General features: G+C 48.2%; 1 protein-coding gene across 2 annotated transcripts; it reads right to left on the bottom strand.

Moving 5' to 3' along the window:
* Window positions 1–5,004: 5,004 nt before the first annotated feature.
* Window positions 5,005–51,095, bottom strand: LOC119954521 (beta-1,4 N-acetylgalactosaminyltransferase 2-like). 2 transcript variants are annotated; one of them, XM_038779814.1, is made up of 12 exons: window positions 51,019–51,095; window positions 49,569–49,783; window positions 40,088–40,279; window positions 37,189–37,317; window positions 33,652–33,758; window positions 33,520–33,557; window positions 25,668–25,848; window positions 20,912–20,998; window positions 20,641–20,828; window positions 9,777–9,917; window positions 7,535–7,760; window positions 5,005–5,403 (listed from the first exon to the last, which is right to left on the bottom strand). In XM_038779814.1, the coding sequence occupies exons 2-12, from the start codon at window positions 49,589–49,591 to the stop codon at window positions 5,192–5,194; spliced, it is 1,524 nt and encodes a 507-aa protein (XP_038635742.1). In that variant the 5' UTR covers window positions 49,592–49,783; window positions 51,019–51,095; the 3' UTR covers window positions 5,005–5,191. The 2 variants fall into 2 exon arrangements, with proteins under 2 accessions (XP_038635742.1, XP_038635743.1); XM_038779815.1 differs by lacking the exons at window positions 49,569–49,783; window positions 51,019–51,095 and adding an exon at window positions 49,114–49,336.
* Between the last annotated feature and the right edge of the window lie 20,994 nt (window positions 51,096–72,089).

A 72,089-nucleotide genomic window follows, 5' to 3' on the forward strand; every position in this document is an offset into this window, starting at 1 on the left:
TGTGTGAGGTGCTTGGACGGTTTGGGTTCGGGGAGGGACTGGTTAATTGGGTCAGACTATTGTACCAGGCCCCAAAGGCTAGCGTTAGGACGAACAGGGTAATGTCAGATTATTTCAGACTACATCGCGGGACCAGACAAGATGCCCACTCTCCCCGTTGCTGTTCGCGCTGACCATTGAGCCGTTGGCGATTGCATTGAGAGCTGCGAAGGGGTGGAAGGGAATGACTAGGGGAGGGGGGGGGGGGGGGGGGGGGGGTGGAACATAGGGTCTCTCTCTCTATGCGGACGACCTGCTCCTGTACGTGTTGGACCCACTGGCCGGGATGGAAAATATACTGGAAACATTGAGGAAGTTCGGCCGGTTTTCAGGGTATAAATTAAATACAGCCAAGAGTGAGATGTTTGTGGTGCAGGCAAGGGGCCAGGAGAATAGACTGAAGGAGCTGCCATTTAGGCTGGTTGAGGAAAGTTTCCGGTACTTGGGGATACAGGTGGCACGAGACTGGGGCAGGTTGCACAAGTTAAATTTGACCAGGGTGGTGGAACAAATGAAGAGGGAGTTTCGGTGATGGGATGCACTCCCGCTGTCACTGGCGGGGAGGGTGCAGACTGTAAAGATGACAATCCTCTCTAGATTCCTGTTCATCTTCCAGTGCCTCCTGATCTTTATCCCATGGTCCTTCTTCAAAAGAACTGGCAAAATCATCATGAGCTTTGTCTGGGCGGGAAAATCCCCGCGGGTGAAGAAGGCTTGAAAGGAGCCACAGCGAGAGAGGGCTGGCATTGCCGAGTCTGATCAACTACTATTGGGCAGCTAACATAACCATGATAAGGAAGTCGATGGTGGGTACGGGTCTATCTGGGAGCGGGTGGAGGCGGCTTCGTGCAGGGGCACCAGTTTGGCAGCCCTGGTCACGGCTCACTTACCGCTGTCGCCGGCCAGGTACTCCACCGGCCCGGTAGTGGGGGTGGCCCTGCGGATATGGGGCCAGTGGAGGAGGCATGTAGGGGAGGTGGGTGCGTCTGTCTGGGCTCCAATATGTGATAACCATCGATTTGCCCCTGGGAACATGGATGGAGAGTTTCGAACATGGCGGTGGGCGGGGGTGAGGAGGGTGGGCGATATGTTCCTGGAGGGGAGCTTTGCGAGTTTGAGGGGCTTGGAGGAGAAATTTGGGCTGGTATGGGGAAATGACTTTAGGTACTTACAGATGTGGGACTCTGTACGCAGATAGGTCCCATCCTTCCCACGTCTCCCGCCAATAGGGATCCAAGACAGAATAGTCTCTAGAGGAGAAGGAGGAGAGGGCCGAGTCTCGGATATTTACAAGGTGCTCATGAAGGGGGAAGAGTCCCAGACGGAGGAACTGAAACTCAAATGGGAGGAGGAGTTTGACGGGGAGATGGAGGACGGGCTGTGGGCAGAAGCCCTGAGTAGGGTAAACTCAACCGCAACATGTGCCAGGCTCGGCCTGATTCAATTTAAGGTCGGTCACCGGGCCCACATGACGGTAGCTCGGATGAGCAAATTCTTTGGGGTAGAGGACAAGTGCGCTAGATGCGCGGGAGGACCAGCGAACCACGTTCACATGTTTTGGGCATGTCCTAAGCTTAGGGGGTACTGGGAGGGATTTGCGGGGATCATGTCCCGGGTGCTAAAAACAAGGGTGGTGATGAGTCCAGGGGTGGCAATGTTTGAGGCTTCGGAAGACCCGGGAGTCCAGGGGGAGAAAGAGGCCGATGTTCTGGCCTTTGCTTTCCTAATATCCCGGCGACGAATACGGCTGGCATGGAGGGACTCAAAACCCCCGAAGAACGAACTATGGCTTTCGGACATGTCAGGTTTTCTGGGTATGGAAAAAATTAGGTTCGCCTTGAGGGGATCTGTACTGGAGTTCGCCCGAAGGTGGCAACCATTCATCGACTTCTTTGCGGGAGAGTGAACGTCAGCGGGGGAGGGGGGGGGGGGGAGGAGGAGGAAGAGGGGGAGGGTGGAGATTAGAGTAGAGTAGGAGGGATAAATAGGTGGGTAGTGTCTATGGGAGAGGAGCGGACATGTGCGAACATATGGTTTGATTGAAGTATTGGTTTTACGTTGATGTTTGCACATTTTTGTTATCTGTAACTGTTTGCAATGCCAAAAAATACCTCAATAAAATTGTTTGTTAAAAAAAAAAGTGATGGATAATATTATTGCTCCTATTCCATTGAATTCCCATTGTGTAGCATTAAAACATATGCTATTTCACATAAAAAATAACCAATATAATTAGAGGTATATGAACATGTAGTAATAGTTCAAAACATGAAATAATACTCATTCAACCTCGATGAATTGCACTTGATTGTTTGTTAATACCAAGTTCTGTCAATGTAATGAGATGTTTTGGCTGTTTGTCGTGTTTGTAATGGTTATTTTGTTGTTTGTCGAACCTTGGCCTTCTGATTTGTTGTGTAATTTCTAATGTTGCAATGTTAGCCTCTTGGCCGGGTCGTCACTGGAAATGAGAATTGGTTCTCAATTGACTTACCTGGTTAAATAGATAAATATTTCTCACCCATTTAATAAAATCCATTGCTCTGGACTTTTCTGACTGAGGAAGTTAGTCAGATTAAAAATCAATATGAATATAGACATAACAAATAATTCTCTTGATTCAAATTACAACATGTATTTTGTATTGATCGTGAAAAGACTTTATTTCAAAGAATAGTTTTTAACATTTTAATTTTCTATTGTGCAAATTCAAATTTCACAACCACCACCTCCAAATAAAAATATGAGTAAATAAGAACAGCAGAATTCAATAATATTATAATAACCAAAACCCAAATAATTTGTAATACCAAAAATACCCCATGCTAAAATTATTATTTGACACATACGAAAAAATTGCACAATATTCATTATAACTGATTTCCAGGGAGGGTAAATAGAAAGCTTACGGATGTCCCCACTCACGAGGAACTAAGAATCTTTCTTGTTCTCGATATAGAATCTTATTGATGTACCCAATAGAAGAAACCTGCACAACAATCATTATGATATAGCCACCCATGGGGTGATCAACCAATTTCACACCCTATTATTTTTCTCTTTTTCCACTCAATGATTTCGTGTTTTGGAATTATTGATTTCACAATGTGTTGCGTGAGAAAAGAACGGGTTGATTTTTAGACAAAATTAGAGTACCCAGTTATTTTTTCCAATTAAGGGACAATTCAGCAGGGCCAATCCACCTACCCGGCTCATCTTTTTGTGTTGTGGAGGTGAGACCCACACAGACACGGGGGGATTGTGCAAACTACACATGGACAGTGAACCCAGGCCGGGATCAAACCCGGGTCCTTGGCGCCGTGAGGCAGCAGTGCTAAACACTGCGTCACCGTGCCGCTATTGAACTGACTGATTTAACACTCAGCAATACAAACCAGTAGGTCTGATGTTCTTAAGATCTTAATCTTGTGGGCAGCACGGTGGTGCAGTGGTTAGCACTGCTGCTGAAGTTTCAGGTTCCGGTTCTGGCTCACTGTCCATGTGGAGTTTGCACATTCTCCCCATGTTTGCGTGTGTTTCGCCCCACAACCCCAAGATGTGCAGGGTAGGTGGACTGGCCACACTAAATTGCCCTTTAATTGGAAAAAATGAATTGGATACTCTAAATTTATTTTTAAAAAATCTCAATCTTACTTTTATCAACTCTTTCAACCCGGGCAGCAGTCGGGTTTTTAACCACTGGGATATATTAGAACATAGAACTGTACAGCACAGTACAGGCCCTTCGGCCACGATATTATGCCAAACTAGTCTGAAACTAAGATCAAATCAACCTACTCCTAATAATTCTAGTGCACTCCATATGCCTTTCCAATAATCGCTTGAAAGTTCCTAACATGTCCGACTCCACTACCATAGCTGGGAGTGCGTTCCATGCCATCATATTACTCGGTGGCAAAGGGAAAATCAGCATAGGCTCCCCATACCAGCCAATTGCACTGACCCTTGGCTAGAAAGTGCTTCTCTCCAACCATTGAAAACATGGAATTATTGGAGAGATTTTCCTTGGTTTGTGGCAAAGTTCAGTGGATCATGAGGACACAGTGAATATTGGAAAAAAACTGGGGAATGTTCCTTCTGATCTCCAATCTTCACTGTATTTTATTAAAACATAAAGTTCATCAAGTGACATGAAGAGAAAAGACAGTTAAATATAACAGCACCTTGTGTCTTTAGCATAATGAGAATCCCAGTGAGCTTCAGCAGAAGTGCAATCAGATATCAACAACAATTTCCATTTATACAGTAGCCTACATAGTATAATGCCCCAAGGTACGTCACAGGAACTTTATCAAACAACAGGTGGCTCCAGTCCAAAGCAGGAGTCATTAGGGAGGGAACATGTAAGGAGCATGCCAGAGAAGAGAAATCTAGGGAGTGAATATCCGAGGTAATGGATAAGAAAGTTGGAGCACATCTGCTAGTTTGAGATGAACAAAGTGGGGGATGGACAAGGAGGGGGCAGAGCTGGAGAAACCTAGAATTCTTGGAGGATTTTTGAGCTGGAGGAACTTACAGGGAAAGGAAGGGGTGAGACTTGGAAGCTTTGGTGGATGTTTGTGGGCACAGAGGTGTGCCAGACGTTAGAATATGGGCAACAAATTTTCAGATGATATCAGGTTTAGGGAAGATGGGAAGTCAGTGAGGAGAGTATTCAAATCATTAAGTCTGGAGATAGCACAGGAGGATGAACGTTTCAGCAGTTGCTCAAGCAACAGAGGTTGGTGCAGGTGGTATTGGTGATGGACAGGATATGTAGTCAGAACTTCAGCACGTGGTCAAGTAGGACACAGAGTCTCCGAACAGTTTGGTTGAGACAGTAACTGGTATCCGGCGTGGTGGTGATGGGGTGGTGGGGGTGAGGGGAGAGTGGGGGGGGGGAGGGGGGGAGGTGCTATTACAGCTGGGCAACAAAGGCTGACCTTGCCAGTGAAACCCACCTTCCGTGAAAGAAATTGAAAAAAGTTGAATTGCAGGAAATTCCAGTTCATCCAGGAATGAATATCAAAGAAGCAGCATCATAATATAGAGGGGGTAAAGAAAGTAGAAAGGCTGACTGAGGTAGCGATGAAGTTGGCCTCGGTGTCGTCACTGTACATGGGTAACCTGAGGTGGCGTTGAACCATAGCCATTAAATCCTGGTGTAACATTTTAAGTGGTTTTTGAAATAATGTAGAGCAAGTTTGTAGTTTGTGTCATGTTTAGTGGGCCGTCTAAATTTTGCATATTTTTGTTCAACTGCTTTCACTGAAACATTTTCCGTATTTCTCTTCGCCTGATGGCTGATGGTGACATCATTGCACGATCCCACAAGTAGTCTGCCAAGGGCATCAATGAAAAATTCTAGGAATAATTCAAATTCAATTTTGTTGGTAAAATCATTGATATATAAAAATTAAATTTAGTCATAAAATAGCACAGAATGAAAAAGACCATTATCAATCTATCAAGCCCAGTTCTTTCACACACAAATCCATGCTGTTATGAAATGTTTTCCTTCTATTAAATGACCTCTGGGAAAATAGTGTTTAACAAACTCCATTCTTCAAAAATATACCAAGCTAACTTCATTAAGTTTTAATTTTGGCTGGCTGTGATCCACAAGATCTTCTTTATTCCAAAACGTTGTTTCTGATTTTAAAATGTGTAGAATGGTATCTCTGGGCGTGAGCCTCAAACATAGAATCATAGAAGTTACAGTGCAGAAGGAGGACATTTGGCCCATCGAGTCTGCACTGGCCTTTGGAAAGAGCACCCCATTTAAGCCCACACTTCCAACCTATCCCTGTAACCCCCACCTAACCTTTTTTTTGGACACTATGGGCAATTTAGCATGACCAATCCAACTAATCTTGGACTAACAAGATGTGCACATCTTTGGACTGTGGGAGGAAACCGGAGCACCCGGAGGAAACCCACGCAGACACCGGGAGAATGTGCAGACTCTGCACAGACAGTGGCCCAAGCCGGGAATCGAACCTGGGACCCTGGAGCTGTGAAGCAATTGTGCTAACCACTTTGCTACCGTGGTAGTTTGGTAGCTGGTAATTTGGGGACCTGACTGATCTCAACAGCACAAGTTAATTTGCTTAAAGGTTTCCAGAGCCCCTCCAGGCACCCGGTGAGGTCCACAGCTGGTCTGTGATTGGGAGCGGAACATTGTCAGTATGGCCCAAAGCAACAGTACCTGAATTCAGTGGCAAGAGGCGACTGGAGACAATCAGGAGGTGAGTCTGCATTGTGATCAAGGGTGAGGCATTGTGGGAATGAAGCAACACCAGACTGGTATGTCAATATTGCCAAACTATAACCCTTCCTATGCACCATTCTGTGTTGACTTGCATTTATTAGACTCAACTTTTCCAAATGTCAATTAATTTTGATTCAAATGTTATTGTGTTTATACGTTTCCCCACCAACTGATGTTTGACCGATCAGTCGCTATTTGCAGGGTTTGTCCATTTGCTAGCCAGCAGCGCCCACATCCTATGAACAAATAAAAAGAAAAAAATGATTTTTGTAGGATTGGTCAACTGACGGACAGAGGGTGTGCTTGCTGTTCAATAAATATAGCGGGTGTTGCGGAAGGGCCAATAGAAGAGAGAGTGTGTCTCAATATGGAGGTTCTCTCTCAGCACGTTAAAAATATATGGAAGTAGGGCAGCATGGTGGCACAGTGGTTAATATTGCTGCCTCACGGCGCCGAGGTCCCAGGTTCGATCCCAGCTCTGGGTCACTGCCCGTGTGGAGATTGCACATTCTCCCATGTTTGCGAGGGTTTCGCCCCCACAACCCAAGATGTGCAGGGTAGGTGGATTGGCCATGCTAAATTTCCCCTTAACTGGAAAAAATGATTGGGAACTCTAAATTTATTTTAAAAATATATGGAAGTAAAAATGGCGACAGATGGCAGATCACCATTGTGGAGGAGTAGCCCCTCTAAAGAGTGGGTTGAGGCTGCAGCTTTGATCATTTTGGCAGCAGTGTAGGGGTGATGGTGGAGGTGGGAGCATAGTGGTTTCTAAGTAATCAGAGGGGCCGATCCTGGTCTTCCACTGGGAAGCCACTTACTTCCTCTGGCTGCGTTTTGGCTATTTAGACATCATTTACCGTATGGAACAAGAAAAAGGCCTGACTGTGGTTCCTAATTAGCTCAATTGGCTACCTGCTGCTTGTGGGCAGGTTACTGTCTGAACACAACCTGGCCTTCTGGGAAATGTTCAAGATTCTGGACCATGCCGCGAACAAGCAAGAAAGCCATCAGCAGCGGGAAATGCCAGGCCTGCCCTTTCCTGTTCCCAGCCGCACCTTGCCTCGAAAATCCTGCCACCAGTTCATGGTACATTTTGTACCATGTCGAGGGTAACAAGATTGTTATCTAGACATCAGGACAAGCAAATTTGAATAAAACCTGACTATCACCATCTAGTTGCATCATTAACATTGGGGCAGCACAAGCAAATGGTTCATTTACCTGAGTGAGCTACTCTTGCCAATCGAGGATCAAATCCAACACTCAGTATCTTCGCTGTCCTGGCCAGAAAGAAGTTTACAACACCGCTGGTTACCACACAGTGTGGAAACCCATCCAGTGCATGGAAGCCACCAGGCTTGGAAAACAAACATTCTCCATCATCCTCGTTTCCTTTTTCATACCACAGCTTAAATTGGAATTTATTGCCATTCACTGAGGCACCAACCTACGGAAAATTATATTTCTTGTCATTCGAGAAGTTGTACATTGTTTCTTTAATGCATTATCTATTTTTCTTATGAACCTGGGGCCGCCGATGTTATTGTCTTTCGGGCAAGTTTGAAGAAGTGGATGTTTGTACATATGTCCTATAACTGCATCCCCTATTTTTCAAACAGTTCTCCCTAGTCCAGGACTCACCCACGAGTGGAAATAGTGGCTGGAATTCTCCGGCCGCTGCCATTCTCTGTTTGTGCTGACAGCGCGCTCCAGCCCATGGTGGGGGTGGGGTGGCTTCAAGGGAAAACCCATTGACAAACGGCGGCAATAGAGAATCCCGAGAAACACGCGGCTGGGCTGGGGAACCGTAGAATCCCGCCCATCCTTTTCACATTCACCACCTCAAAAGCGTTTCAGGATCTCATTTACCAAGTAGCGAGTAAACTTTTGGAAAGTTAATTTTACATGATTTCAGCTAATTGTCTTTCAGGCCTTTGCTGATGGAAGCTAGACATTTACCCCATTACTGTCAGTGATCCTGTTAGCTTCCTGCTACATTTCCTACATTACAATTGTGACTACACTGAGCTAGGAGCTTGGATGCATGGGTTTCTGGAATCTCCTGCATTTTCTAACTGCAGGATGTCTTTTTATTTTGATCCCTGATTGATAAGGGACTCCGTTTCATAACCAACCCTGTTGGTTACGAAAGCCTGCAGCACAAGAATATAGCCAAACTGAGGTTGATAGGTCTAGTGGTGATGAGCTGGGGAGCTGGGAGAGATGTTTGGGATATTTGACTGTGGGTTGGAGACGAACACGGAGGGAGTGCATAGTTAAGGGACGGAATTCCCCGTTGCCCAACGGCGATATTGTAATTGCTGATCGGGCAGAGAATCAACTCCATTGGCTAAATTGCGGCCGCTGCCGGTTTGACTCTGGTCAGCCACGCTCCGCTCCCTCGGAAATGGCGTCATCGTGCCGCGCTCTGCATGCCATTACAAAGGTGTTGGTGCGTCATCGGCTGGCCCTCCTGCGATGCTCCGTCCCGATGGGCTGAGTTCCTGACGGTGTAGGACACATGTGCTCTCAGCCGTGCGGGAACCCGGCGTGGCGGCTGCGGACTGTGTCCAGCGCCGCCACACTCTGCCGGGATCCATGCCGCTGGTCGGAGAGGGCTTATGTGTGGGCTGGGGGGACTGGTGGGGATGACCATGGGGTGGCCAGGGGGTGTGCTGTGGGGTCACGGATGGTGGGTGAGGTCCGCACATGGCCGGTGCCATATTGTACAGCGTGACTGCTGCAGGTCGTAAGCCGTGCGCGTGCGCTTGGCTGGCCAGGGATCCGGATGCTTTCGGCATGGGAGCCGGCAGTTGCATCCACCGCTGGTGCTAGTCCCTCACTGGCCCCAGGATCGGTGAGGTTTTCACGCAGACAATTTGGTTGTAAAAGACCACACATGCTCCGTTGGCTTCAACACTTAGTTGCTGAAATGGAGAATCCAGCCCCCACTCTCTTGCACCTCTTGGCCCAAAGTCAGTTCAATAAAGACACTTTCCTTATATATTCAACCCTTCTTGTCTCCTTTTTACCACAAGGCCAGAGAAACAGGGAAACCTAAAATGAAGGCATTCAACATCGTAACAATGTTTAAATAACCAATCACTTCCTGAGGAGAATTGGTTACTTCCACCAAATCCCTTGTCCCACCTCTGCTGAAATATTAAGTTGGTGGATTTGAGATAAGCTGAGCCCCCATTTCAGATTTTCAGCTTTTTAGCCTTGTAGCTGAACCAAACTCATCAGCTTTTGGGAGGTAAATGTAACCTTTACAAAATTATTTTCACATCTCATTCTAGGAATGACTGAATGACAAGGTAATAGACGGAAATCACAAACAAAGGTTACATTTTGGAATGTACCAAACTGAAATGTTCGTCAGACTGGGATATTTGAACTACTTGCCTTCACCCCCCACCTCCGCCCCCCCCCCCCCCCCCCACGCCTGCGGTTCCATGCTTACCACATCCAAGCTTGTGCTTTCCAATACTTCCAACAGCTTTTCTAATTTTGTGTCTTCTGTGAACAAAAAATCCTCATCCACCCAAAGAAGGTATTTAGTTGTGACTTGAGACGCTGCCAAATTCCTCCCAGCAAACCATCCCTGAGAAGAAGAAAATGGCAAGAGGGTGTAGGTCAATTAAATGCGGATCATTTGGTTCTTCGGAATTGGTTTGATCTCACTCTTGCCGCAAGAATGATTTTGTGTAAGGTTAAGTGACAGCAATGGCAGGAAGTCTGTCTGTTCTCTGGTACTCCACCGCCCCCCCCCCCCCCTCCCCTGGTTCCCACCTGTTCCTCTAAATCAGCTGCAAAATCTCAGTCTTCAGTGATGAAGGGCACTGCCCAAAATGCGGAATGGCAGGGAAACCTGAAATGCCAGTTAACAGAGAACAGGAATTGTTGAAAGTCTGCAAATCACCTAAGGGATTGAACCCTTCGACCCTAATGAAGCAAACGGAAATAAAGTATAGAAAAAAGGTACGATTAGTCTTAATACCAGCAGATATAGTGACCTGCAATTTGGCTGACAGCCTTTTGGTAGCCGGGGTTGCAATTTGCAACGTGCCCTTGCTGCTTTCATGAGAGTGAACTTCATGTGCGTTTGGTGCCGCCACCTCATTACTATGATTTCAGTGTAGGGCCAAGAGTCTGCCCTGCTTCTGGCTGCCTCTGCACTGTGTAAGGGCTCTGCAACATTGTGTGAATAGTACATAGTGCAGTCAGCCTTCTGTTCTTAAAGGCAGTCTGTCATTCTTACAAAAGCTGCACTGAATAATATTGCTGCAAATTACAACGTGGAAAATGGAAGACCAAGGCAGAAAGGGGTTCCAGAATGATTGATTTGGCACTGGAGGCATTAGTGGTGGAGGTGGGCAGGAGGAGAAATGTCACGATGCCATGGGAAGAAGGAAGAGCTCAAAGAACATCCTCAGAATGGAGTGGGGGCATATAGTGACGGATGTCAATTCCTAACATCTATCTTCCAGGACCTAACAAACTCACTTGGGTCGTCAATGTCAGTGAATGAAATGAAAATGAAATGAAAATCGCTTATTGTCACGAGTAGGCTTCAATGAAGTTACTGTGAAAAGCCCCTAGTCGCCACATTCCGGCGCCTCTCCGGGGAGGCTGGTACGGGAATCGAACCGTGCTGCTGGCCTGCTTGGTCTGCTTTAAAAGACAGCGATTTAGCCAAGTGAGCTAAACCAGCCCCTTCACATGGCATCTCTTCCCACCCCACCACCAACCACTCATGCTGTTCAAAGTACATCACCTTCAACACTTATCCAGCAGCAGTTCCTGACACCCAGAATTCACCTACCAATGTTGCCAGCGTTCCACCCACCACTCAATGCCTCCACATAGCTCCAGCTATTCAGCTATGGTAGGCAGATCACCCAAACACAGTGGGCATGATTCTCCGCCCCCCATGCCGTGTGGGAGAATAGCGGGAGGGCCTCCCGACATTTTTCATGCCCTCCCGTTATTCTCCCCCCCCACGCCCGAACCACGCCACGAATCGCCGCTCGCCGTTTTTTACGGCGAACAGCGATTCTCCGAGGCCGATGGGCCGAGCGACCAGGCCGTCATGCCCGTTTCAACACGGCAGCAAACACACCTGCTCGCTGCCGTCATGAAACGGGCGCCATATTCCCGTTTGGGGCATCTAGAGGCCCGATTGGCACGGGAGCACCACGACTGTGCTCGGGAGGGGACAGGCCCGCGATCGGTGCCCACCGATTGTCGGGCCAGCGTCCAAAACAGACGCACTCTTTCCCCTCCGCCGCCCGGCAAGATCAAGCCGCCACGTCTTACCGGGCAGCTGAGGAGAAAGACGGCAACTGCGCATGCGCGGCTTACGTCATCGGCCGCGTCAGCCGCGCTCCTAGCCCCGCCCAGGGGGGGAAGAATCAGCCCCGGAAGTGGCCGTGAAGGCTGCCGTGGGAAACGGCATTTGCGGAGAATCGCGCCCAGTATGACACAATAACTGGCTTTCTGCCCTCTTTCTTGCAGGACAAGCTAGTACACGATAGAGTGTAGCAAAGCAGAATTGTTAAGAGTCACAGCCGTTGGCATCTTCTAAACCCTACAGAGGTTGTGGCCTCTCAGCATTACGAGACTGGCTGTTGCAGAGCCCATGGTGACAGGTATCGCTAAGAAAATCGAGGCTGATAGTGTGTTCCTGCCTTATGCCCCTTCTCAACTTTGAGTTGATGCTCATCCTGAGATCTGGCATGATGAGCAGGTTGCCGACGATGTAACCATGAACACCTTGTTTCACATTCCACCATCTTTCTGCCAACCCTCTCCTTACGTTTTTTGGGCACCCAAAAAAATGTTGGTTACCCGGTCGCAGCAGGACCAGGATGAAGAGAGAGAGCAACAGGAGAGCTTTAATGAAGAGGCCTAACCACTGGATCGGACATTCACTGCATCAGCACAGATAGCGGCACTTGCATGTACTGGGAGGCTGTTATGGAGTTGTGATCGATACATGATGAGCCAGCTGTCATGAGATTTTAAAAATTTATTAACGGGATGTGGGTGTTTTGTTATGCTCTTGACGTAGCATAAGCTGCTTCCTTGGTGTGCACTCTGACAAAGGAAGGTTCAGACTTGGAGATAGCTTTAACACATTTATTAAACTGTTAACAATTCTCCTACTTGGATTCGACTCTCCTGTTAATCCTGCTATAGCTACTCAGACTGATGAACCAGTCTGCTACAATCCAGGTGGTGGGTGTGATGTGTTTCAAATCAACCCTGTGTACTCACCGAGAGTCTCCACTGGAAAGAGGAAGCTCGTGTCTGCTGTGTCCTTTTATATGGGTTGGTGTAATGCCCTCCTGTGGTGGTGTCACCTCTGTGTGTGTCGTGAATGCCTATCGGTCGTGTCCTATCTTACTGGCCTATTGGTTGAATGTCTGTGTGTCATGTCTCTGGTGCTCCCTCTAGTGTCTATCTAGGTGTAGTGTGTTCACATTAACCCCTTGTGTATTTACAGTGATGCTACTCCATGGGACGGAAGTGAAGCTGGAGTGAGCTGCGTAGGTGCCACCATCAGCTGGCGTTGCAGCCTTGGAGGCCCGTCCTCATCTTTGCCATGGTCTTGATGCCCTCAGCCATGGAGCATTGAGACTGGGATCTATCCCATGAACCATATCCCTCACTGCCTGTGATGTGTCCCTGAGTGACTGGTTAAGGTTAGTTAGTACCTGGCCAATGCTTTTTCTGCCCTCAGCCATGACTCTTTGTGAATGGGCGAAGCTCTGGAGCACCGCAGCAATGTGCTCCTGCATCCGGGACATGTCCACCTGTGATTGGGTTCTCCTGTCCTGTACCTCAGCCATGGATAGCACAGTATGCCCCAAGACTTGGATACCCTGACACATTGCTCTGATGTCTTGCCCCTGGCCTCCCACCGTGGATGCAACCCTTTCTGTGTTAGCCTGGGTGCCATGCATTGTCGGCATCATATCCTGCTCCTGAACTGGACACCCCCTCCGAGCAAATCCTGGTTCTGCTTCTGCATCTGCACCAGTGATGGGATCATATTTTCCAGAAGCACGACATGTATCTGGACGACAGCTGTTCCCTGGGATCGGGAATACCGCGTGTACCGCTCACCAGAGGGTGATCCAGGAGCCTGATCAGTAACATTACCCACTGAGATAATGTTCTCTGCGACGGAGGATGGTACTGGTGAAAGCAGTGTCGAAACATCAGTGGTGCTCGAGGGCGAGCTGGGGATTTGCCTGGGGGACAGTGACCCTGAGGGACGAGAGGATAAGGGTCCGACAGTGGATGGCCCAGCCTTGCCTGATGGTGATCCTGCAAGACAAAAGACATGGGGTGAGATCATGGGAAGGACTGGTCTGTGGGAGAGGGGTGACCCACTTGGTATAGGGACATCTGTGTTGCACTGGGCTTTCACCTTCTTACCGCATGCCGACCACCGTCACAGCCACTGCCCTCTCCTCGATCTCCCATGGGAGTTGCAGAGCCCTCTCTCCAGAGGGGTTGTGGATCCGAATATCTGGGACTCCCCTACCCATCTCCTGGCGCTCGCGGCGGTTATGGGCTGCCTTATCCTTGGCGACACAAAAAGGACATAGTGAGACGCTGGGGGTGGGGGAGGGGGCACGCTCTCAGACTCTCTCCCTTGGACAATCCTGCTCAACCCGTGTCCTTGAAGCTTTATTTTGTGCAGAAGGTGCCCAGGTCCACCCTGAACCCTACAAACTGGAGACTGTCTCCAAAAAACCCCGTGTCCCTCCCCCCCCCCCCCCCCACCACCCTTCGATCGCCCATCGGCCTGACTGGTTGCAATGGCTTCCTACGTCAGAGCCTCTACCCACCACAGATTTGGAAAGGAATGGGTTCACGGTTCATCCCCAAACACCCACTGTGAGGGATGGGGTTTGGGGGGAGGGGTGCAGTTGGTGGGGAGGGAGGGAGGTATCAGCCCGTCTGGAGTGCTGCTCTGTTGGGGATTGTTCAAATTGACCTCCGTGCCCAGTGGCAGTGGAGGAGGGTGGGCAGTCCACTTGTCCAATCGCAGGGTGCCCCCTCCCACTGCCGAAGAGCTGACCGAGACAGACTGCCCGGGTGGGGCGAGATATCGTAAAGGGAGTTGTGTTAGATTTGAAGGGGTTGGGGCGATGGGGGATTTTGGCGGGGGGGGGGGGGGGGGGGGGGAAGTCTATGATCCTGGGGATTGGACAGCTCGAGGAGTCACTGGAATCAATGGCCTCCCGTTTTTCTTGTGAGGAGGGAATTAAGTTCTCTTATTTATTGCCCGTGTGGGTGTGATCCACCGTCCAGGGAACCATCCAGCCAGACAGTCACCCCCAGCCTGTGACCGGCAGCTCTTGGAAAGAGCCGTCCAATTAGACCCCTTCTGACCCCCCCACAATCCCCTCACAGCTGTGTAAGGACCCTCGGTGGGGGGGAGTGGGGGTGGGGTGAGGGTTGTTGTTCCCGGGATGCTGAAGTGGTGGGAAGGAGGGAGGAGGCAGGGGAGAGAAGTGGAGTGGAGGTGGTGGGGGGGGGGGGAAAGAAAGAGTCACGGGGGGTGGGGGGGGGGGCTCCCCATTGTGGCCATTTTGCGACAAGCTGATTTATCTGCCTGTGTCTGTGTGTGCAACACACTGTGTGTGTGTGTGTCGGTGAGAGAGTGTGATTGTGTGTGACAGAGTGTGAGGTGCCGATAGGTAATTTGGACATTCTGAATTCTCCCTCAGTGTACCCGAACAGGCACCGGAATGTGGCAACTAGGGGCTTTTCACAGTAACTTCATTGCAGCGTTAATGTAAGCCTACTTGTGACAATAAAGATTATTAAAGGGCAGGAGTGATGCCACGGAGGCGATGACTCATCAAGCTGCCCAAGGAGATTGTTCAGCTTCTTACGACATTGCGTGCCAGCACTGGCACCTCATCCCAGGCTCTGTTGAGAAGGATGGGCTGGAGTCTCTGCCCACCTTGGGGGAAAGGGTGACCCTCCTCTCCACAGTGGCATCCAGCATTCTATCCATCTCCAACTCCCAGAATCTGGAGCCTGTTCTTTTAGCTGCCATCTTCTTGGCTGGAATCATAGTCTGTGGTGAGTAGAACGCTTAAACGCTGCTCCAGCTTGTGAAGCTCGATGTCACCATCAATTCACACGAGAAGGAGAGTTGAAGTGAACAGTGGTTTTAATCAGCTAGAACTGTGCCTGCCTGCGACTGCTCTGCACTGAGAGCCACCTGCAGGGCAGCAGCTCTATATACCTCCCCTCAAGGGGGCGGGGCCAGGGGCGGAGCCCACAAAGGCACCAACATGAGACAATGCGGTGTAATATAACACAATGGTCCATAGGTGGAGCCCACAACACAGTACAATGTAATGTAATGTAATGCAGTGGTGAATGGTTGGCGTAATACATTCACCACATTCATCCCCTGTTAAAAAAATTGAAGTCCAGCGGGGGTGAAGTGGTTCGCAGGTTGATTCTTCCGGCGCCTTGATCGTGCGCTGCGATCGCCTCTGGTTTCGCTGCGGGCACGGGTGTTGACTCCAGGAGCATGTCTTCTGGAGCTTCATTCCTGTAGATAGGCGATGGGGAAAGGGAGTGTAGGGGGGGGTGTAGGCCATGCATGGGCGGGGGCGCTGTTCGATGTAGTGTGGAGGGGGGGGGGGGGTAGGTGATGGTCGTAGGGGAACCTGCGGGTGCCAGGTCTCGGAGGGAATCTGTATCTTGTCAGCCGTCGCGGTGTGCCACGTAGGCATACTGGGGGTTGGCGTGAAGGAGCTGGACCCTCTCGGCCAGGCGGTTCGACTTATGGCTCCTCACGTGTTTTCGGAGGAGCACAGACCCCGGTGTCATCAGGCAGAACGGACACGAGATCCCTCCCTCAAGAGCTGCTGGACCTAGGACTTAAAAGTAGTAAATCCTGTCCTGGATACTGTACCACCTGCTCCTGGTGGCGACGGGTTTACAGTCAGCTGTGAGGTTCGCAAAGAGCGGGGGAGGGTCGACCTGAAAGTCCAGTCCCAACAGGAGATGAGCGCGGAGATCAGGGAGGACATATAGTTTAAAATTGGCGTACTCGGCACCCTGAATCGCGAGGTTCGCGACACAGTACCCCCGGATCTGCACTGAATGCGATCCGGAAGAGAGGGAGATTGTTTGGAAGATGAGGGAAATTTGGAGAGAACAGCGTCTTACTGTGTCTGGATGTACGAAGCTCTCCGTGCTCCCGGAGTCAAACAGGCAGGGCGTTTCATGTCCATTGACCCGGATGGTCATCGTCGAGTTCCTGAGGTGCTTGGGCATGACTAGTCAAGGGTGACGGCGCCGAGTTTCAGGTAGCCGGCGTTTTCGGAGGTGGTGGGGTTGTCCCAAAGTGGCTGCCCCCGTCAGTCGCAAGTGTCAGGCGGCAATGAAGATAGCGGCCCCCATGAGTCGCACATGGCTGCCATGTGGGAGATGGTGGCCCAAGATGGCGGCCCCCGTAAGTCGCACGTGTTGGGTAGAGTCAAAGATGGCTGCCCCCATGGGCAGCACGAGGCAGATGCCCGTCTGGAAGGGGCGGTGCCAGCAGGCGCGCAGCCACGCTGCGGGCCCGTGAGTCTGAAAATTGGTCTGTGATTTAGAGGTTTTGGATCTGGACAGGCAAACTTTGGCAAAGTGTCCTTTCTTGCGGCAGTCGCTACAGGTCATGTTCCGAGCCGGACAACGCTGCCTGGGGTGCTGGTGCTGGCCACAGAAATAGCAGGGCAGCTCCCCCGGGTTGGGTGGGCAGCCGCGTGGCACAGGCTGGGCCACCCTCTGGTCGGGTGTCCACGAGGGGGGGGGGGGGGTCGTGTGGTCGGAGGGGAAAGCGGTGAGGCTCTGAAAAGCTACTTCCAAAGGAGGTGGATAGTTTTACCATCTCTTCTAGGTCGAGGGCGCCCTTCTCGAGCAGACGCTGTCTGACGTAGTTGGACCAGACTCCAGCCACATAGGTGTCCCAGATGGCGAGTTCCATGTGTTGTGAGGCCGTGACGGCCTTGTAGTTGCAGCTTCGTGCGAGTACTTTCAGGTCGCATAGGTACTCCTCCAGTGATTCCCCGGGGCGTTGCCGGCGAGTGGTGAGGAGATGCCACATGGGCACTTTGTTCACCGGCCTCACGTACTGCCGCTTCAGGATTGCGACCGCATCTGCGTGTGTGGTCGCTTCCTCGATCTACACGGAGATTCTGTGGCTCACATGGGCGTGGAGGAGGCTCAGTTTCTGTTAGTCGGTGACAGAGGGCAAGGAGGAGGTGGTGACGTAGGCCTCAAAACAGCTGAGCCAGTGTGAAAAAAATCCCGTTGGCTTCAGCGGCCTGTGGGTCGAGTTCCAGTCGATCAGGTTTGAGGGCTGCTTCCATCGCGATAATGTAGCAGATTAAATTGATGCGACCATCAATTCACACAAGACGGAGAGTTGAAGTGAACAGTGGTTTTAATCAGCTAGAACTGTGCCTGCCTGCGACTGCTCTGCACTGAGAGGCACCTGCAGGGCAGCAGCTCTATATACCTCCCCTCAAGAAGGCAGAGCCCACAACAGCACCAACATGATACAATGTAATGTAATACAATGGTCCATAGGTGGAGCCCACAAAGGCATCAACATAGTACAATGTAATGTACTGTAATACATTCACCACAAAGCTTTTTAATGCAAATCACGGTCCCAGCGAATCAGATGCCAGCGGGGCCTAGAATTTCTCGGGCTTCACGTGGGCCGTGTGCTGGCCCATTTGCATCACCTGAATATTAATTGCCCCGACACTCCTAGCCCAATACCTCTCAGATGGATCTGTTTGATTCATCGTGGATAAAAGTAGCCTCCAAAATGTTTCAATTAAGAAGGAAAACAGATGAATCTTCTGTATTTTGAAGTTGTTACCATATGGTTTGAATTTTATGCTCCCCCCCACACCCAGTGGTTTCAGAGGGGTGGGGTAGGTAGTGGACAGAATCCCTTACGGGATCCCTAAGCTGGCACGATTTTACAGCAGGGCATATAGGGCCTTGGGCAGGAAGCCCGCCCATGCCCCAATTAAGGCCCTTAACTGGCCACTCAATGACCACTTCAGGGCCTTTTCCTACAAGCCTCAACGTTTCGGCTGGCTGGTGTCTGATGACTAAGAGTGGGAAACTGAAGTTCTCACCCTCAACTTGCACAGGAAGTGGGGTGCATCTCCATCGGACAGCCCCGGAAGACTAGCGGAGCCCTCCCCTTATGAACTTTAGGCTTCAGGCCCTCCATCCGTACAGCATCCCCCCCTCTAGCCTACCACCCGTCAGTGAAATTGCCCCCCTTGGGATCACCCCCCTCCCAGGGAAAACCACACTCTCTCCTCCCTAGGACCCCCGGTAATTAGCAGAACTAAGGTTCCCGGGACTTAATCTCAGGTACGCATTGCAGTACCTCTTCTGGCCACTGCAATGCTGCGCCTGGATGGGTTGGAGAGCCACGATTGGGTTTCCAGCCACGTGCAGCAGAAATTCGACCTGCTACCAATCAGTATTCATTTGAGTGTGAAATGGCAATAGGCCTATTAGAGTCCGCAGGGCTATGTTCCCCATCGACTCTGCTATGGGCGCTGAGAGCTTGGCATCCTGATAATTCAGGCCCATGTGCAGTTTTTGCTTATGGTTGCGGCACTGCCAGGGTGCCAGGATGGCATTGCCAAGGTGCTGGGGCTGTGCCAGGACTATACACCCCCCCCCTGGTCCTGGCATAATCCTCATAACTGTCTTTTATTTTTCATAGTCTGTTATGATTTCCACCGTCTAATGTGACAGCTAATGTTCCCTGAAGCAATGGCTGTAAGTCACTTAATGATATTAAAATACATTTAACTTCTGGCCGGAACCTGATTATGCCGCTCGGGGTGGGGGGGGGGGGGGGGAGCAGGGGGGCTGCATATCCTATTATGACCCTCTTGAGAGAGCTAGTCGCCATGACAAGATTTGCGTGCACGTTGAAAAGGCCCACAAAATCACACCCATAATACTTTTCATTTGATAATATCACTGTTGTATTACTCGTGTACTGGAAAACAGATTGGAGGGGGTGTGATTGTTGTTATTGGATGGAGGGGCAGAATGACAGCAAGAATCCAAAACAACTGTAAGAAGCGGTTTTAATATGTTAATAAACCATGAGGAACTTCAAGAATTTACACAAGGCAATAAAAGAACTAGTTTTGACGTGGGTTGTTTTTGATCAAAGGGGGGCATATACAAGTTGTAAAAGTTGGAAGTAAGTGAGGCAAAGAAGGGTAAGTTTACTTTTAAAATATGAGTTAAAGTAAAGAAAGGAGTTTGATCAGTTCTGGGAGATTGGATGAACACTAGAGGGTAGAGAGATCAAAGGGAAGGAACGGATTTAAGAAAACACTGAAGCTTGTGTGAGGGGGTTGCTGCTTAGATCTCCCAATTCGGAGAATCAGAACTTGACATTGCAATGATATCATAGAATCATCTAATCTACAGTGCAGAAGGATGCCGTTCGGCCCATCGAGTCCGCACCGGCTCCTGGAAATAGCACCCTACCCAAGGTCAACACCTCCACCCTATCCCCATAACCCAGTAACCCCATCACCCAGTAACCCCACCCAACACTAAGGGCAATTTATCATGGCCAATCCACCTAATCTGCACATTTTTGGACTGTGGGAGGAAAACGGAGCACCTGGAGGAAACCCATGCAGACACAGGGAGGATGTGCAGACTCCCCACAGACAGTGACCCAAGCCGGAATCGAACCTGGGACCCTGGAGCTGTGAAGCAATTGTGCTATCCACAATGCTACCGTGCTGCCCAATGGCTGGACTTTTTCACATTTGCTTAGCTGAATATCTCAAGAGGAGTAGGTGGCTTAGGTCAACTCAGGCTAATCCTGGCTCCTCAGGATTCACCCTGTTGGCAGGCTCAGTAGGTGAATTGACCAATTGCTTATCCTTCCAGAGCAGGTGAACTGTGATGATGCACTTGCTTGGTATTTACAGTTCACTGGAATCATACTGGAGCCTGGGGTCAAACATGACTCAGAACAAATGAAACTCCATCTTGACTGAATTTTCACTTCCTTTGGGTGGTTTAAAAATAATCTCTAATAAACTTGATTTGTACAATGGAACAATGGACAATGCATGGGCAATGTTGGTACTAGGAATGTTGAGGTTGTAGGAAATAGGTCACAAAAACTGGAAATCAGATACGATACAAATTAATCGAATTGTGCTTTGAAATCTAAATTTGGTTTCATGTCTGTATTGGCTATAAATTGAATATCTTTACTGTACTTTTGCAAATGGCATCAGGTATTGTTCGATGTGGGGTCCTTCAATTTTTTCAGGAATTTCACTGTCGTCTGCAATGATTATCGTCATGTTTGGGTAAAATCTCCGAATGCTATCTATCAAGATTCGAAGCTTATGATATCTTAAGAACGTCTTTGTTGTAATGGTTACCAGGGAGTTGATGTCTCTGTCTGGATTAAGGAGAGAGAAAGCTTGTTATTTGATGAAGAAATATGATGTAAATGTTCATAGCCCAAATTCAAAGTGAATTTACCTTGTCCGGGATCAAACAACCGTGGCATTGGGGGTTGTCGGATAAGAATGGGAAATTCAGCAGCATGCTCTTCAAACTGAAAAGACACTTGTGTATAAAGAAAATAAAGAGGTACAATAAGCAAAAAACAACATATTTAGTGACTAGCAGATTAAAATTAATTCACTGACTGATTGCAACAGAAATAGCAGAAGACCTTATGGAATACAAAAATATTTGATTCCAGGTCTTAAAGAAGTCAAGAATCTTACTCTTAAACCCATTATTTCAACCATCCTGCTTGTCTTCAAATTCACCCAGGGCCCAGGATTCACCAGGCTCGCCATCGAGGTCTCAACTGGGTGCCGTTTGGTACGACTCAAAAAGCCGTGAACCAGTCATGATTGAACCTCAGGGCTCTCGCTGGGGAGTGGAGTTCCCCGGGTGGTCGGCACTGGGCAGGGTGGCACTCCCCTTGGCACAGCTAGCCTGGCACCCATGTTTGCAACTACCTTCAGCCAGAAGTGCTGAGTGGGTGATTCATCTCGGCCTCCTCCTGAGGTCCCCAACACGACAGGATGCCAACCTTCAGCCAATTTAATTCACTCCACATGATATCAAGAAATGGCTGATAAGGCACTGCATACTGCAAAGGCTATGGGCCCTGACACCATCCCAGTATAGTACTGAAGAATTGCATCCAGAACTAGCTATTCCCCAAGCCAAGCAGTTCCAGTTCAGTTATGACACTGGCTTCTACCCAGCGATGTGAACAGTTGCCCAGATATGTCCTATCCACAATAATTCAATCTAGTCAGTTATTGTCCCATCAGTCCACCATTGATCACCTACAATGTGACGGATGGTGTTGCCTTCAGTGCTAGCAAGCAGCATTTACACAGAAATACAATTCCTCCACTCAGTGCCTCATCTCATTACAGCCTTGGTCCACATGAACAAAGAGCTGAACTCAAGAGGTGAGGTGAGAGTGTCTACTCTTGACATCAAAATATAATTTGACTGAGTGTGACATCAAGGTGCCCCAGTAAAATTATTGTCAATGGAAATCAGGGGAAATTCTCTCCACTGGTTGGAACCATACTTAGCACAAAGGAAGATGGTTGTGGTTGCTGGAGACCAATCATCTCAGTGCCAGGATATTGCCACAGGAGTTCCTCAGGCCAACCATCCTAGGCTCAACCATCTTCAATTGCTTCATTAATGGCCTTCATTTTATCGTAAGGTCAGAAGTGGCGATGTTTGCTGATAATTGTGTAGTATTTGGGACTCCTCAGATTCTGAAGCTTTCCATGTCCATATGCAGCAAGACCATTCAGCCCATTGAGTCTGCACCGGCTCTTCGAAAGAGCATCCTACCCAAGCCCATGCCTCTACCCTATCCCCGTAACCCACACAGACACGGGGAGAAAGTGCAAACTACACAGTCACCCGAGGCTGGAATGGAACCTGGGACCACGGAGCTGTGAGGCAGCAGTGATAACCACTGTGCCACCCCTATGTCCTAGTGAATGCTCGATTATCTGATTAAGTAGCAAAGAATACGGTGTACTAAGAGAGATACTGATCCAAGTTGACCTGACGTGACTTTTAACCTGATGGATTAGAGTGGCCGCTGTGGTGGGATTGCTCCCATAGGAGGGGCTACATTCAGAGCTGAAACAGTGGTATTTTCCTCAGTGTCAGGCAGAAAAAAAAAAAGAGAATGCTAAGAAAAATGTTATATCCCAGTGCTATCATGAGTTTCTAATGGTTAGTCTCAATGGGTGAGATTTAATGACCTCATCCTCTAGAGTGGGCTAAGCGGTGGAAAGGGTTGTATATTGGGAGGGAAGGCATGGCATGAAGTGCCCATCGCCGACCTGATATTCCGCAATTAAGGATGAGAGCTTTCCCACTCAGACACCAAATTGAGACTTTAAAGTGGTCATTTAAGGGGCTCATGTCACCACTGCTTTTAAGAATATGATTAGTGCCACGTGAGCAATGGTGAGCGCCACTGGCAGTGAGGGCTTACTCCCGATAGGGGGCCGAGGGCCTGTTGGCTCTAACCAGCTTGCCCCACTTAACTCTCCGTGGGACCTACTGGCAGCTCGGAGTGGCAACGGGCCAGGCAGATGTCTGATCGGCTTTTGATCACATTGGGGCTCTCTGAAGTGCCCATGTTGGGATAGTCACCACTGATGTATATATTGTATATAGAGGATGTTGTTACAGGTGCTTTATGGTAAGGCCCCTGTATTACAGGTACGCGGGTAGATCCCTGCCTGCTGGCTCCGCCAGGTAGGTGGAGTATAAATATGTGCGCTCCCGTACAGCTGCTGTAGGAGGCCACACATCTCAGTGTAATAAAGTCTTGATTACATCCTACTCTCGTCTTTGCGTAATTGATAGTGCATCAAGGTTACCATGGGCTTTATCAGTGGATGGACCCATTTTGTTTTACTCATTTACAGGATGTGGTGGGGGTGGGGTGGGAGTTCCAAGATTTTATCCTGTGACATAAAATTCAACCCAAGAGATTTCAACAATAGATTGAATTTATATAGATGTTTAGAACATAGAACATTACAGCGCAGTACGGGCCCTTCGGCCCTCGATGTTGTGCCGACCTGTGAAACCATCTGAAGCCTATCTGACTACACTATTCCATTTTCATCCATATGTCTATCCAGTGACGACTTAAATGCCCTTAAAGTTGGCGAGTCTACTACTGTTGCAGGCAGGGCGTTCCACACCCCTACTACTCTGAGTAAACAAACTGCCTCTGACATCTGTTCTATATCTATCACCCCTCAATTTAAAGCTATGTCCCCTCGTGTTGGTCATCACCATCCGAGGAAAAAGACTCTCACTGTCCACCCTATCTAACCCTCTGACTATCTTATATGTCTCTATTAAGTCACCTCTCAGCCTTCTTCTCTCGAACGAAAACAACCTCAATTCCCTGAGCCTTTCCTCGTAAGACCTTCCCTCCATACCAGGCAACATCCTAGTAAATCTCCTCTGAACCCTTTCCAAAGCTTCCACATCCTTCCTATAATGTGGTGACCAGAACTGCACGCAGTACTCCAGGAGCGGCCGCACCAGAGTTATGTACAGCTGCAGCATAACCTTGTGGCTCCGAAACTCAATTCCCCTACTGATAAAGGCTAGCACACCATATGCCTTCTTAACAGCCCTATTAACCTGGGTGGCAACTTTCAGGGATTTATGTACCTGGATGCCGAGATCTCTCTGTTCATCTACACTACCAAGAATCTTGCCATTAGCCCAGTACTCTGCATTCCTGTTACTCCTTCCAAAGTGAACCACCTCACACTTTTCCGCATTAAACTCCATCTGTCACCTCTCAGCCCAGCTCTGCAGCTTATCTATGTCCCTCTGTATCCTATAACATCCTTCAGCACTATCCACAACTCCACCGACCTTTGTGTCATCTGCAAATTTATTAACCCATCCTTCTACACCCTCTTCCAGGTCATTTATAAAAATGACAAACAGCAGTGGCCCCAAAACAGATCCTTGCGGTACACCACTAGTAACTGAACTCCAGGATGAACATTTGCCATCAACCACCACCCTCTGTCTTCTTTCAGCTAGCCAATTACTGATCCAAACCGTTAAATCACCTTCAATCCCATACTTCCTTATTTTCTGCAATAGCCTACCGTGTGGAACCTTATCAAACGCCTTACTGAAATCCATATACACCACATCAACCGCTTTACCTTCTCAAAAAACTCAATAAGGTTTGTGAGGCATGACCTACCCTTCACAAAACCGTGTTGACTATCGCTAATCTACTTGTTCTTTTTAAGATGATTATAAACCCTATCTCTTGTAACCTTTTCCAACATTTTACCCACAACCGAAGTAAGGCTCACAGGTCTATAATTACCAGGGTTGTCTCTACTCCCCTTCTTGAACAAGGGGACAACATTGCTATCCCAAAGTATCCCAAAGTACTTTTAAAAAAGTGTCAACAAAGAGAATTTGACATCCAGCCCCATACGGAGATATTAGGGCAGGTCACCAAAAATCCGATTGAAGAATTGGATTTTAAGGAGTGTCTTGGAGGGAGCCGGTGATTCAGCAAAGTTTAGGGAATAAATTCAAGAGCAAAGGGTTCAGGCAGGTGGAAGTACCACTACCTGTGTGACTAAAAACAACCCAAAGATGTGCAGGTTAGGTGGATTGGCCACGCTAAATTGCCCGTTAATTGGAAAAAATGAATTTGCTCTAAATTTATAAAAAGAAAGAATGAAAATATTAAACTAAAGGCACTGATGGACTGGGATCCATTGTAGGGTCTGCGATTGCTGGGGTGATGGTGAACTGTTCAGGCAGTAGAATTTTGAATGAAATCTATTTTATGGGAAGATGGGAATCTTGCCAGGAATGCACTGAAGTTGCCAGGTCCAGAGGTAACAAAGACATGGATGAGGATTTCAGGAGCAGGTAAGCCAAGTTGGGATGGAGATGGATGGTTGAGTAGATCTGGATGCAGAATCTCCGTTAGGGTGAGTAGTAGAATGTGAAGTTTCTGATTGGCCAAGCAGATGTATTCTGTTAGCAGGAATATCTCCCATCATTGTGAGCCGCAAATAACTGTCAAAATCTTATTGTTTTGACTGCCTGCACCATGTAGGAAGATTGGAATAAGTTGCCAAGGAAATGGGTAAATTTCATGTTTGGATTGAATTGAAAGGTAATTTGAGATGACATTAACAAGTAAAAAATGAAGGTCTGTACTTAACAATATCAGCTGTATTAATGTGATATATTTTGCTTGTGTAAGTAATATATTTGAGTACAATATTGAGGAATTCCAAACTTGGGCTGGTTACTGTTAATTCCTTGCCACCTAATCCATTTAACACACCTTCAGGGACTTCAGCAATCGTGTTAAATACTCCTTGTGTAGCTTTTAGTTTCACCTAAATAACAAGAGAATAGATATGTAACTCCAGGCAAATGTCACTCAATGCATAAAATATGGTGCTGTATTTCTGGAATTCTATGGTGTGTTTGTGCAGTTGAGCACCTGGGAAAGATAGTGGCAGTCAAAGGGCACGATTTACCTGAAAAATGGCTACGTGTCATTTTGGGCGTGGTGTTGTATACCTGCTGTAATGGCAAGATCATGGCCTGTATTCACCCGCACTTAATGCAAAAAACGAGCCCCGTTGGTTGTGCAGCCTTACCAGGCGGGCACAGCCCAATGCCGTAAGAAGGTCAACGACCTCCACCGGGAGAGCTTTGCGTCTGTGAGGCCATCAAGCCATCCTTAAATATTATGGAGACGCATCAGAGGGGCAACCAGAACTGCACAGGTGGCATCGGCCCCCTGGCACTGGTCCCTCCTGCCACCCCCAGACAGGCAGCGGTGTGCTGGGCATCAGAATCCTCACCGCCTATGAGGAATGGCCCTGTAGATTGCGGTAATGACAGAAGGCAAAGCGGTCACTGACAGCGAGGTTGGCCTGCATCGCTGAGATGAGGATCCACTGCCCCTCCAACCTGTCTCAAGGGGGTTGTTCATGTCAGACAAGATTATCCTTCCATCTCACTGATGACATACATATTCTCCATTAGAATCTCCATCAGATGGTGTCGGCCCATCTGTGCATTGGTGGTGGCCACCCCAACCCTCCCAGAGACCCCCCCCCCCCCCCCCCAAAGCCACACACCCAGTTCGACAACAGTAGTGGCCAGTCTTCTGGGACACATTCTGGTGAGCAACACACAGTTGATGATACAAATCAGATGGAGATGGAGGCCGGAACATCGAAGGGAGTCAGCAGTCGGAGATCTGTTGGATCCCAGGGCACATTTGGGTCCCAGCCAGATGTCGGGTCTCTGGATCAGGTTTTCCCACAGCTGATGCAGACGAAAGGACGTGGCCATGAGATTCAAGAGGGAATGTCAGCGACACTCGCGGGTCCACAGCCGACTGGAGGAGTTCCAAAGGCGCAGGAGATGGCGGCAGCAATGTGTGGCACTGAAGTCAATACTGCTCGGGTGGTGAACACAGTGGAAAGCCTGCAGCATGATGTCAGCGTCATGAGTGGTGGTGTCAAAGCATGGCTGAGTCAGCAACAACCATGTCTGAGCCCCTCGATAGCATGTTTCAGTCGCTGGGGAGTGTCCCAGATGCATGTGGACTTTGCCGAGGCACTGCGGAGCGTGGCCCAATCTCGGAGGAGTGGCCAATCACGGCATCGGTATCATGGTGCAGACAATGGGGAGCCGCCAGGGCTGGCAGAGCCAGATGTTGCAGGGGCCTCCGGAGATCGCTTCAGCTGTCTCTGTTCAATGGAGACCCCCAGGGCCCACGGGCACCATCTGGGAGGAGGGAGGGCCAGAGGCCAACCCGAAGCCTTTCAACAGGGAGAAGGTAGCAGTTTCCAGCTCTCCTGAGTCCCCCTCTCCTGACACTGGTCAGCGGGCAGAACAGGGTGGCACAGCGAGGCAAGTGCCACTGGTAAGGTCACTGGGGCCGTCCAGCCTCAAGCCCTGTAGAGGACACACGTGAAGGGCATCAAAGCGCACAGGCGTGGAAAGCAACAGGCTGCCTCCATCCCCGATGTACATGCTGGGGACTTAGATATAACGACAAAACACGGAGGACTAAGAAGATTGTGGATCACAGGTGACCCTCTGTGGCGTGTACTGCAGAGCACCACCAGAGCAGTTGAGGCATCGGAACCGCATTTTGAGCAGTTCGATGCATGGCTCAATGACGGCACGAGTACCGACATGCGTCTCGTTATACCGGGTCACTGCATTGATTTCCGGCCTCCGTACTGGCATCATTGGCCAGAACTCAACTTAACCCCCAAGAACCAACCCGTCAACCTGGGATGGTCCTCGAAGACGCCGGGATCTTCGAGTGTTCCAGGAACACACTCCCTGGGAAGCGTGCACACACATGCATGATCCAGAGGTGGTGATTGCACATGAGTAGGACATTCAGGGAGTAGAACCCCTTCCTTTGATGAAGGGGACTCCCTGTTGCCTTGGTGTGTGCAAGGCGACATGCGTGCCATCTATTACCGCCTTCACCTGGTGCATCCTGGCGATGGCGGAAAATCCTGCTGCCCGGGCACCTTCATGGGCTTGGTCCAGCTCAAAATTTGTATAGTCTGATGCCCGGGCATACAGGGTTTCCATGACTTCACGGATGCGATGTTGGGCTGTAGGTTGTGAAATGCTGCACAAGCCCCCATTCGAGCCATGGAATGAACCAGAAGCATAAAAGTTCAGGGCTGTAATGGCCTTGACGGCCACCAGGAGTGCGTATCCTCCTCCTCCACGTGGTGCCAAGTCTGAAAGGACATGGCGCAGGTGTCGCACCATCTCCTGGTTGAGACGGAGCCTCCTGGGGAACATGATGTCGACATCTTCTCAAATGACCAGCGACGCCTGTTCGCCTTGGCCCATCACCGGCCTCTCCCCTCTGGGTCATTCCCTGGCTGGATGGGTGTCTGGGTTCTCAGGGCGTGGGGTGGGACCCTACACATAGGCTGCCGCCTCGAGCATGAGTCGACGCTGCTGCCGCCACCTTCTCCCGCATTTGGCGGCCTGGACTGCCACCAGCACTACGAGGGCAGATGCTGCAGGGTCCATGATTCTATAATGTGATATCTGTAAGGAATTAGAGAGGGAGAGAGACCAACAGTCAGTTATAGCTTCCACCCCAGGGACATTGAACCCCATCTTTACGTTTTCACCTTCTCTCAGAGTGCCATCCAACGAGTCTCACAGGGAATGAATAAGACTACCAATAGAGCAGCAGGCCAGAGGGAAGGCCTCAGGTTCTATGAAATAGCACTGGAAGCCTTATTCCAGGAGGATATTTACTAGGGTCAGGAGACGCTCAAGGCACACTCTGTCTTGGGAATAGGAGCATCGAGCCTTGGAGATAAATTCCATGGGCGTGGCTTGCAATGCAAGTAAAAGTTCAATAACCTTTCATGGACGGTCAGGGTCAGAGTTGCATCTTGAAATGTCATTTCCTAACTGTAATGACTTAGACCAGGCCTTTGAGATTGGCCAATTGGAATAAGAGTTCCCTGATTAGTGGGCCAATCAGGGAACCTCTTCTTTGTATATAACATAGAACATAGAACAGTACAGCACAGACCCTTCGGCCCTCGATGTTGTGCCGAGCCATGATCACCCTACTCAAACCCACGTATCCACCCTATACCCGTAACCCAACAACCCCCCCTTAACCTTACTTTTGTTTTGTTTTTTTTAGGACACTACGGGCAATTTAGCATGGCCAATCCACCTAACCCGCACATCTTTGGACTGTGGGAGGAAACCGGAGTACCCGGAGGAAACCCACGCACACACGGGGAGGACGTGCAGACTCCGCACAGACAGTGACCCAGCCGGGAATCGAACCTGGGACCCTGGAGCTGTGAAGCATTTATGCTAACCACCATGCTACCATGCTGCCCCTAACATGATGAGGTGATGCCGGTGTTGGACTGGAGTGAGCACAGTAAGAAGTCTTACAACACGAGGTTAAAGTCCAACTGGTTTGTTTCAAATCACTAGCTTTCGGAGCACAGCTCCTTCCTCAATATGCCACACTAACCACTACACCAGCAACGTCACCCAACTCAATGTACCACATCCCATCACTTACCCATCAGCAATCAGAACTTGTGCCCAACATTCAAATGCTCTAGCTCATCCTCACGCAACACATGTTGGTAACCTGACACCCATATCTCAGCTTTCAAATACACCCAGCTATTCAGGTACACCACCCAAACAGATTGCAACACACTGTATGATACCTCTCGAGATACAAGATTGCAAGTAACAGAAATGTTCAGCAACGCAATGGCAGTGGAATGCACTGTTGCATCACCTGAGCCCTTTGGAAGTTTTGGTGCTCTGAATCATTGGTGCAGGAGCAGTTATGGATGTTGCAACTAGTGCTGTCAAGGATATCCAGGGTGACCGTATATTCCTGCCTCAATTATCTTCTCAAATCCCACTTCACCCACATCCTGCCATCTGACACGAAGTTCAAACTTAAGATGGTATGACGTTGGAGTTCTTGCTTTCTACCCAACACTTTTTCCCTCACCTGAACTTTCGCCGACAATATTTCCACTTTCAGATACCCAAAAGTGCCACCAGATCAACAGTACAGCCATTAATGGAATGAGCAAAAGTATCCGTGAAGGAAGGGATCCCTTTTAAATTAACCCTGTTGCGACCAACTGAGGGCAATGAATAAAGCAGGGGAGCCAGCCCCTTACCTGGGGCATAAAGAAATTGGGGTCCCGTTCAGAAGTTAACAAATTTGGGGACTTTTTCGAGGGATTGCTCACAAGAGCAGGAATGCCACAGAGTCCACTGCCATTGTCAAGGAGCATGGCAAACTCCAGCTTCAACGTGGCATTGGACTTTGTGTATAGCTTGGAGCCCATCCTTTCCAGTGTGAGGTGATGACTAAGTCTGTGACAGCACTGATGGGGCTGTGTCTTGTCAAGATGACAGCCAGTGGGGCAGTGAAGCAATCTATGCCTCAGCTTCCACTGCAGCAGAGGCAGACCTCGTCCAACATCTCAATACTGCAGTGAAAACTGCTGTTTCAAGCCTAGCTCAGTGCAGGGCAGCCTCAGACTCTGGCCATCAAGGCTGTGGATACTCGTGTTCAAAGGGTGTGCAGCTAACTGTGCTCCAGCAGATTTGTGAGAATCCTGATATGCTACCCATGGCAGTGCCAATGGTTCAGTGGAGCACAAACCTACTGCCTTCTTTCGGAATGACAGCATTTGTGTTCCCAGACTGTTACTGCCCCACAGTGCCCTTCTGGTTATCTTTCAGCCAGCCCAGATGGCTGCCACCCATGCACAGGAGGTGCTACCCAAAGGCCATCAGCAGCTTATTCCACTGACGGTCAGCAGCCTTCTACCAGCCATGCTGCAGCCACTGGGGTAGCATAGGAGAACTAGGAGAGGAAAGGCATCTGAAAGGGTGGCGCTCAGGGAGCGCAGAAGGATGAATATTTCCCTGCCTTCAGAAGTCCAGTTTTGTATACATTATTGGAAGCGTCATTGGATGAAGTTGCAATGGAATGGTCTTGCTGTACGGTCTTTTTTTTTTTAAGCAGGTTGGCCAAGTGGACGCTCTGATAGTTCGTACCAGAGGAACTGAACTATGAGGAACTGTGGAGCGGCAGTGATGTGTGAATGTGTTTGAGTGTGACAATCAAAGCTGATCTTCCATCTCAACTCCACTCTCCCATCTGCTCACTATGCCCCTCGATTCCTTGAGGTACAAAAAGCTGTGTGTCAACCTTGAATATTCTCATCAACGGTGTATCCTCGACTCTCTGGTGCTGAGAATTCAAAAGATTCACAACTCTGAGTAAGAGATTTCTCCAGTCCTAAACGATCAAAGTCTTACTCTTCCACTATGCCCCTGTGTTCTAAGTTCCTGAGCCAGAGGAAGCTCTGTATACTATTTCAAGCCCTTTCAGAATCTTTTATTTTTCATTCTTCTAAACCTCAGAGAGGATAGGGTCAATTTACTCAGCTTCTCATCATGGGACACCCTTATTATCCCAGGATCCAACCAAGTGACGCTTCACCCCACCTCTAATGAAATATATCCTTCCATAGAAATGGAGATCAAAATTTGCCAAATAATAATTTGTTGGTTGGTAATAGAGAGCTTGAGTATTACTGAAAAAAAGAGAAATGCTGTTGAAGCTTTTTGTCTTGCACTCGTCAAGAAAGAGGCAAGAATACCAATTCTCAAAGGGAGCAACAATCTATACTGCATGAGAAAAGGGTGTTAGCGATCGGTTGGCAAGTGATCTCTGATTAGCAGCGGCATTGCCATGGAGAATTCACCAGGGAACAGTTAACTGCCAAGATTTTGTTTAATTTCAAACCAGTTATGTTGATTCTGATTGGTAAAGGCATTGCCATGAGGAATGAACCAGGGAATGGCTGACTCCCAAGCTTTTGTTTAGTTGAAAATGTCTGGATAGTCTCTTTTTGCTTGCAAAGGACAGGGTCCTGTGTGTGAATAAATGTAGCTTCTAGCACAGGTAGGTGAACCACACTGCGTGCCCGATGGATAATCTTAAATCGACTGTTAGCTAGGAAGGAAAAGCTAACCTTATTTTTTATGAGTTGCTTTGTCTCAGGCAAGTAGATCCCACCATTGATTGATACCTGGGTTTAATTTTTCTTTTTCCCAATTTGGTCTTCAAATTATTCAAAGTGGCATAATTGGGGTGTTATGTCCCTGATTCAAGAGTTTGATACCAATTCTGTCACATCGGGTGATTTGGTTATAATCTTCCATTGCCAAGAATATCAATTTGACACAATTTTAAGGAGACAGAATACATAGATAGATAGATAGATAGATAGATAGAGAAATACAGCACAGAACAGGCCCTTCGGCCCACGATGTTGTGCCGAACTTTTGTCCTAGGTTAATCATAGAATTTTGGACACTAAGGGCAATTTATCATGGCCAATCCACCCAACCTGCACATCTTTGAATAGTCAGAAATGGAGAGGAGCGAGAGAGAAGTGAAGAAGCAGAGATAAAGGAGAGCAATAGACAGATTTTAATAGATGGGAGGGGAGAAGGAAGATACAAATTTAGATAAAAAAAAGATAAATCTAACAAAGGATACCAGATAAAAGTGCTGTTAATACTGTTTATAGTAATTTAATGCAATTAATAATAATAATCTTTATTATTGTCATAAGTGAGCTTACATTAACACTGCAATGATTACTGTGAAAATCACCTAGTCACCACATTCCAGTGCCTGTTCGGGTACACTGAGGGAGAATTCAGAATGTCCAATTCACATAACAAGCACGTGTTTCGGGACTTGTGGGAGGAAACCAGAGCTCCCGGAGGAAACCCACGCTGACGCGGGGAGAACATGCAGACTCCGCACAGACATTGACCCAAGCCTGAAATCGAACCTGGGACCCTGGCGCTGTGATGCAACAGTGCTAACCACTATGCTACCGTGCCCACCCCCCCTTGTGTAGACAATACGTTGTTACGTTGCTTTTTTTCAGATGAATATAAAAGCAACTTTAGGTAAGGGGATGATACAAAATATCGTTTGGCTTTGTCAGGCAGGAATACAAAGTGAATAATGATTGAGTGGCAATTTAATACTGACTACTTTATTTTTTTTAACCACTGAATTGCCATACTTCATTTTTAGTTATGTAATTAATTCAAATATTGGATAATTCCATTATTTGGTGCAACGATGACTTTAGTTAACAGGAATGGAATCTAATCTGATTCAAAAGGCACTGCCTCTGACAAATCAGCACTCTCGTCAACACTGCACCAAAGCTTTAGCTTTGATTATGCAGCCGGATTCCTGAACAGAACTGACTCACCCACCATCATCTGACATTGCGTGCTAACACCGAGCCTAGGTGACACACAAAGCCCTCTTGGATTTAGAGAGGCCCCTTGCTGAACATGGTGTGAAGGAGCTACCAGTAGTTGTGGAATTGTCACCAGACAGGAGTCGGTGCTTTCAGGGCAAGAAAAAACCTGGAAGACGAAGAGAATGTACATACCATATAGTCCCATCTTTCCGATGCAAACACACCTAATCCTGAAAGAAGAGATTTTATATGTTTTATACAACAAGATGAAGTACAAATGAATAACATTCATTGCTTTACTGAAAATTAAATTGTTATTCTCACCGGGAATGACAATTGACTGCAGCGGCATCACTTCAACCCCGTTGCTAGGATAGCTCAGTGGGGAATTGGGTTGGGCAATTATTACATTCTTCAAGGGCGATTCATTTCTGTGTAGAAATAGTTAAATATTTGCCACTTAGTGAATACACTTTGTTTTCACCTGAAAATAACTTGAAACAAATGTCCTCTGATCAACCTGAATTTACAGTGAAAATGATGTTAATCTCAAAATGAAACAGCACCCATTAAAATAGATCCATTCTGTGGTGGAAAAGCATTCTTTCATTAGAAATTAATATAGACTTCTCAAACCTGTTCAAATCCCAGCCTGTCTCTCAAAGAGATTTGTTTGTTTTATTTCCACACTGAGTCCTTAGAAATTCTAGTTGTGTCCCACCTCCAGTTTTCTATCTGCACCCCCAATAACCAAAACTCTAACTAACTCAGCCTTGAAGAAATTCAAAGATCCAGCCTCCACTGTTTTCTGGGGAAGAGAATTCCATAGATTAAAAACCCTAGAGAGAAAAATATTTCTTCTCAATTCTGTCTCTTAGTCTAAATTGCATCCCATAGAATCTCTACAGTGCAGGAGGCCGCCATTCGGCCCACCGAGTACGCACCGTCCTCCGAAGGATCACCCTTCCTAGACCCACTCCCCATAACCCCAGTTAATTTGAACATCTTTGGGCATAAGGGGCAATGTCATATGGCCAAACCACCTAACCTGTACATCTTTGGACTATGGGAGAAAACCGGCGCACCCAGAGGAAAGCCATGCAGACATGGGGAGAACATGCAAACCCCACAGTCACCCAAGGTTGGAATTGAACCCGGATCCCTGGCGTTGTGAGGCAGCAATGCTAACCACTGTGCCACCAAGTTCTTGGCTCTCCAGTCGGATTCACTGAAGTCCTTCAGCAAAGGAATTTTGCCACCCTTACCTAATCTGGTCTACATGTGACTCCAGATCCAGTATTGTGGTTGGCAACAAAAGGGCAAGAAATGCTGGTCTAGTCAATGCGCCCACATCCCATGAAAGTATTAAAAAAAAATCCTCTCAGCATCCTTTCTGACAGGATCTTGTATGTTTCAATGACATCACATCACATTTTTAAAAATTGTAAAATTCATTTTCGGGTTGTGTGTAACGCTGCCCATCCCTAGCTGCCCTTCAAGAGGTGGGGGTGAGTTGCCTTCTTGACCATCTGCAGTCCTCGAGGTGCAGATACAAAAATCACAACTGGGATACACCAAACTGTTCAATCTTTCTTTATAAGATAATACCTTTCAGGCATGAATCAGGTGAATTTTCAATCATCTGCTTCTATTGCAATTATATCCTTTCTCAAATAAGGAGATTAAAGTAGTTCATAATACTCTAAGTGTAGTCTCACCAAGGCCCTGTACAGCTGCAGTAACTCTTCACTACTTTTGTATTCTATTTCCTTGCAATAAATATTTCAGCATTCTTACTTTCCTGCTGCTGCTATCCCATTCCCGTTCTTCACTCCCATGTTACATCAGCCTGCACCTTCTCTTTGTGCCTCTTTGCATGATGGGAGATCACATTGAGGTACTCGTCATAGCTTCCACCTGCCACATCTTACTCTTTTGCTTGAGTTTCTGACCCAGTGCACCTGTTGGAGGCTAATCTTTCCAATATCCTTTCTGCCCCACTCAGCCCTCCTAATGCTGACCCCAGGAATTCTGCCAATGTATCAGCTATCACCACCCTTCTCCACGTCACGCTCCAGAATGTAGGTTATAGAATCATAGAATTTACAATGCAGAAGGAGGCCATTCGGTCCATTGAGTTTGCACCGGCCCTTCGAAAGAAGAATCTACTTAATCCCTTGCCTCCACCTTCTACCAGTAACCCCACCTTAACCTAGGTTTTTCAAGTATGGAACGATCTGTCTGGACTGTACGCAGAACAAAAATTTTCACTGTACCTTGGTACACGTGACAATAAATCAAAATCCGATCCAAATGGTGGAGCAGGTTCAAAGGGCCGAATGACCTACTCCTGCTCCTAAGTTCTATGTCCTTTGTTCCTAAGTATTTTCTGGCTGAGTAACAGTCTGTCAGACAATGGGGTGGTCAGTCCTATGCAACCAGTATGTTTTATGGACTCCACAATCCAGCAGATGATAATATTCCATGGAGTCATCTCAGAACACTGGAGCCCCATTTCTTAGAACCATCTAGACCATAGTTGAATGATGCACCTTCTGATGCAGAAATGAGAAATCCACCGTTAAATTAAATGTTCACAACTTCAGCTAATTTCTTGAAACCTTAAACGTCGAGTTCCTCATGAACTGATTGAGCTTCTCGTTAAATCCATTTACGCTATTCGCAAAACGTACTCCTCGAGGAACTGAATTCTACATTCTTGCCACTCTTTCCATAAAGACATTTCTCCTGAATTCCCTTTTGGATTTATTAGTGGCTCTCTAATATTTTACCCAGTTTGCAAGTATGCCTCTCTCGTTTAAACATATAAAATTCTTCAGTGGTTTAACAAGGCAATTGCTGGGAGCATAGCTCCCTTTGCTGGGATCCAGTGCTACAATTCACAGTCTTCAAATAAGGGATAGATTGTTTAAGACCGAGATGAATAGAAATCTTTGGAACTCTCATCTTCATAGAGAGATGTGATGCTCAGTCAATGAATATATTCAAATCAGAGTTCAAAAGATGTTTGGACATGAAGGACAGCACGGGAAATTCTGTAGCTTTTTAAAAATATTCTTTCATGAAAGGTCAGGTAAAGTTGCCATAGTCCCAGATGACCATAGGCTGCTTTCCCTTTTGAGAGAGAGAGCTGGCTGGTGGCAGTGTAACCTGAGGATCACCACTCCTCAGGCGAGAGGCAAGGTCGAGAAGATGGGGCCTTCATGAATAAGCTCAGCTGGTACGGGAGTTGAACCTGCGCTGCTGGCTTTGTTCGGCATCATAAACCAGCTGTCTAGCCCACTGAGCTAAACCGGTCACTGGCTTTATTGCCCATCCCCAATTGCCTTGAGGGGCAATCACATTGCTATGGATCTGGAGTCATGTAGAGAACAGATGAGGGCAGATTTCCTTCCCTACAGGACATTAGTGAACCAGATGGGTTATTATGGACAATCGTCAGTGGTTTCGTGGTCATCGTTAGGCTTGGAATTCCAGACTTTTATTCAATTCAAATTTCACCATGTGCCGTGGGTCCCCAGAGCATTACCCGAGTCTCTGGAATACTAGTCCAGTGTTACTGCCTCCCATAGGGCAGAAGAACAGCCATGATCTTATTGAACAATGGAGCACGCACAAATAGAATGACTATTGACCTGTTTCTGTTTCTTATGTTCTCAAATTTGCATCAATAACAGGTCAGGGAATAGAATCCATTAGAATTTGGCACTGAGGCTTGAGGTAGGGTAAAGGAGTTTTAATTTACATCCTAAATTAGAGTTACTTTGGGTAGACTTTGACTTCTGGGAAAATCAATTGTGCTTTTGAATATTTAAGGGAACAGTATTTAAAACCCATTACCTCTTCTTGTGTTGTTCATACTGTAGTTTTCTCCTTTTTTCAATGGATAAAATATTTTTTGAATCGTAAGCTGCTAATAGAGTCCATTGTTTCCCAATGTTACAGCTGCAATTATTTTTACCATGTAACCTGCAGAGGATTTAAAGTTGACTCAAGCCAAAGTGACAAAAAAAAAGTAAAACATTTCATGCATTTATTCATTATTTAATATGCATGCCACTCCCCCGTTTCAACATTGAGGTCTAAGTAACCATTGCTATGATCCTTGGCAACCAGGCTTGGAAATGTTTTAATTGTTCAATAATCATTATGGAGAACCTCAAGTGAATGGTTCAATGATTGGAGTTCAATTTCCTGTTATTCTATTCTGTCCCTCAACGCCAGGACCGGGCAGCAGTGCACGATCACCTGAGGCCAGCCAGGGTGAGTCACCAGCACGGTGCCCCTGGCGCCAACTCCATCCCACACACGTGTAGCAGCCCCCCCAACAACTATAGGTAAATCAAACCCCACTCTGCACCATTTGCCTACAGACAGACCACCTGCCATGGTCGGGTGTTCAACACACACCAAGCCACTGGCTGCGGATTCCATGTGCTGCCCGCTTCTCACACTCTGCAATATCTGTCCCCCCAGGAGAAGGCCCACAACTGCTATGGATCTGGAGTCATGTATAGAACAGGTAAGGATGGCAGATTTCCTTCTCAACAGGACATTAGTGAACCAGATGGCCAGACCCGAGGCCCTTCATCACAGATCAGAGGGCATTAGACCCAGTTGATAGGGTTGGAGGACGGCCAGTTGCCAAGGTGGAGGTCGGTGTCGGACATGCAAGTGAGCCCCAATGAATTGCAATGTCCCTAAGGCACCTGTGCCACCCCTCCCACAACCTACAATCTAACCATGTGACTTGTCTTACATGATCACCTGGCGATGAGGTGGGTCCATAACGTGACCCGCGCCCCCCCCCGCTGCAATCCCGTGACACCCCGGAGCACATGTCGAGGACGACACCGACTTTTCATCACTGCTGTCACCAGCACCCTTCACCATGCCACAGACATGCACCTCGGCTGGTGAAGAGGCTCCTTGGCTCAATCTGGTGCACACCACACATGCAATGGTACATCAGATGGATGGAGGAACCCCCAAGGGGTCGGATAGTCAGAGGGCGGCCAACCCCAGGGACTAGTTGCTATCCACATGCATAGCACTCAAGCCACTGATACTGCCAACCATCTAGGTGCAGGCAGGAAGCGCCTGGATCCCAAATTTGCAATACCTTTAAGAACAATTACAGCTGAGGTAGTAGTATAAAAGTAAATGCAATTCTTTACATGTTATGACTACCCTTGAGGTGCAATCTGACCAAGGTTCTAACTTTATATCTAAAATCTTTTTGGGCATAATTTGTAGTTTAGGTATCAAGCAACTATAGTCGAACCCCTATCACCCACAAACTCAGGAAACTTTGGAGAGATAGCACCAGACTCTCAAAACCATGATTAGAGCCTATTTCCATAAATATCCAAGAGTTTAAAACTAAAATCCGGAAAGACACAAACTAGAAATCATCCCAGTGCATCACAGATTCTTACCCTTTTATTTTATTTCCCTTACCACCACCCTTTCCTCCCTGCGTTGCTTATGTGTGTAGAGTGTGGGCGAGTTATGAAGTGTGGGGAAGGGGGGCGTTGGAAAGGGGTATTCGATAGTCAGTTACATTTTTTGTCTGTTTCATTATAATACTTTGAATAATAAAAGTTTACTTAATTTAAAGTTACAAACCAGATGACTGCAGTTATTGGGACCAACCAAGGACCTTGGGCATTGTAAATAAAATCTTGGCCGGAATTCTCCGGCTGTTCACTGGCGGTGGGATTCTCTGGTCCCTCTGGCTGCACCCCCGCCGTCCGCAGGTTTCATGGCAGGGTGGGGCGGCTTCAGAAATTTCCATTGACAGTGACAGGAACAGAGAATCCCGCTAGCGAACAGCATGCCATCTTCCATCTCCGAGAACCATGCGGCTGGGGACTGGAGAATATTGCCCCTTATTTCACCTGCGTTGCCACTCTGGGTCAAGCGGGATTGGAATAGAATCCTCCGATGTTGTGATATCTGTTACTGCATTCAACATTTATCCTTTGCATGCGAGTATGGATTATCCCAACTAAAATGGAGAAGATGTAGAATGTGTATTCATGTACTTGTTGCCATGTCCTGTACACAGGAAATGATGGGTTGGTAGCGCGGGGGTTCTCACCAGGTGGCTTTCGGCATGTTGTGCAAGATCTGCAGAAGGTCTTACAGTAAAAACATTTGGATTGATGTCCTTTGTCATCATTTCTACACAGCTCAGCAACTTTATTAAGGGGAAATGCATGACATGTCTAAAAGCAGGGGCGGCACGGTGGCGCAGTGTTTAGCACTGCTGCCTCACAGCACCGAGGACCCAGGATCAATCCTGGCCACTGTCTGTGAAGTTTGCACATTCTCCCCGTGCCTGCATGGGCCTCATCCCCACAATCCAAAGATGCACAGGGTAGGTGAATTGGCCAAGCTAAATTGCCCCTTAATTGGAAAAAAATTGGATACTCTAAAAATTTATTTTAAAAAAGACTGTCGAAAAGTCATTTTCTCATAGGCACGAGGCGGATTAGGGGTAGGGGGTCACCATAGTCAGGCAGCAGGTGTGGGCTTGCGGATTGCCACTGATTTTAAAGATGCCATTCCACAATAGACATATTGCTGACAATTTTCTGATTTAATTAAAGGAAAAGTGAAACATTTAGACAATATAAAATATCGTAGTTATTTCAAGGACAGAATTAAGGATACATTGAAACATTTCTAAAATGGGGTTAATTTCAAATAATAAATATAATACACCAAGCCTTACCAACTTCCTCCATAGGGAGACAGAAAAGTTAGTTTTTCCGAAGGTGCCAGATTTAAGTGCAGGTTAGCAATGTGCTTGTTATTTTTCCAGACAGGACGTAAATTCCTCAGTGAAGTAAATTTTGTGCAAAAGAATATCACAGGCACCAAAATCACCACCAATATGATCCGGAGAAAAACGTTGGAGTGCATACTGAAAAAAAAAATGCTAATAATTAAATATTTGAAGGAAACAATGCAAGCAAACCTTAAGTTAGAAATGTTACGGAGCAGGGACTTCCGATAGCGGCCATGGAGTGGTCGCACATTTGATGGCTCCCGCTGAAGGCGGGTTTTAAAATTTTTTCTCCTGCCTGAAGGGCGTTGTATTTGAGGCAAAATGTAAAATGTACAGGAGTACCGGGGGGGGGGGGGGGAAGAAAGGTAACACTACTCTGGTGCAGTTGGTGGATGGACCTGTGGACAAGGAGTGGTGCAAGGAAGAAAGGGCCACTGGACCAGGAGAGTCTTCATGGTGTGCCACAGGAAAAAGGTGGTGGACAAAAAGTGGCTGTGCTGCCTGCCCAATGGTCGACGGAGCAGTTTGTAGAGTTCCTGAATTACATGTTTCTGCAACAGAGGAAAGAGGCCCTGGAAGCCCTAGCCAAGGTGGTGGAACTGCTGAGATCTGGGATTGAGCGAGTGGAGCAGAGGCTGGAGTCCCAGGGTCAGGCAATCCAGAAAGTGGAGGAGGCGGCGGCGGGGGAAGGGCGGCGGCACCAGGAGCAGGTGGCCTTGTATGTGGCGGAGGTGGGAGTGATGAGAGAGCCAGAAGACGCTGAGGGAGCATCTGAAGAATCACACAAAATTTAAGGATAGTTGGGATGCCTAAAGGCATTGGTGGTTTGGAGGTTGCTATGTATGTGGCAAGGATGCTGGAGAAATTGGTGGGGGAGGGGGCCTTTGATCAGCCCCTGGAGGTGGACCGAGCGCACAGGGTGCTGAGGAGGAGGCCGCAGGTGGGCATTCCCGAGGGCCATGGTGGCACCGCTTTCTGGTCAAGGAGAAGATCCTTCTATGGAAGAGGCAGACCAGGAAATGTACCAGGGAAGGGAATGAACTGTGGGTGTACCAGGATCTGGGTGCAGAGCTGGCAAAGAGGAGGGCTGGGTTTAATTGGATTAAGGCTGCCCTCTTCAAAAAGGGGGTGAAGTCAGACAAGGCTGGGAAAGGGATGGGTGGGACAGGTGTTACATTCAGGGCTGGATATGAAGGCGAGGGGGGTGGCGGTGTTGATTAATAAACTGGTTGCATTTGAGGTGGGAATAATTGTGGTCGATCCGGGGGGGGGGGGGGGGGTGAGATATGTGATGGTTAGTGGAACGTTGGAGGAGATGCCGATGGTTCTTGTCCATGTTTATGCCACAAATTGGGATGATGTGGATTTTATAAGGCGGGTGTTGGAGAAGATCCCGGGGACTTGCATAAGTTGATTATTTGGGGGGGGGGGGGGGGTGGATTTTAATACGGTCATAGATCCGAGTGTGAATCAGTCGAGTCCCAAGACGTCAAGGGCGACAGCAATGGAAAAGAAGCTGGGGTTTATGGATCACCTGGAGGGCGGTTGGATCCATGGAAGTTTGGGATGCTGAGGGCAAGGGAGTTTTCATACTTCTCCCATGTGCACGGGAGTACTCCTAGATTGATTTTTTTCTGTTGGACAAGATGTTGCTGGCTGGGGTGGCCGAACGATTGTGGTTTCTGACCACTCACTGCACTGGGTGGATTTACGGGTGGCCTGGAGGGGGGGCCTAGCGCCCACAGTGGAGGCTGGATGATGGATTGCTGGTGGAAGAGGTGGTGTGTGAGCAGGTGAGGGCTGCCATTTGGGGCTACATGGAGCTGAACGACATGGTGGAGATCACAGCCACCACGCTGTGGGAGGCACTCAAGGCCGTATCCCGGGAAGGGGGGGGGGGGGGGGGGGGGGAGGGCAAGACTGGTGGATGAGATCATGAGGGTGGACAGGAGGCATTCGGAGGCGCCGGAGGCAGGACTGTTGCAGGGGAGACAGAGACCCCAAATGAAGTTTGGGCTAGTTTCTATGGGGAAAGTGGTGGGGCAGCTGCGGAGGGCCAGAGGGGCGGTATACGAGTATGGGGATAAGGCAAGTATGATGTTACTCATCAGCTGAGAACGCAGGAGGTGGCAAGGGAGATCGGTGAAGTTATGGATGATAAGGGAAAGGTGGTGATGGACCCAGAGGGGGTGAATGGAATGTTCGCGGAGTTCTACAGGAGGCTCTATAGGCCGGAATCCCCACCCAGGGAGGGGGGGATGCGGCAATTCCTGGATGGGTTAGTGGCTGGGGGTTCCAGTTGGGCTAAGGGAGGTGATGGATAGTATGAGACTGCTGCAGGTAGGGAAGGCTCCGGGTCCGGGCAGGTTCCCAGTAGAATTCTAAAAGGTTTGGGGTGGTCCTGGGACCACTGATAGTGAGGGTATATAATGAAGCAAGGGAGAGGGGACAATGCCCCCCTACACTGTCGCAGGCTCCCTTCTCCCTGAGTTTAAAGAAGGATAAGGATCCAGAGCAATGTGGGTCATACCGCCCGATATCACCGCTGAACGTGGAAGCCACGTGTAATTGAAAATACAGAAAAATGTGTCATTTGAAACATGGAAGTCTGGCAATATCTGGTCTGACAGGATACAGGGAAAGATCCCACAAAAGGTTAATAGCAGCTGCAAAGAGCAGGATTATAAAATGCAGATTCTTTCGCACAAGCAGGTTTAGCAAACACACAGGTTTCATGTAATAAGCTAAAACAATGGCTCACACCTTCATGGAATGTAACTATCTCAGGAAGCATCTGGAAAAGCATGGATGAGAGTTTCAATTGAATTAAGTGACGAATGTTTAAAGCAGGCAGGTCTTTCAAGTCAAAAACAAAGTTTCACACCTTAATTGAAATAAACTCTCTTAGTAAACAGCTGGAAAGGATGGATGATGCTCAGTCGAATTTGGTGTCAATTCTAAGTGTAAAATTCTACGAACATCAAGTCAATTAAAAGAAAATTGGAGACGACCTGTCTACAAGAGACATAATTTAAAGTCAAAATCAAAGGCAAAGTTATGAGCTGGGGACAATTGGAAAATTAAACGATTCGAAATCACAGAAATAAAAGTAACTATTGAAACCAAAGCATTTTTAAAATCAGATCTGAGAGGTGACGTTATGCCCAAAATGAATAATTAGTTGTATTAAAATGTTTACATCAAAGATACTTTTTAAACTATCAAAGTTAAACAAGCTCATTTACAATAAAGTTGTTAAAACTTAATAACTCTTCGAAAGAGAATATAAACCCGAAGGGGACAGCCAGCAGAGCCAGCTCTCACAGCTCAGTACATGGGAAGAATAAGACACAGCAACCGAGTTCACCAGCGAATACATCTAAAGAAGACCAGATTTTAAAGATGATTGATTGTCAAGGTGAACCTGAAGGTCCCTTCAAACCAACAGGAAGGATCCAGACGCAAGACCTTTTTACCTTTCTGTAAAGAAAGTGTTTGCAGCTTTTAAAAGAAAAAAATATGTAATAATAAAATAACTTACTTAACCTGAAGAAGTGTTTTTTTCCTAAAGTCTACTTTACTTACTTAGCAATGCAGGACCCAGGACATTGATGCTACTAAGTGGTAAGTAGATAAAATCTTCAGTGAAGGTATGGGTTATACCGGGGGATAACTTGAAAATATAGTTTGCCCTGAATAGCACCCACCGAAGCCTGCATCGGAGTCAGGGAGTGAGAATCCCTGTTCACCATTTAGAATATCGACCCTTTTTTGGTATAGGGGGAATTTTAAGAATAGTGGTGAGTTTTAACTTCACACGTTATTGGTGAACATGTTGGCTTCGTGAATCCAGGACTGCGTCTCGGGGGTGATAGGCGAGGGTTAGACAGGTTTTGTGAAGGGGAGGCAGTTGTCGGTGAATGTGAGGAGCTCCTCAATGTGAATATGATGCCTTTGGAGGGGCAGGAGGTGGAGGTAGTGGTGACGATGGGCGTGGAGAAGGCTATTGATCGGATGGAGTGGGCGTATTTGTTGGAATGCTGGGCCGGTTCCGGTTCGGGCAGGAATTTGCGGATTGGGTCCGCTGCTATATAAAGGCACCGGTCACGAGTGTGGGGACGAACCAAGTGAGTTTGGGTACTTCGGATTGCACAGTGGGATGAGGCAGGGGTGTCCACTAACTCCATTGCTATTTGCCTCGGCGATAGAGCCTCTGGCAATGGCACTTAGGGCTTCGAGGGACTGGAGAGGGATTGAGCAGGGGGTGGGGGGGGGGGGGGGGGGGGGGGTGTTGACTTTGAGCTCAGGGACTCATTGTATGCAGATTACCTGCTACTATTATATATTTCGGACCTAGTGGGCAGCATCGGAGGCATCATGGAGATCCTGGGGGAATTGGCCCATTTTCAGGATGCAAATTCAATATGGGAAAGTGCAACGTGCTCCCGATAGAGGCTAGAGCGCAGGAAAGGAGGCTAGGGGAATTGTCGTTAAGAGTGGTTGGGGCGAGTTTCAGGTATTTGGCGTATCCAGGTGGTGCAAAGTTGGGCACTGTTGCATATACTGAACCTGGCTTGGTTGGTGGAGCTGATGAAGGGGAATTTTAAGAGGTGGGATGTGCTGCTGCTGTCGCTGACAGGGCGGGCTCCGATAGTAAAAATGACAATGCTGCCAAGGTTTCTGTTCAGATTTCAGAATCACCCAATCTATGTCCCCCAAGTCATTTTTTAGGAAGGTCAATCGGTTTGTGTGGGTGGGGAAGACCCTGCAGGTCAGGTGGGCTTTCTTGGAACAGGGGTTGGCGTTGCTGAATATGCTGAACTATTACTCGGTGGCAAATATTGCTATGGTTAGCAAATGGGCCGTGGGGAGGGGTCGGTGCGGCTGCCGGTGGAGGCGGCATCATGTAGGGGTATATATTTGAGGACTTTGTTGTTGGCGCCCTTGCCGTTCTCGTCGGCCAGGTACTTGGGGAGCCCAGTGGTGGTGTCGGCCCCAAGGGTGTGCGGACAGTGGAGGCAGCATCTCGGCCTGGAAGGTGCCTTGGTGTGGGCATCGATCTGTACAAACCATAGGTTTGCATGTGCGGAGCTGGATGCGAGGTTTAGGTGGTGGCAGCAGGCAGGGATTGGGTGTTTTAGCCACTTGTTTACACGGGGCAAATATGGGGGGTTTGAGGACCTCGAGGAAGTGTATAAGTTGCCATGGGGAATGGCTTTAGGTACCTGCAGGTTCAGGGCTTTGTAAGGAGAGAGATGTTTTGTTATGCTCTTGATGTAGTATAAGCTGCTTCCTTGATGTGCGCTATGACAAAGGAAGGTTCAGACTTGGAGATAGCTTTAACACATTTATTAAACTGTTAACAATTCTCCTACTTGGATTCGACTCTCCTGTTAATCCTGCTATAGCTACTCAGACTGACGAACCAGTCTGCTACAATCCACGTGGTGGGTGTGATGTGTTTCAAATCAACCCTGTGTACTCACTGAGTATCTCCACTGGAAAGAGAAAGATCATGTGTGCTGTGTCCTTATACATGGGTTGACGTAATGCCCTCCTGTGGTAGTGTCACCTCTTGTGTCGTGAATGCCCATTGGTCGTGTCTTATCTTACTGACCTATTGGTTGAATGTCCATGTGTCAGGTCTCTGGTGCTCCCTCTAATGTCTATCTAGTCTATGTGTATTTACATTAACTCCTTGTGTATTTACAGTGATGCATATCACCACAAGAGGTGCCATTCTTTCCTTGGCTGCCGCGCCCGGGGTTGCAGGACAAGGTACTGTCAAAGGACAAAATTAGGGAGGAGAAGGTGTCAGATGTCAATAAGGAGTTGATGGAGTGGGTGGGAGCCCTGGTGGGGGATATTAAGTGTAAATGGGAGTAAAATCTGGGAGGGAAGGGGGCGGGACTGAGAACTCTGGGGCGGAGTTAAACCCGTCCTCATGTGCGAGGTTAAGCCTCATCCATTTTAAAGTGGTGCGTTGGGCTCATATGAAGGTGGCGAGGATGAGTAGGTTCTTTGGAGGGGTAGAGGTTAGGGGTTGGCGATGTGGGGAGGGGGGGTCCGGGTTTGAGGGGATTCTGGCAGGGATTCTCGAACGTGATATCCGAGGTGTTGGGTGTGGAGGTGGTTCCGCGTCCAGAGGTGGCGATATTCGGGGTGTCGGAAGACCCGGGCCTCCAGGGGGTGAGAGAGGTCGATGTTTTGGCCTTTGCCTCCCTGATAGCCTGGAGATGGATCTTGCTAGGGTGGCGGGACTAGGAGCTGCCAAAAGCGGCAGTGTGGGTGAGTGACCTGGCAGAATTCCTGAGTCTGGAGGTCAAGTTCACGTTGAGGGGATTGGCAGAGGAATTCACCCGGAGGTGGAAGCCGTTTATTGATTTCTTTACGGTTTGAGGGGCCAGCAATGGTCTGTAGCTGAGCAGGTTGCAGCGCTTTGGGTGCAGATCCGGGTACCTTTAAGACGAGGTGAGTGTTTCAGCCTCAACCACCGATACAGCCAGTGGATTCCAGACATCTAGCACCCTCTGGGTGAAAAAGCCTTTTCCTAATGCCTTCTCCAATCCTTCCGCCAATCACTTTAATGCTTCCTGATAATTGACCCCTCAGCTCGAAGAAACAATTATTTCCTGTCTACCCTGTCTTGGCCCCTCATAATTTTGTACCCATTCATGAGATCACCACTTAGCCTTCTCTGCTCTGAGGAAAACAACATGAGCCTCACCAACCTCTCTTCATAGTGGCAATTTTCAAGCGGGAAAGGTCAAAAACGAGTTTCATGCACCGTTTTGCAATTCACTCTACCTGCTCCTGATGGCGAAATCCGGATCTCACCCAAAAATGGCGAGAAGCCCATTAAGTTTAATTTACATTCATATCAATCTCATTAGCAATATTGAAGTTTTTAAAAAAAAATAATTTTTATTCAAATGCTCACATTTTCACAAAAAAGAAAACAATAACAGAAAATTCTAAGAACAAAAAAACAACCCCCCCGCCGTAAATACAAGAGAAACAATAAATTAACGCCCGTCATTGGCAAAAAACAGATATTCAACCCAAAACAAAAACAAAGAGACAAGCCGCCCCCCCCCCCCCCCCCCCCCCCCCCAGGTTGTTGCCGTTCTGCCAGGAGATCTAGGAATGGTCGCCATCTCCTGAACAACCCCTGCACTGACCCCCTTAGGGCAAATTTTACCCTCTCCAATTTAATAAACCCCGCCATATCGTTGACCCAGGCCTCCACGCTTGGGGGCCTCGCATCCTTCCACTGAAGAATCCTCCGCCGGGCTACTAGGGACGCAAAGGCCAGAACACCGGCCTCTTTCGCCTCCTGCACTCCCGGCTCCACTGCAACCCCAAATATTGTGATTCCCCAGCCTGGATTCTAACACCCTCGATACCGTCCTAGCTACACCCTTCCAAAATTCCCCCAGCGCTGGAGATGCCCAGAACATGTGGACATGGTTTGCTGGGCTCTCCCGAGCACCTAATACATCTGTCCTTGGTCCCAAAAAACCAGCTCATCCTTGTCCCGGTCATATATGAGCCCTATGCAGTACCTTAAACTGTATGAGGCTAAGCCTCGCACACGAAGAGGAGGAGTTCACTCTTTCTAGGGCATCCGCCCACGTCCCCTCAATCTCCTCACCCAGCTCCTCCTCCCATTTATCTTTCAGCTCCTCCACTGAGGCCTCGTCTACCTCCTGCATCACCTGATACACTTCCGAGATCCTCCCCTCTCCAACCCATACCCCCGAGAGCACCCTGTCCTGGACCCCACGCGGCGGCAGCAGGGGGAACCCCACCACCTGACAAACTCCCTTAAGCGAGATTGAAGTTGAATGCAGGAGCCTCCTGGTAGTTACCTCAAATCCCAGCAAGAAGTTACACGGGTATCGTTTAGAACTCCTCTACAAAAATAGGGATCTGATGCAATGGCTACTGAGGGGAAGTAAGGAGGTGAGTCGCCCACTTCATTTACAGGCATGCAAAGTCAATGCATTAGAGTGTGTTCCCTAGTGCTCTGGGGGTTGGGGTGTGTGTGTGTGTGTGTGTGTGTGTGGGGGGGGGGGGGTGGTGTAGAGCCTTAGGGGGGTTGGGGTTGGAGGGTGCTAGGTCGCAGGTTACTCCTGGGCGGGGGGGGGGGGGGGTGGGCAGGAGCTGTGAGGGGGCTTTGCATCTATGAGACCTCCAAGCCATCTTTAAATCTTGTGGAGACCCATAGGAGGGGTAACCACAGCTGTAGCCTGTCTGTCCTACCAACACTTCCAGGACTGAGCCCTGCTGCAGCTACTCGTATGAAAGTTAATTTCACCCCCTTTGACTGTGAGCAGCCTCTAGTCAAACGTCAAAGAGTTTTCAAATTGACCCCCATTCCATTCTTTTACTCCATGGCCCTGAACATTTTCCTCTTCATGCATTTACCCAACACCTAGTTTCAGATGAGTCTAACACCCAAGGTGGGAAAATTGCATTTTCACAAAAATACATGTTAGCTCGGGTGGGGAGATTGTGCCATAACCGGTTCCCTTTTGATAATTACTGTTGAATTTACCTTCAAACCCTTTCAAACAACCTTTCTGCTAAAAAAAAACACATTCTCCTCTTCTGTTCACTTTGCTAATTAGCAATAGCAATGACAGTGGCAACAATTTATCCTTTTATTTATTCTTGCTCTATCAAAACCGCACATAATTCTGAAGATGTTACTTAAAACTCCCTTTTGTGCTTCTCTGTCGGGTGGGAAAGGTTTAAATATCCTCATCTGCATTATGTTGCTCGACAAACCAGTGCAGGTTAGGCAGCATCTAAACTCAGCTTGTATTAAAATACATGTCCTCTCCATTCCCTCCCACCCCATCCTCATCTTTAAATAACCAGTGGAAAAGAATATCAAAATTAAGAGCAAAAACAGGTTCATAGTATCGTAGAGTGATACAGGACAAAAAAAAAAGGATTAGTACCTCATATGCTCGCTTCTTCAAAGAGTTTGCGAATTGACCCGTTACGTTCTTGAGCGTTGAAATGATTGAGTCAGTGCACCAAAGAACACCTAGTTTCTGACTAGTTAAGATCTATTAAATTACAATAAAGTGGGTAGAAAACTAATACTACAAATGAACAGCAAACTGTTAACTAGAATACGAGAGCTAATTCAAACGAGAGCTAATTCAAAACACAACTATCCACGACAACTCCTCACCCAGACTCACGAGGTCGCAGTCTCATGGTGTCGTTCTACTACCACCTGCTTTGGAGGTCTAACGTACCAACATACAGAATTGCTTATGCATATCAATACAACTCCCATACCATGCTTTTACCCCAAATATTTTCCTCTTCATTTATTTACCTAACACCTTTTATTTTAATAGCTGCTTCCAGTTCCGTTGAGAATGCAATCCATGCAACAACTCACCGTATACCCATTACTTTCTTCATGTCACCACTGGATCTTCTGCCGAATAGTTCAAATTGGTGTGCTCAGATCAATTATCTTTCCTGTGTGAATGTTATTTGTCCTTCATTACTTTTTACCAGGTTCCTTAAGACTTTGAACACCTCCACCAAATCTTCCTTTAGCTTTCTGGTATAACTTTTTCACATCATGCGATCTCTGTACCCTCCCTTCACCTTTAAATGGTTTCAAGAATGCAGACAAACTGGATTTTTAATTTGAAGGACTTTTGCAGACCAAAATCGCAATGCGAGTAAGACAATATCTAAACTCTTGTATATTAAAAAAATACATTGTCTGTCTCTCCGTTCCATTCTGCCCCATCTTTAAACAACCAGTGGAAAAGAATATCAAAATTAATAGCAAAAACAGGTTCAAAGAATCGTAGAGTGATACAGAACAGAAATGATGATAAGTACGTCATACGTTCGCTTCTTCAAAGAGTTTTCAAATTGACCCCTATACGTGCTTTTACCCCGTGGCCCTGAACATTTCCCTCTTCATGTATTTACCCAACACCTAGTTTCAGATGTCTAACAGTCAAGATGGGAAAATTGCCTTTGTACAAAAATGCATGCTATCTAGGGTGGGGAGATTGTGCCATAACCCCTTTTGATAATTACTGTTGAATTTACTTCCACACCCTTTCAAACAACCTTCCTGCTAACTCATTCTCCTCTCTGTTCATCTTGCTAATTAGCAATGTCAATGGCAACAATTTTTCCTTTTATTTATGCTTGCTCTATCAAAACACCACATAATTCTGAAGATGTTACTTAAAACTCCCTTTTGTGTTTCTCTGTCTGTAGGGTGGGGAAGATATCCTCATCGGCAACATGCTTCTCGACAAACCAGTGCAGGGAAGGCAGTATCTAAACTCAGCTTGTATATAAAAATATACATTTTCTCTCCAATCCCTCCCACCCCACCCTTATCTTTAAACAACCAGTGGGAAAGAATATCAAAATTAAGAGCAAAAACAGGTCCATAGTATCATAGAGTGATACAGGACAAAAAAAGAAGATTAATACCTCATATGCTCGCTTCTCCAAAGAGTTTTATAATTGACCCCCATATCATGCTTTTACCCCGTGGCCCTGAACCTTCATGTATTCACCCAACACCTTTTATTTTAATAGCTGCTTCCAATTCCATTGAGAAAAATGCAATCCATGCAACAACTCACCATACACCCATTACTTTCCTCATATTACCCCTGGTTCTCCTGCCAAATAGTTCAAATTGGTGTGCTCAGATCAATTATCTTTCCCGTGTGATAGACGTTTGTCCTTCATTACTTTTTATTGAATTCCTTAAGATTTTCAACACCTCCATCAAATCTTCCTTTCACTTTCTTGTCTGGAAGAGAGTATAACTTTTCCACACTTTTCACATCATGCGATCACTGTACCTTTCCTTCATCTTTAAATGGTTAGAGGAATGCAGACAAACTGGATTTTTAATTTGAAAGACTTTTGCAGACCACCAGGAGAGTTTTCAGTAGAGTTTGACTGTTTTCAGTAAAAAGTATTTTTAAAAAAAAACTTTTAAGGTATTTGCAATATCCATCAGATCCCAGTCGGATCTGTTTTATCGGTTCCAGCTTTGGCTGACTTTATGTAGAACTAAACGATGATCTATCCTGGCTCACCACCCACTTAGCAGAGAAGCTCGTATTCTGCGAGACTCACGAGGATAGTGATTGCTCCCACCATGTAAACCTCATGCTGGCTATCACAAAGACATTATCCAAATATCTCGTTTATCACAAGGGGTGATCTTGCACTTCACCACACAAATGTGACTAAGACTCCACACTGAACATTTAAAAAAATATTTGTTTTTAAATTTATTTTTTAAATTTCGAGGACTCAATTATTTATTTTCCAATTAAGGGGCAATTTAGCATAGCCAATCCACCTAACTTGCACATCTTTGGGTTCCGGGTGTAGAAGTCAATATTTTTCCCGCTTCTGGACTGTGGTAGAAAGATTCAACAACGCTCGTTATGGAAAAATAACAAGACTTTATTTTCAAACAGACTGCATGCAGTTTTGGCTGAAAGTTGAGGTCGGAGAGCAGGGAGTGTCACTGCTGATTCCTACTCAAGTCCGTGCTTTCACAGAAAGTTAGCTCAGTATTTACACATTATCAGAATCAGGACATCAATACAAACATAAGCAATATCATAAAACAGGCGTCACCTTGCTGACCTTATCTTGACGTATTTAGACTGCTTTGGGTTATAACGAGTTAGTCTTATCAGAATTGGCGGAGCTCAGGCATTTCGGATCAGCTTGACCTTCTCTGATCTTATTCAGGCTTTAGGTCATGCAAAGTCAGCTTTTCTTACATTGTACCCAGTAGTTGACCAGTTTTCCCATCATGCCATTACTTACTTCGTACAACATCACATTCCTTCCTTTTGTCATATCATGACAATTGGTCAAATGGGCACATCCATGACTTGATTGAAAATGCATTTACACAAGCAGGCAAGCAATCCTATCCCTAGCAGTAATAGTAGTAGAATGAAGGCCTTAAAAATCCAATCAAATAATCCGTGACCCAACCATCCGAGCCAACCCGGCGGGTTATAGTCATGAAATTCACTGCCAATCTCTTGAAGTTGATCAGCCTGTCTCTTAATATGGTCGGCCAGGTTAGTGATATTTTCAGAGCCATCTGGAATATAAGTGCAGCACTCTTGGCCTACAATAACGCACGTTCCTCCCTGCGAGGCTAACAGATAATCCAAAGCCAGTTGATTTTGTAATGCCACGGTCCGGACAGCCACCAGCTCAGCTGAGACCTCGGCCAGTGCCTGTCTAGTTTCCCTGGCTTCTGCTGATGTTACGTTCGCCAGTTGTTCCAATGCTGAGGCCATGTGAATCAGTTCGTCGGATGCCTTGCCCGTTCCATATAATGGAAAGGCCATCATGAAGAACTGTTCCGTTTTAGTAATAGACTTTTTGGCTCGTGAGAGGGAATGCTTAAGGGTGGGTAGGTGACGCATTTGAGGTACGACATATCCCAAAAAAAAGGATCCTGTCCAATCAATAGGGAGCCATGCTTTAGTGCCGCATATGAAATATGTTCCATTATAGGCCGTAAAATCATCAGCTAGCGCCATCTAGAGGATGGGGGATGTCTGGCCCCATGAGCTGTTAGAGGTTATATTTCATACCTTGGACCAATCACAGTTAAACATGCCCTTGTTGGATATGCCTGGTACTGGTCCTTGCCAGTCAACTGTAAGGTTGCACCTACTTCGCCCCATCCACTTCCCTTTCCCTGATTTGTTAAAACACATGGAACCTTGAACATTATTTGAGTGGACAGTGAGGGAGGGTGGAGTCAGGGCATGATTGTAAGCAGGTTGTTATGAAGCCAAAAATTTACTCATGTCACAGCCAGCCGATCTCCATATTTCCATATCTCCCCTATCTCCCCTGTTTGATTCTGTCGTAAAATCCATTCAACTGTCTCTGCGGTATGAAAGGGGAGGGATTGGAGAGGTATTCCTTCCCTCGAATGGACGGGAATGTGGGTACAAACCCAACACTTACTTATATTCAATTTTTCAGATTAAAGATATGACATATATAAATAGGTATTAGAATGCGGTTCCCGGGTAGTTAGTTTTTCTACTACCGAGTGGCCATTAAGGCTAAATAGTCCAGAGAGTCCAAAAATTATAATGAAGATCTTCATCCTGGGTTCTCGTCTGCGTTGGAAACTATCTTCTCGCAATCGGATAGATGTATCCAATTGGAACGTCCTTCAAGCTTGACCGAAGTTGGTGTTGTCAGTAGTACCAGGAAAGGTCCACTCCAGCGTTGTTCTAGTTTCTTTCTGTCCCAATTTTTCACCAATACGTAATCTCCGGGTTTGATTGATTTGAGGGTGTCTGCCAACGGGGTTGAAATCTACCTTGTCGTACGCAATCCCTAGCGTAGTGGCCTGGCCGTTGGCAGTTGAAGCAAGTGACATTGTATTTATAAATTGTTTGCGTGCTCATCCTCATGAGCAACCAAGCCGTGCAATGGGTCACTATATTCTCTCATCTGGACTCTATCAGGTGTTTTAATAGCTGTGCCCAAGGGTCATTAATCTTTTGTAAGACATCCTGCAGTTCAAAAAATTTTTTTTAACAGTGGTACTCTAAGGGTTAACGTTCAGCTGCCAGCATAGAAAACAGACACGGAGCGATCGGGCGCAGGCTCAGAAGTTATTAAATTTTGCAGCTGGTGAGCTCGTATTTGAGACAGTTCTATAAACATTCCATTATCAATGCGATGTATTACCGCTCCTAATTTGCAGAGTGTCTGCCTGCCTAATAGGGTCAGGTGTCTCTAGTTGCAGTACATCCTTCCTGGGGGCTAAATGCTCCTTGGCCGCTTGCATGATAGCCTCTTTCCCTCTATTTGCTAACCAGTGTTCGAGGGACTCATTTCCTTCATTCAAATGATTATCATTATTGGGAACCCAGCCCCCATTTATGCCGGGTGGGATTCCATCCTTCGAAGCAGCAAAACATCCCCTGGGAGGGGGCTATGAATAACACACATTTAAGTCAATTTCCAATGATTGATTTCATAGGCATTGGCTATTCTTAGAGACGTATATTTTTTCTTTGTCAATTCAGAAAAGGTCAGCTGAAATGGTTAATGTTTCCTGCAGAATCTAAGGGGCGGAGAACATGGCGTGATGCCATATACGTCTTTTCACGTAATCTAAAAACTTATTCATATTCAATTATTTTTATTTGTAAAGGCACTGTAGCAGGCACTTTCTTTCTTTTAAACTGATATAGTGTGAACTAAACAACTTTGAAGAGATAAAGCTTGGGAACATACGCAAGAGGAAATATGAATGTTTTGCCCTTGGTTTAAAAACAATTTGAGTATGCATTTTGTTGTCCTTCGGAAGAACAACTTATTATCATAAGGCCAGTGCAACATACTAAGCAGTATTTAGTTTACATTATCTGACCTACTTAATTTCGCTCAAAAGCTGTGTTAAAATATAGTCAATATTCCCAGCATGCCTGTAAATTGGTAACTCATTAACTTCCCATCCACAATTCCCTCCTTGTGGATCTTTTGATCAACACCTTTTAGTAAATTATCATGTCCTCCATTGAGAAGGGTGGTTTATAATGTATGTAGAACGGACGTATGACAGTTCCCTGTGTGTTATGAGCCTGGCAGCAAGGAGGCAAGGTGGCTAGGGCTGTTCTCCCGTGTCAGTACAATAAAAATATCTTGCACAACATCACAAGGGAGAGGCTGGACTTGGGGCGGTTGCACTGACGGAGCGGGGAGTGCGGGACATAGGGGAGGTCTAGGGGTCAACCCCTCCTCTTCCTCAGTGTCGCCTGAAAAGGGAAACATCAGCATGTCAGAGCAACTGGGAGGATCCTCCTTTTGTTTAATCTTATGGGCTAGCCCTACTTGCCTAGTGAGAGGTTTCTTATTGCCGAATTGCTGTTTAGTGTTTTGATGTTTTCTATCCCAAAGCTCACATTCCAATTTTAAAGTTTCCCAATTTTTTACTTTACCGTTCACACACTCTTCAATCCCTTTTCTGCATCAATGCAATTGTCAAAGTTCCAAGTTCCATGTGTCACCCGGTGACCAGATATCGTTACCTAATTTATTGTTTAAAGCAGCTGATAATCGACAAAAATTACGTTCTTGAGAAGGGGTTTCTGAACACATAAAGAACAGAGGAGAATTTCCCCCAGTCTTGTCTAAAGTTTGTCCCATAATGTCAGTATACTGTGCCCCTGGCAAAAAATGTGAAAACAGTTCCTGGTACCAAAATTAAATCACAGGGTCCCTGACCCAAACTTAAGCCTGTATAAACCTGATCCAGATTGAAAACGAGATCAAGAGGTCCCTGACCTGAGGCTAATCACAATCGGGTCCCTGACCAAGGTAAACCTGTATAGCCCTGATCTGGGTTTGAAAACACGAGCAGGACGTCCCTGACCTAAGGTTAACCACAATCGGGTCCCTGATCCTAAACACTCTACTCACAGTCAAATTTAGATTCGAGAATCGTCACCTGTTAGTTTCCTCCGTCAGGGACGAGGGGTCGCACCACAGATCTAAGAGAGAGAGAGTGACCAAGGTGAATCATACCTTGTGCCGGCGTCCGTCTCTTCTCTCCGGGTCGTGGCTCGATCACTTCTTCAGTCCCCCACGGAATTCACTCAGGGTATTGGTTTTTGCTTCGCAGCGCCAAATGTAGAAGTCAATATTTTTCCCACTTCTGGACTGTGGTAGAAAGATTCAACAACGCTCATTTTGGAAAAATAACAAGACTTTATTTTCAAACAGACTGCATACAGTTTGGGCTGAAAGTTTAGGTCGGAGAGCAGGGAGTGTCACTGCTGATTCCTACTCAAGTCCACGCTTTCACAGAAAATTAGCTCAGTATTTATACATTATCAGAATCAGGATTACGTGACTACAGCTTGGTCAGGAATTCGATCACATATACAAACTTAAGCAATATCATAAAACAGGCGTCACCTTGCTGACCTTATCTTGTTGTATTTAGACTGCTTTGGGTTATGACGAGTTAGTCTTATCAGAATTTGCGGAGCTCAGGCATTTCGGATCAGCTTGACCTTCTCTGATCTTATTCAGGCTTTAGGTCATGCAAAGTCAGCTTTTCTTACATTGTACCCAGTAGTTTAAAAAAATAAATTTAGAGTACCCAATTATTTTTTCCAATTAAGGGGCAATTTAGAGTGGCCAATCTACCTATCCTGCACATCTTTGGGTTGTGGGGGTGAAACCCACGCAAACACGGGGAGTATGTGCAAACTCCACACAGACAGTGACCCAGAGCCGGGATTCAAACCCGGGTCCTCAGCGCCGTAGGCAGCAATGCTAACCACTGTGCCACCGTGCTGCTCCTTGTACCCAGTAGTTGACCAGTTTTCCCATCATGCCATTACTTACTTCGTACAACATCACATGGGGGGTGAAACCCATGCAGACACTGGGAGAATGTGCAAACTCCACACGGACAGTGACCCAGGGCCAGGATTCAAAACCGGGTCCTCTGCACTGCAGGCAACAGTGCTAACCACTGTGCTTCGTGCCACCCTTTTAAAATATTTTTATTGAAGATGTTACATTAATAATATTTTTTAAAAAAATTATAACAAACTAACACCATAAATAATGGATATAAAACAAAACAATATAGCAAAAACCCAACCCACCATATAAATCCGAAACAAAAGTAAGAGAAAAAAACCCACTCCTCATCCATAAAGTACCCAATTCACTTTTCTTCTAATTAAGGGGCAATTTAGCGTGGCCAATTCAACTACCCTGCACATCTTTGGGTTGTGGTGATGATACCCAGGCAAACATGGGGAGAATGTGCAAACTCCACACGGACAGTGACCCAGGGCCAGGATTGAAACCGGCGCCATGAGGCAGTAGTGCTAACCACTGCGCAGCCCGTGACCAACTCTTTCAAGAAGGAAGTGAATGGCTGCCACCTCAAGGTAGAACCCCTCAACAAACCCCCTGATGATATACTTGACTTTCTCCAAATGCAAAAAGTAACATTAGATCGCCCAACCAACCCGAGGCCCTGGGCGGAGTAGGAGATCTCCACCCCAGCAGAACTCACCTCTGGGCTCTCAACGAGTCCTCACCCCTGTTTGCACGCCCGGCGAGTTTGACACTCCAAAAGTGGTCACCAAAGGGCAAGGCACCAATGGGCAGCACGGTAGCACAGTGGTTAGCACTGTTGTTTATCAGCGCCAGGGTCCCAGGTTGAATTCCCAGCTTGGGTCACTGTTTGTGCAGAGTCTGCACGTTCTCGCCATGTCTGTGTGAGTTTCCTCTGGGTGCTCTGGTTTCCTCCCACAAGTCTGGAAAGACGTGTTGTTAGGAAATTTGGACATTCTGAATTCTCGCTCTGTGTACCCGAACAGGTGTGCAATGTGGTGACTGGGGGCTTTTCACAATAACTTATTGCTGTGTTCATGTAAGCCTACTTCTGACAATAAAGATTATGATGTTATATGTTATTTTATGTTAGGCTCCAGATCAATGTTAAGAATCGCTGACATGGTGCTGAAGAAGGAGGCCCAAAAACGTCCGGCTTTGGACATGATCAGAACACATGGGTATGACTGGCCGGCCCCCGGGAACGTCGCTCATATTTTCCTTCTACCCAGGGAAAGAAATCACTCACCCTAGCCTTAGTCAGGTGAGCCCGATGTACCACTTTAATCTGATCAGGCTGAGCCGTATACAGGAAGATGTAGCGTTTACCCGATGAAGGGCCTCACTCCACACTTCCTCATCCAAAGTAGAACCCAGTTCCCTCTCCCACATTGCTTTCACCTCATCCACCAGGGCCGGCTTCACTGATAGGATCTGCCTGTCGATACCTGAAATACTCCCCTCACCAGACCCTGCCAAAGAAAGAATCCTCCGAGCAGCGACAGTGGAGCTAAGGGAAATGACGGGAAGGCCGTTCGCATAAAATTACCAATCTTAAGGAATCTGAACAAATTAGTCCTAAACAGTCCAAACTTTACCAAGATCTTCCAGGCAGGTGAACTCCCCACAAGTAAATCCCCAATTCTCTCACCCCCCCCACCCCCCCCCCCCCCTCCCCCACCATGACCCAAATGTGGAGTCTAATCTGGATGGCGCATGTCGGTGGTTATCACAGATAGGGGCCAGCAACAACATGGACCCAAACTTAAAATGCTGCCTAAATTGCTTCCATATCCTTAGAATGGACACCGCCACTGGATTCAAAGAATACCTCGCTGGAGCAAATGGCAGCAAGGCCGTTACCAATGCACCTAACCTAGAGCCCCTGCACAAACTCGCTTCTAACTATTCCCATATGGAACACGGATCACTGAAACATCCCAAATCGATCTCGATGTTGGCTGCCCAGTAATAGAAAAGCAAATTGGGCAACGCTAGACCCCCCCCGGCTGTCCCTCTGAAGAAATTCCCTACGAATCCTTGGGGGTCTTACCTGCCCATATAAGGGATGCTACCAACTTATTAACCTCGACAAAAACAGATTTAGTGATAAAAGTAGGAAGACACTGAAAAAGAAACAAAAACCTTGGGAGAATATTCATTTTAATGGACTGGACCCTGCCTGCTAAGGGAAGGGGAAGGTCATCCCACTTTTACAAGCTGCCTTAATCTTCCTCACCAGACTAGCGTAGTTCAATTTATGGAGCACAGCCCAATCATGGGCTAACATGATACCCAGATAACAAAAGTTAGACCTGGCAAGGTGAAAAGGTAACACCCTCAGATTGGCTCCCCTCCCTGGGGGATTAACCAGAAAGTATTTGCTCTTCTCTTGGTTCAACTTGTACCCTGAGAAGGGGCCAAAGCTCCCCAGTAGCTTCATTATTTCATATACGATTATGATTACCACGTACCAGCCACCATCAGCTGATGAATCAGTACTCCTCCATGTTGAACACCACTTGGAGGAAGCACTGAGGGTCGCAAGGGCGCAGAATATACACTGGGTGGGAGACTTCAATGTCCATCACCAAGAGTGGCTCAGTAACACCACCACAGACGGGGCTGGCCGAGTGCTAAAGGACAGAGCTGCTAGACTGGGACTGCAGTAGGTGGTGAGGCAACCAACAAGAAGGAAAAACATACTCGACCTCATCCTCACCAATCTGCCTGCTGCATATGCATCTGTCCATGGCAGTATCGGTAGACGTGACCACCGCACAGTCCTTGTGGAGACAAAGTCCTGTCTTCACATTGAGGGCACCATCCATCATGTTGTGTGGCACTACCACTGTGCTAAGTGGGATAGAATTTGAACAGATCTAGCAACTCAAGACTGGGCATCCATGAGGCGCTCTGGGCCATCAACAGCAGCAGAATTGTATTCAACCACAATCTGCAATCTCATAGCCCAGCAAATCCCCCACTCTACCATTACCACCAAGCCAGGGGATGAACAATAAATAGTCCAGGAGAGCATGCCAGGAGCAACAACAGGCATACCGAAAAGTGAGGTGACAACCTGGTGAAGCTAAAACATAAGACTACTTGTGTGCCAAACAGCATAAGCAGCAAGGAATAGACAGAGCTAAGCGATTCCACAACGGACATATCAGATCTAAGCTCTGCAGTCCTGCCACATCCAGCCATGCATGGTTGTGGATAATTAAACACCTCACTGGAGGAAGAGGCTCCCCAAATATCCCCATCCCCAATGATGGAGGAGCCCAGCACATATGGGTAAAAGACAAAGCTGAGGCATTCGCAACAATCTTCAGCTAGAAGTGCCGACTGGATGATCCATCTCGGTCTCCTCCGGAAATCCCCAGCATCACAGATGTCAGTCTTCAGCCAATATGATTCATTCCACGTGATATCAAGAAACGGCTGAAGGCACAGGATACTGCAAAGGCTGTGAGTCCTGACAACATCCTGATAATAGTACTGAAGACTTGTGCTCCAGAACCTGCCGCACCCCTAGCCAAACTGTTTCAGTACAGCTACAACACTGGCATCTACCCGGCAATGTGGAAAATTGCCCGGGTGTGTCCTGTACACAAGAAACAGGATGAATCTAACCCAGCCAATTACCACCCTATCAGTCTACTCTCCATCATCAGCAAAGTGATGGAAGGAGTCATCAACAGTGTTACCAAGCAACACTTACTCATAAATAACCTGCTCTTGGCTGCTCAGTTTGGGTTTCGCCAGGATCACTCAGCTCCTGACGTCATTACAGCTTTGGTGCATACATGGACAAAAGAGCTGAATTCCAGAGGTTAGGAGAGAGTGACTGCCTTTGACATCAAGGCAGCAATTGACCAAGTATGGAATCAAGGAGCCCTAACTAAACTGGAGTCAATGGGAATCAGGGGGAAAACTCTCTGTTGGTTGGAGTCATACCTGGCACAAAGGAAGATGGTTGTGGTGGTTGGAGTTCGACAATCTCAGCTCCAGGGCATCACTGCAGGAGTTCCTCAGGGTAGTGTCCTAGGCTCAATCGTCTTCAGCTGCTACATCAATGACCTCCCTTCCATCAGAAGGTTAGAGTGGGGATGTTTGCGGATGACTGCTCAATGTTCAACACCATTTGCGACTCCTCAGATAATGAAGAGTCCATGTCCAAATGCAGCAAGACCTGGACAATATCCAGACTTGGGCTGAGAGGTGACAAGTTATATTTGCGCCACAGAAGTGCCAGGCAATGACCATCTCCTACAAAGGAAGATCTAACCATCGCCCCTTGATATTCAATGGCATTACAATCGCTGAATTCCCCACAATCAACATCCTGGGGGTTACCATTGATCAGAAACTGAACTGGGCTAGCCATATTAATAGTGCGGCTGCCAGGGTAGGTCAAAAGCTAGGAATCCTATGGGGAGTAACTACCCTCCTGATCCCCCCAAAGCCTGTCCGCCATCTACAAGGCACAAGTCAGGCGTGTAATGGAATACTCTCCACTTGCCTGGATGAGTGCAGCTCCAACAACACTCAAAAAGCTCAACACCATCCAGGACAAAGCAACTCGCTTGATTGCTCCCCTTCCACAAACCCTCCCATTCAAACCCTCCAACATTGATGAACAGTGGCAGCCTTGTGTGCCATTTACAAGATGCACTGCAGTCACTCACCAAGGTTCCTTAGACAACACCTTCCAAACCCACGTCCACTACCATCTAGAAGGACAAGAGCAGCAGATATCTGGGAACCCCAACACCTGGAGGTTCCCCTCCAAGTCACTCACTATCCTGACTTGGAAATATATCGCTGTTCCTTCACTGTTACTGGGGCAATATCCTGGAACTTACTCCCGAATAGCACAGTGGGTGTACCTAAACCTCAGGGACTGCAGCGGTTTAAGAAGGCAACCCATCACCACCTTTTGATGGGCAACTAGGGACCACACCCTCAATGGTCTGCGAGGCTCTGAAGGCAGTAGTAAAGGGGGAGATGATCTAATTTACAGCTAAGGTGGACAAGGAAGAGAGAGAGGAGTGCAAAATTTGATACAGGGGATGCTGGAGGTGGATAGGAGGTACGTGGGGGACCCGGGTCTGGCCCTTTTGGCCAGGAGGAAGGAGCTTCAGGCAAAGTTTGACCAGTTGTCCACAGGGAAAATGGTGTGCAGTTGAGGAGGGTGAGGGGGGCAGTCTATGGACATGGGGAGAAGATGTATGTTGGCCGGCTTGCTTCGGGCAGAGGCGGCAAGGGAGATAATCCAGGTGCAGGATGAGATGGGGAAGCCAGTGGTGGCCGTGGAGCAGGTCAATAAAGATTTTGAGGAGTACTATATGAAGTTGTATAGGTCGGAGCCACCAGGAGAGGAGTGAGAGATGCGGGAGTTCCTGGATGGATTGGAGTACCCGAGGTTGGAGGAGGAGGACAGGGTAGGGCTGGAGGGGCCGGTTGGGGAGCAGAAGGTAAAGGAGGCAATTCGGAAGATGCCGTCAGGGAAGGAGGTGAAATCCGATGGATTCCCAGTGGAATGTTATAAGAAGTTTAAGGACAAATTGGCGCTGCTGATGGTGGGAATGTTTGAGGAGGCTATAGGTGGGGCGGTCTTGCCACAGATGTTGGGGCAGGCTTCGATTTCCCTGCTGTTAAAGTAGGGATGTAGATGCCAAGATATTGGCAATATTGCTGGCGGCAATATTGGAGGGGTGTTTCCCGAAGGTGATAGGAGAGGATCATACGGGGTTCATGAAGGAAAGGCAGTTGTCTTTGAATGTGAGAAGGTTGTTAAATGTGATCACATCGCCGGCGGAAGGAAAGGAGGCAGAGGTGGTGGCACTGGATGTAGAAAAAGTGTTAGATCGGGTACAGCGCCGGCCCTAGGGTTGCTGGCGCCCCGGGCGAGCTGAACTTTGGCGCCCTTGGGGGGGGCGGGGCCGAGAGTGGGGCGGGGCCGAGGGGGGGGGCGGGGCGGGCGGGCCCGAGGGGGGGGGCGGGGGGGGGGCGGGCGGACCCGAGGGGGGCGGGGCGGGCGGACCCGAGGGGGGGAGCGGGGGGACGGACCCGAGGCGGGGGGGGGAGCGGACTGAGCGGGGGGGCGGACCGAGGGGACGGACCGGGGGGGGGGGGGCCGCCCTGGGGGAGTGCGGCCACACTGGGGGAGTGCGGCCACCGCGCATGCGCTGGTTGGCACCGGCCCAACTGCGCATGCGCGGGACCCGAGTCTGGCGCCCCCTAGCACATGGCGCCCCGGGCGACAGCCCGAGTTGCCGGTGCCTTGAGCCGGCCCTGATCGGGTACAGTGGGGTTATTTGATGGTGGTATTGGAAAGATCTGAAATCGGGCCAAGGTTCGCTGTGTGGGTATGGCTGTTGTATAGGGAGGCGATGGCGAGCATTGCAATAACATTTTCCCCATGCTTGTGTGTGTTTCGCCCCCCAAACCCAAAGATGTGCAGGGTAGGTGGATTGGCCATGCTAAATTGCCCCTTAATTGGAAAAAATGAATTGGGTACTTTTAAAGAATTCTGTAGAAAATAAGTTAACTTCAAATGACTGCAATGTTCAATAACGTACACCTCAAAGACAAGCAAAGGACATAATTGTGTTTTAGTTTTTAATTTCACTCTAAGTTTCTTACTTCTGATGTGTGTGTGTATTTGTGTGTGTGTGTGGTGTTATCACATCATTTTTTCTGGGGTTCAGTAACTAATAAGCAGACTCTTTCTTTGAACTCAAGAAAATCTGCATTGATTGCTTCCTTATTAACAAATAAATAGATTTTGATTGGGAAAGGAATCTATAGGGAAAAGGTAGATACATTTCTGATAAGAAATGGGTTAAAGGGATATGGGGAACAGGTGGGGAGGTGGATTTGAGACCAGGAAGAGATCAGCAATGGTCTGATTGAATAACGGAGCAGACTCGAAGGGCTGAATTGCCTACTTCTGCACCTTATTCCTATGTTCCTATATTTTAATATCTTTATTGCAGCCTCCAACTGATGGGGCTCAATAGAATAAGTGCTAACTCGTTCCTCCTAATCGGTTCGCAACAATGTGAATAAGATTGTTAATAGAATAGAAAAGTACATTTGGAATAATTCTTGACGTTTTACTGTGAGACTGGACTACTAGAGGACAAGAGTTGAAAAATAGAATTTGAGGATTCATATCAGAAAGCTCTTCAGTGAATATCAACATATGGAGCAGACCTCAAGTTAGAGTTCTTAAAGCAAATTCTCTGAATTAATTTTAGAAAGAGTTGCCTACGAGGGGTGAGGCAGGAGCCCTTTAGGATCCTTTTAGTTAGATGACCTTTCCCATTCATAATTACCTTCTGGCTTGCGTGCATATTTCTTGTGTACAGATTAGGCTTAGTGTTGTAAATATCTTCCAGGCAACTGCCTCATTACCTTATCTGACAAGACAAAATTTGATGTTTTATTCTCCGAAGTTGAGGAACACTGATTGGGGAGAACAGCAACATTTTGTCTTCCTCACCCGCATGTGAAGAAACACATTGTGAGACGATTCTCCTGTCGAAGAATAGGCAGTGTTTAATCATTTCCAATAATTTCTTATGGGATTCACTTCTAATTTTACTTGAAATTTATTTGAAGTCTGCGGATGACTTGAGTAGTTTTACTATGTTAAAGACGATATATACATGTAGTTGATGGCTGATGTTAAGGGAACGAGGAACTCGTTTTTGGTTAAACATCTTTGGAAAGATTCAAAAACCAGTGTAGGAGATTTAAAGGCTGTAGTACTCGTATTAAAAGATTAGAGATATAAAGGAAAATTCATTTCAACCAGTGGATTGCAATTCTTTTGCACGTGAAATAGAACTAAAGACAATTGAGGTGATGCTAAAGGGAAAGGCATGCACTCCTCACATCTAACAATCCAAACATAATCAATGCACAAAAATGAATAGGAACGTCGATTGATTTGAAATTACGATATCAAATTTCCAATGTCGGGTGGAAATCCCCAGCCCCCTTGTGACGGTTTTCTCACTGCAGTGGCGGCTTGCCATTGGCCACGGGCGAGGCCTTCTGGTCCTGTAGAAAGAAGTCAATGGCAATTTCCATTCCTCATCTGTGCCACTGTTCGACTTTGGCGGAGCCAGAAGATCCCACTGGCAGGAAGGGCTGGAGAATTCTGCCCATAGTCTGTACTTAGGCATATAGAACACAATTATAGAATAGAACAGTACAGCACAGAACAGGCCCTTCGGCCCTCGATGTTGTGCCGAGCAATGATCACCCTACTTAAACCCACATAACCCGTATACCCACAATCCCCCCCATTAACCTTACACTACGGGCAATTTAGCATGGCCAATCCACCTAACCCGCACATCTTTGGACTGTGGGAGGAAACCGGAGCACCCGGAGGAAACCCACGCACAAACGGGGAGGACGTGCAGACTCCACACAGACAGTGACCCAGCCGGGAATCGAACCTGGGACCCTGGAGCTGTGAAGCATTGATGCTAACCACCATGCTACCGTGCATTGTTTTACGGTATTTCCCTCCAGATTTACTTTACTCTCATTGAGAACAACGTTAGTAAAAACAACAATTTGGATGGAAGGTTCGTACTTTAAAAAAAAAAAAAATTTTATTCAAATTTTCACAAAATATCAATAACAGAAAATACTAAAAACAGAAAGAACGAACCCCCCCCCCCCCCCCCCCTCATGTATACAAAAAAGAAGAAATAAATTCACGCCCGTCAGTAGCAAAGAACATATATACATGCCCTTCAGCGCAAAACAAAGAGACGCCCCCCCCCACCCCCCCCCACCCCCGGGTTGCTGCTGCTGCTGGCCTTTTTCTACCGTTCTGCCAGGAAATCTAGGAATGGTTGCCACCTCCTGAAGAACCCCTGCACCGATCCCCTTAGGGCAAATTTCACCCTCTCCAATTTAATAAACCCCGCCATATCGTTGACCCAGGCCTCCACGCTTGGGGGCCTCGCATCCTTCCACTGAAGAAGAATCCTCCGCCGGGCTACTAGGGACGCAAAGGCCAGAATGCCGGCCTCTTTCACCTCCTGCACTCCCGGCTCCTCTGCAACCCCAAATATTGCGAGCCCCCAGCCCGGTTTGACCCTGGATCCTACCACCCTCGACACCGTCCTTGCTACACCCTTCCAAAATTCCCCCAGCGCTGGGCATGCCCAGAACATATGGGTATGGTTTGCTGGGCTCCCTGAGCACCTAATGAAAGTCCTCGCTACCAAAAAAACGGCTCATCCTTGTCCCGGTCATGTGAGCCCTATGCAGCACCTTAAACTGTATGAGGCTAAGCCTCGCACAAGAAGAGGAGGAGTTCACCCTACCTAGGGCGTCCGCCCACGTCCCCTCCTCAATCTCCTCACCCAGCTCCTCCTCCCATTTACCCTTCAGCTCCTCCACCGAGGCCTCGTCTACCTCCTGCATCACTTGGTACGTTGCCGAGATCCTCCCCTCCCCAACCCACACCCCCGAGAGCACCCTGTCCTGAACCCCACGCGGTGGCAGCAGAGGGAACCCTGCCACCTGCCGCCTGACAAACGCACTTACCTGCATGTACCTAAAGGTGTTCTCCGGGGGGAGCTCGAACTTCCCTTCCAGCTCACCCAGGCTCGCAAACTTCCTGTCTACAAACAGGTCCCTCAACCTCCTAACCCCTGCCCTGTGCCAACTCAGGAATCTGCCATCAATTCACCCCGGGACAAACCGGTGGTTCCCCCGTATCAGGGACCCCATCGAGGCGGCCCCCACCTTCCCCCTGTGCCGTCTCCATTGCCCCAAAATTTTGAGGGTAGCTGCCACCACCGGGCTCGTGGTATACCTCGTTGGCGGGAGCGGCAGCGGCGCCGTTACCAGCGCCTCCAGGCTCGTGCCCACACAGGACGCCATCTCCATCCTCTTCAATGTTGCCCCTTCCCCGTCCATTACCCACTGCGTTGGCAGCCCAATAATACCCACAGAGGTTGGGCAGCGCCAGCCCCCCCCTATCCCTGCCCCACTCCAAGAACACCCTTTCACCCTTGGGGTCCCATGCGCCTACACAAACCCCGTAATGCTCCTGTTAACCCGCCTGAAAACGGCCTTCGGGATAAGGATGGGGAGGCACTGGAACAGGAACAGATCTCATCTCTTGAACGCCTCCTCCATCTGCTCCACCAGCCTTGTGAGGTTAAGCTTATGCAAGGCCCCCCAGCACCTGGCCACCTGGACCCCCAAGTACCTGAAGCTCCTCTCTGCACTTTTTAGTGGGAGCCTACGAATCCCCCCCCTCCTGGTCCCCCGGGTGTACAACGAACAGCTCGCTCTTCCCCAAGTTGACCTTGTACCCTGAGAAATCCCCAAATTCCCTGAGAATCCTCATCACCTCCGGCATTTCCCCACCGGGTCCGCCACATATAACAATAAGTCATCCACATAGAGCGACACTCGGTGTTCCTCCCCACCTCGCACCAGCCCCCTCCAGTTCCTCGACTCCCTCAGCGCCATGGCCAGGGTTTCAATTGCCAGCGCAAAAAGCAGCGGGGGACAAGGGACACCCCTGCCTCGTCCCTCGGTATAACCGAAAATACTCCGACCTCCTCCTATTCGTGGCCACACTCGCCAGCGGGCCTCATATAACAGCCTCACCCACCTGACAAACCCCTCCCCAAACCCGAACCTTTCCAGCACCTCCCATAAATACCCCCACTCAACCCTATCCAACACCACCACTATCTCCGCCTCCCCTTCTACTGCCGGCATCATTATAACATTCAAGAGCCTCCGTATGTTAGTGTTCAGCTGCCTCCCCGTCACGAACCCCATTTGATCCTCGTGGATAACCTGCGGCACACAGTCCTCTATCCTCGTGGCTAAAATCTTCGCCAACAGCTTGGCGTCTACATTTAAGAGTGAGATCGGCCTGTATGACCCACACTGCAGGGGATCCTTGTCCAACCCAGGATCAAGGAAATCAGCGCCCGAGACATCGTCGGAGGCAGAGCCCCCCCTTCCTTTGCCTCGTTGAAGGTCTTAACCAACAGGGGGCCCAACAGGTCTGCATACATCTTATAAAATTCGACCAGGAACCCATCCGGCACCGGCGCCTTCCCCGAATGCATGCTCCCTATCCCTTTGACCAGCTCCTCCAGCTCAACTGGCGCCCCCAGTCCCTTCCCCTGTCCCTCCTCCACCCTAGGGAATCTCAGCCGGTCCAAAAAGCGCCCCTGGGGGTTCGGACCGATACAGTTCCTCATAAAAGTTCCTTAAGACCCCATTAATGTCTAACCCCCTTCGCACCACATTTCCTCCCCTACCCTTAACTCCACCAATCTCCCTGGCCGCATCCCGCTTGCGGAGCTGGTGCGCCAGCATCCTGCTCGCCTTCTCCCCATATTCATACACCGCTCCCTGTGCTTTCCTCCACTGATCTTCAGCCTTTCTGGTGGTCAACAAGTCGAACTCAGCCTGGAGACTACGCCACTCCCTCAGCAATCCCTCCTCCGGAGCCTCCGCGTATCTCCTGTCCACCCTCACCATCTCACCCACCAGTCTCTCCCTCTCTCTCTCTGCTCTCTCCTCTCCCTGTGGGCTCGAATGGAGATCAACACCCCCCTGACCACCGCCTTCAGCGCCTTCCAGACCGTCCCCACTCGGACCTCCCTGTTGTCATTAGCCTCCAGGTATCTCTCGATACATCCTCGAACCCATCGCCTCGTCCGCCAGCAGCCCCACCTCCAAGCACCAAAGCGGGCGCTGGCCTCTCTCCTCCCCCAGCTCGAGGTCCACCCAGTGCGGGGCATGGTCAGAAATGGCTATCGCCGAATACTCAGCATCCTCCACCCTCGCAATCAATGCCCTACTCATAATGAAAACATCAATCTGGGAATAGGCCTTATACACATGGGAGAAGTATGAAAATTCCCTGGGGGCTACCTGCCCCCCTCCCCCGTCGACTAGCCATTACCCTTCCTCAGTCCGCCATGTGCCCGCGCCCCCTGCTCAGCCCGATCCCCACGGCGACAGACCCCCATTCCGACCCCCTCTACATGCTCCAGCTCCTTCTCGGCCATTCCAGCAGCAACCCGGTACCACCCCCTCTTCCCCCCCCCCCCAAGCCTCCCACCCCACCCCCAAAGCTAGGGCCCCCCCCCCCTAACTGCGTAACCCCTTCCATTGTACTTCCGTAAGTCAGCCGACTCCTGCTGACCCCGGCTGCTCCCCGCCACCCCAATGACCCTCCCCAGTTCAACACAACCACCGCACCCCCCCCTGCCCCCCCCCCCCCCCCCCCCCCCCCAATGCCGGCCCCGTCCACTGCTCCTCCAGTGCGGGAGAGAAGTCCGCGCTTCCATCCCGAGCCCCCCCCCGACCCAACACGTGAGAAAAGACGGGCACATGACCCAACAGGACCGCGAACCACTCCCAAACTCTCAACCAGTGAAAAAAAAAACCAGACGTGACAAACACCCAAGTAGACAGATAACAGTCCCAAAAAGCGAAAAAGCAGAACAGCAAAAAGACATCATCAAATAGAACCGATAAAAGCGAAAGGATACCAAGGAGGACAGAGCCTTCGGGCTGTGTACACCCAGCCCTCAGTTCAAGTCCAGCTTCTCTGCTTGGACGAAAGCCCAGGCCTCCTCCGGAGAGTCAAAGTAGAGCTGGCAGTCCTTATAAGTGACCCACAGGCGTGCCGGCTGTGACAGGCCAAACTTGACCCCCTTCTTGTGGAGCACTGCCTTCGTCCGATTAAAACCAGCCCTTCTCTTTGCCAGCTCCGCACTCCAGTCCTGGTAGATCCTGATTTCCGCATTCTCCCACTTGCTACTCCTCTCCTTCTTTGCCCATCTCAGCACACACTCGCGGTCGACGAAGCGGTGAAAACGGACCAGCACCGCCCGAGGCGGCTCGTTTGGCCTGGGTTTCCTCAGCAGCACCCGATGGGCACCCTCCAGCTCCAAGGGTCCCTGAAATGACCCCGCGCCCATTAGCGAGTTCAGCATCATAGACACATAGGCCCCCAAATCCGAACCTTCCAGCCCCTCTGGGAGGCCTAGAATCCACAGGTTCTTCCGACGGGCCCGGTTCTCCATGTCCTCCATCCTCGCTGACCACTTCTTATGGAGCGCCTCGTGCGACTCCACCTTCACTGCCAGGCCCAGGAGTTCGTCCTCGCTCTCCGAGGCCTTTTGCCGAAGCTCTCGGATCTCCGTACCCTGAGCCGTCTGGGTCGCCATGAGCTTGTCCAGGGAGGCCTTAAGCGGTTCCAGGATCTCTGCCTTCAGCTCCCTGAAGGAGCGCTGAAGCAGCTCCTGCTGCTCCCGCCCCCACTGCTGCCACGCTGCTGCTTCCCCGCCCGCCGCCATCTTGCCTTTCCTGCCTCGCACCTTTCTCTGCTCCAAAGCCGATTTTTTGACCGCTCCGCTCCTGGTCCAGGCCATCCACCGGTGGAGAATCTTAGAGGAGGTGTTCTCACGCGGGGAAAAGTCCAACCAGTACCGCTACGGGCCCTTAAAAGAGCCCAAAAGACCGATATTAGCGGGAGCTACCGAACGTGCGGCTTAGCTCCGCATCACCGCAACCGGAAGTCGTTCTGACAAGGTTGCCACTTTTTGGCAGAGTGGTGCAGTGTGTGGGAAAAATGGTCTGGTAGCTGACAGCGGCTTTTTCCATTGTATCATTTGACTGATAGCTTAAAAAAAGTGAAGGAGCAGGTCCCACGACATTACTCTGGCAGGGCGGGCTCAATCAGCAACTGAGGTTTTAAAAGATCAGTGTGCCCTTTTTAAAGGACAACCCAATGCAACAAATTAAAGTTGGAACCCACATCCCTCCTGAACAGCACCAACTGAACAACCTTCCCATGCACCCCACATAATAACCCGCCCCACCATGCAACATACTTGCCCATGGAAAATTCCTCCAACACAACACCTTCCCAATGCAACAACCCCACCACGCAATACCCCCCCCCCCCCCACCCCCCCCCCCCAATGGAACACCCCCCAATGCAACAGCACCCCACATCCACCCACAGAACACCACCTCACCCAACAACCCCCATGGAACACGACCCCCAGTACTGCCAGCTGGAATTGCCCTTGGCATTACACCCGCCCTCCCGGCTTGCACTCTGGTGTTGGCCAGACAATGCCATCTTGGGTGGGCTCTGGATTCTGGAGCTCAGTGGGGGGATGGGAGCATCTCCTGTGGTGGTAATGGCCGAGTCGAGGGGGCGGGTGTGTGAGAGACCCCCAATCCTTTTGGTGACGTGGACTTGCAGGGGCCTTGTCAAACAGGCGAGAGTTTTTGCTCACTTGAAGAGTCTGAGGGCTGAAGTGGTGCTGTTGCAAGAGACGCATTTGTGGATGAAGGACCAGATAAGGCTCCGTAAGGATTGGGTAGGTCAGGTGTTCCACTCAGGCTTTGATAGCCGGGCCCGAGGGATAGCTCGAGGGGTGGGTGGCAAAGGTGCTGGTGGCATCTATGAGAAAGCTGCTTGTTTACATTGGGTTCTCCTCTGGGAGTATTTTGATAGGTCACAAGATCAGTTCAAGAGTCATTGAACAGCTCTTCTTAAGGCGGTCAGGTTTGGTGGCAGGGGGAAGGGCGGGGGAGGTCTGCCAGGCCAACAAATGCCTTAGAAATTGGAACAAGCAGAGGTCCCAGTTAAAATATAATGTTAGAGAAAGGGCTTCAAGGAGCAGGCTTTAAGTAGAGAGCTCTTTTAGGACAAAGAATAGAATTATTCTGCTTGGAGTAGCTATAGTTCTGAAAATATGCTCATAAGCTTGTATCTGAGTTCACTCAGCAATCCAGGGAAAATGAATCTCAGAAGGCAAGATTGAAACGCTTCAAATTGGACCATTGCTAAAACTATCTGTGGTAGTATGACTAGGGAGATTACGGTACCTTAGAACCATGCTGCCATTGGTGCAGAAGACCCGCTGCCCATTGGCCCAGGCAAGTCATGTGCCTTTCTGCCAATTGGCTGAGGCTAGTCATGTGACTACCCACCGCTTGGCTGAGAGGTTGGTAGCTCCGCCTACGAGGCGGGGTATAAGAACCCGTACCGGCTGGCAGTAGGCCTTTTTTCTGTACGTCTACTGCCGAGCACAAATCTAGTGTATTAAAGCCTGTTGTTTGGAACTACTTCACGACTCGAGTCCAATTGATGGTGCATCACTATCCAAATGAGAATGACATTTGGAGAGAATCCCAAGGCAGGATCTTCAAATGTGGAGATTGGAATCGCTCTTGAGAAAGACTAAATTTTGATGAGACTGGTTGTCTCACAATGTGACGAACGTCAGGATGGGTTTGTTAAGAAATCTATGGAATCGGATTTAGTTGCGTTTGTGATTTATGGGGTAGTGTGGTGTGTTCGACCATAGTTCTCTTGTTAATTCACAGATACTTCATGAATGTTACCTTGAATGTTAGAACATGTTAAATACTTGTAAATTGTTATGTCTTTCTG

Source organism: Scyliorhinus canicula, chromosome 19 (assembly GCF_902713615.1).
Source record: "Scyliorhinus canicula chromosome 19, sScyCan1.1, whole genome shotgun sequence".
NCBI classification, from domain to species: Eukaryota; Metazoa; Chordata; class Chondrichthyes; order Carcharhiniformes; family Scyliorhinidae; genus Scyliorhinus; species Scyliorhinus canicula.

Bases quoted from the DNA above. Each gene is read 5' to 3' on its own strand.
- LOC119954521 (XM_038779814.1), bottom strand. From the start codon at position 49,591: ATGAAGAAAGTAATGGGTATACG. The intron at 40,280-49,568 runs GTGAGTTGTTGC...TTTTTTTTTCAG, and splicing joins AAGAAAGTAATGGGTATACG to TATGCACTCCAACGTTTTTC. The intron at 33,558-33,651 runs GTGAGAATAACA...CTCTTCTTTCAG, and splicing joins GCAGTCAATTGTCATTCCCG to GATTAGGTGTGTTTGCATCG.